The following is a 72,089-nucleotide window of genomic DNA, read 5'->3' as shown; positions in this document are numbered from 1 at the left end:
ATAATGCAAGGTTAGAACCATATGAATCTTCATCAACCAAAAGCTATTAGCAATGGCAAGTGTGTGCAATAGTAGTTCTACTACTACAACTCTCAAAACTCCTTTCATTTCATCCAATACTTCTTTAGGTTCCACTCCTAAGCCCTCTCAACTTTTCCTCCATGGAAAACGTAACAAAACTTTCAAAGTCTCATGCAAAGTTTCTAATAGTGGTGACCAAAACCAAAACATTGAAACGAATTCTGTTGATCGAAGAAATGTTCTTCTTGGCTTAGGTGGTCTTTATGGTGTTGCTAATGCTATACCATTAGCAGCATCGGCTACTCCTATACCATCCCCTGATCTCAAAACTTGTGGTAGAGCCACCATATCGGATGGTCCACTAGTACCCTATACTTGTTGCCCCCCTCCTATGCCAACTAACTTTGACACCATTCCATATTACAAGTTCCCTTCTATGACTAAACTCCGTATCCGTCCCCCTGCTCATGCTGTTGATGAGGAGTATATTGCTAAGTATAATTTGGCCATAAGTCGAATGAAAGATCTTGATAAGACAGACCCTTTAAACCCTCTTGGGTTTAAGCAACAAGCAAATATACATTGTGCTTATTGTAACGGTGCTTATATAATTGGTGGCAAAGAGTTACAAGTTCATAACTCATGGCTTTTCTTCCCGTTCCATAGATGGTACTTATACTTCTACGAGAGAATATTGGGAAAACTCATCGATGATCCAACTTTCGCTTTACCATATTGGAATTGGGATCATCCAAAGGGCATGCGTTTACCTCCCATGTTCGATCGTGAAGGAACTTCTATTTACGACGAAAGGCGTAATCAACAAGTCCGTAACGGAACCGTTATGGATCTTGGTTCATTTGGGGACAAGGTCCAAACAACTCAACTCCAGTTGATGAGCAATAATTTAACACTAATGTACCGTCAAATGGTAACTAATGCTCCATGTCCTCTTTTGTTCTTCGGTGCGCCATACGTTCTTGGGAATAACGTCGAAGCCCCGGGAACCATTGAAAACATCCCTCATATACCTGTCCATATTTGGGCTGGTACAGTACGTGGTTCAACTTTTCCTAATGGTGATACGTCATACGGTGAGGATATGGGTAATTTCTACTCAGCTGGTTTAGACCCGGTTTTCTATTGCCACCACGGCAATGTGGACCGTATGTGGAATGAATGGAAGGCAATAGGAGGTAAAAGAAGGGATTTATCAGAAAAAGATTGGTTGAACTCCGAGTTCTTCTTTTATGATGAAAACAAAAAGCCTTACCGTGTGAAAGTCCGAGACTGTTTGGACGCGAAGAAAATGGGGTACGATTACGCACCAATGCCAACTCCATGGCGTAACTTCAAACCAAAAACAAAGGCATCAGTAGGGAAAGTGAATACAACTACACTCCCCCCAGTGAACAAGGTATTCCCACTCACGAAGATGGATAAAGCCATTTCATTTTCCATCAATAGGCCTGCTTCATCGCGGACTCAACAAGAGAAAAATGAACAAGAGGAGTTGTTAACGTTCGACAACATAAAATATGATAATAGAGGGTATATAAGGTTCGATGTGTTTCTGAATGTGGATAACAATGTGAATGCGAATGAGCTTGATAAGGCAGAGTTCGCGGGGAGTTATACTAGTTTACCACATGTTCACAGAGTTGGCGAGAATGATCATACCGCGACTGTTACTTTCCAGCTGGCGATAACAGAACTGTTGGAGGACATTGGTTTGGAAGATGAAGAGACTATTGCGGTGACTCTGGTACCAAAGAAAGGTGGTGAAGGTATCTCCATTGAAAATGTAGAGATCAAGCTTCTGGATTGTTAAGTCTCAATTGAATCTGCTGAGATTACAACTTTGATATGTTTATGTTTCCTTGTTCTGTTTTTTACTTTTGTTTTTCCATGTAACTTTTCCTGTTGAAATCAGCTTGATCCTTGATTTCCTTGGAGTTGTTATTCACTAATAAAATCAGCTACTATCATGTGGTATGTGTTCACGCTAATCACGACATTTATGTGGTGACATTTAAAATAAATATAAAAAAAAAAGTCCCGACATTAACATAAAATCAACGATGTAAAAATAATGAGGATTGGCGTAAAATATGATTAAAACAATAATATTTTATACAAATGACAAAAATATTGATATTTATTTCAAATTGCAAAAATATTAGTATGACATGTGTTTAAAATGTTATATTATTAGTAGCTAATTTCCGACACTTACATTTCATATTAAAAATTTAGATCTTTTCAAATTATTTTTGTCACTCTAGAAGAAAAATTATTGGATGCATACATGAAACCTAAGCTAATGGAAAGTGATGAGTTGGGAGAAATACAAGGAAAATGTCCGTAATGGGCCCTTTTCTTTACTACTTGCTTTATTAATTCTCTGTCTGTTTGGACTTGGGCATTAGGCCCAATGATGTAACTCTTTTTTTATATCAATGAAACTGAAAAGTCAACCCAAAAAAATAAAAAATAAAAATATTGGATGCATACATAATAGGAGTCTTAGTTTATTTATATTTAATTTATCGTGCGTATGATAGAGTGATCTTTATATTAATAAATCAGAAATTATAAAATAAAGGGAAGCATAGCTCGACCCTTTGTTCCGATTAGCAAAATGAGGACTGCTTATATATAAATATAAAAAACATGTAGAAATTACTTAATCTTTGTACAAATATTCAAGTCGAGGGCGTAAATAGACAAAAATAATAGCATCACAAGTGGACCATTATTTTTATATAAACCGATTTTTTTTTCTTTATTTATGTTGAGGAGACACTATTTGTATGAGACCTAATCTATAACATTAGATGACTATGGACTAAAGATTTTTACATGCAAAAATTTCAAATGAGAGCTTAGTAATTATTTAGATATGATTATCTACCTATATTACACTTAATCAGATACGTACTTGTCTATAATTATATTGATCACTAATTATATTTAATTTAAATAAACGTCAAAATTATAATTTTATGATCTATTAACTTATGACTTATTTTTTAAGTTAAAATAAAAAATAAATCTTAACTTATAACTTATACTAATAAACTACTGATCCCTTCGTTTAAAAAAGAATGACATCCTTTTCTTTTTAGTCTGTTTCAAAAAGAATGATCTCTTTCCTTTTTTGGTAACATTTTAATTTTAGTTTTCCACGTGGCATGTTTAAAGCCATAAAATTGAAGGGCAATTTAGTACATTTGACACAACTTTAATTTAGGACCACAAGATTCAAAAGTCTTCTTTATTTTCTAAAATTCCGTGCCAAGTCAAACTAGGTCACTCTTTTTGAAATGGAGGGAGTATAAGTTTATCCAAAAATGCTCCAAGACTATTTTAATAGGACGAAGTGGACAAAAGAGTAGTAGGAATGAATGAAGAAATTGGATCTTGACACTATAGTCTATATATATATAGATTTACTACACGTGCGTTGCACGTGGTGGCCTCATCTTGTCATGTGATTAAGTCTGAAACAGTAAGCTAACTTTTTTGTCATAATATATTGTTGTAAGTATTAGTCGTATACATAATTTTACATTTAATTGTATGCATACTACATTATTAAATATATTCAATATGTAAGATAATAATTTGTATGGACCTTTCTCAGTTTCCAATTTTCTGTTTCTGAACAATACTCGATTATGCTCGTTTAATCGTCTTGAATTTGATGCATGTAACTTTATGACGTTGTCTATAAATAGATGATACTTTGCCGGATTTGCAAGTCATTTGTATCCTAATTACCAATATCTAATTCTACACATTAGTTGTATTTTCTTCATAAATTGTATGTTGATGCTCAACTTTTCTCCTCTTCAACCGAACCTATAAAATACAATCAATGACATCATGTAATGTGTTGGATTTGTTCCTAATTGATTACGCTTTAAAAGATAACAATCGTCTCTTACCTAATACTTCCTTGTATACAATATTTTTTGTATATGAGCCCGTCGTCATATCTGGTTGTTTAGTCATTACCAATACTTTTGTCGTGGTCATTGAGATTCCCCTCAATAGTGCTACATATAGCTGTCCATGGGAGAAAATATGTTGCGGATTTGCAAGTCATTTGTATCATAATTACCAATATCTAATTCTACACAATAGTTGTGTTTTCTTCATAAATTGCATGTTGATGCTCAACTTTTCTCCTCTTCAACTGAACCTATAAAATACAACCAATGACATCATGTAATGTGTTGGATTTGTTCCTAATTGATTACGCTTTAAAAGATAACAATCGTCTCTTACCTAATACTTCCTTGTATGCAATATTTTTTGTCTATGTTCCCGTCGTCGTATCTGGTTGTTCAGTCATTACCAGTACTTTTGTTGTGGTCATTGAGATTCCCCTCGATAGTGCTACATATAGCTGTCCATGGGAGAAAACATGTTGCGGATTTGCAAGACATTTGTATCCTAATTACCAATGTCTAATTCTACACAATAGTTGTATTTTCTTCATAAATTGCATGTTAATGCTCAACTTTTCTCCTCTTCAACCGAACGTATAAAATACAACTAATGACTTCATGTAATGTGTTGGATTTGTTCCTAATTGATTACGCTTTAAAAGATAACAATTGTCTCTTACCTAATACTTCCTTGTATACAATATTTTTTGTATATGTGTCTGTCGTCATATCTGGTTGTTCAGTCATTACCAATACTTTTGTCGTGGTCATTGGAATTCCCCTCGATAGTGCTACAATAGCTGTCCATGGGAGAAAACATGTTGTGGATTTGCAAGTCATTTGTATCCTAATTATCAATATCTAATTCTACACAATAGTTGTATTTTCTTCATAAATTGCATGTTGATGCTCAACTTTTCTCCTCTTCAACCGAACCTATAAAATACAATCAATGACATCATGCAATGTGTTGGATTTGTTCCTAATTTATTACGCTTTAAAAGATAACAATCGTCTCTTACTTAATACTTCCTTGTATACAATATTTTTTGTATATGAGCCCATCGTCGTATCTGGTTGTTCAATCATTACCAATACTTTTGTCGTGGTCATTGAGATTCCTCTCGATAGTGCTATATATAGCTTTCCATGGGAGAAAACATGTTACGGAAGATACAATCCAACAATAGGGATTGTTTGACCTTGAGCTTTATTTATCGTCATTGCAAAACAAAGACATATTGGAAATTGCTTGCGAATAAATTTAAAAGGATATCCTTCATTCTCGGCATGTATGACATTGTTGTCAAAACCTCTACAAATTAATCGTGTCCCATTGCATAAGTCATTTGCTGGATCCAGATTCCTCGGCATCATAATATGCGCATTCTCTTTCAAATCTAACCTAATATATAATATTTAAATATACATTAGTTGTTTAATATTTTACCTCAACTTTTTTTCCGTCCAGTTTAGCTATTCACAGTTATATTATAATTGCAACGCTAAAAACAGTATGGACATGTTACCTATGTGGTGGCAGCCTGTTTGGTGTCAATGTATTCAAGTATTCTTCTTGATAGTAATTGTTGGTATCATCTTCCGCTGAGTCAAAGCTGATATATGTTCTTGTTTCTCCCGAGAATTGAGTAATCAGCATTTCATTTAAATTATCTACATATTAATTTCTACTTGCTAAGATTGCCCTTTCAGTTATATACGTTGACGATCTGTAGTTTTGTTGTAAAGATGGAAATACTTCCCTTATTAAGCATTCCTCTGGTTTACTATCACCAGTTGCTTGGACCATCATTTGTTGCGGCAGTTGTATTAATTGTCTCGTATTGTGGTTTCTTCACCATTTCCAACACGAAGCAAAAATTCACTAAAATTTGGATCTGCTCTTGCTCTTATATTGGATGTTAAATGAATCTTTCCATTAAAGGCCACAAATATGACCTCACCAAACTTACATCCACTGTCTCTGCTCGTGTTGATTTAGGAACCACCGGTAGTACTTGTCGAAAGTCACCTCCAAATACCATGATTTTTCCGCCAAAAGGTGCATTACTGTTCCATTATGTCACAGAAGCTTATGTCGACAAGTCTAACCTCATTTCATACTCAACTCTTTGGATGTTGCAATTTTCACAAGTCGTTGTATCTTGTATAACCTACACTTTCTTGTGGCAGTTTTTACAGGAAGGATACCATGGCTCATCTTTATTGAGTATGTCAACAATTTTAGCTTTGAGCTTGTAAAAAGCTTCCTGGACATTGTTAGTGACAAATATTGAAGATTATGCTTAGTAAACAGTGGTCCTTTATGGATGCATAAGAAGGTACCTGTGTATCCGTTATCGTGCCCGCCATAATTTGGGGTAACGTCACTTCCGTGGCCTTTTTCATTACCTTACTTGGTGTAGTTGTAATATTTTTCATTCCCCCTTTTATGACTTCACGCCTGCATATAGGATGAGGTAAGTTAATTGTAGCATATAATTAAGGAAATGTTTGTGGTTTTTCAAATTGTTAGATTAAAGAATAGCTCAATAAATTATAGTTAGACCATAAGTTTTGACGGTGAGCTAGGTTAATGAAATATTGTGAGCATATTAGAAGATTAGCTTGTGTACCAAGTGCGAAGATCTAGTGCTTTTGGAAATATTGGATTGATCAACACACTATTTGCATTTTCGCGTGTTTACTTATATTTTAATTAAAAAAAAATTGACTCTACTAGTTAAATGCACAAATGGTCACTCAATTATGAACCTTTCAGTCAATACCAATAATTATAGATTTTTTCTCTAAAAGTCACTTAATTTTGATTTTTAACTCAAAAATCACTCAACTATGATTGTTTTATTTACAAAGTCACTCAAACTATTTAATTGATTTTTAAAAGTTAAATTTATTGACATGAAATTTTTATTTCTAACCAAAATTTTAAAAAATAATATATCCATTTAGTGACCCACCCACTCAGACCGACCTGCTAAAAATATAATATTGACCTTATTTATATTTAAAAGAATACTTTCTTATTTCTTAAAAGTTGGATTAGAAATAAAAATTCATTTCAACAAATTTTAATTCAAAAAATCAATTAAATAAATTCAACGACTTTATAAGTAAAACAATCATATAATTAAATGACTTTTAAGTTATAAATCAAAGTTGAGTAAATTTCTGAAATAAAAATTTATAATTAAATAACTATATGAGATACTCCTTTCGTCCCATATTGTAAGTCACCCATTTCTAAAAATAGCTGGACCACAATATATGTCATTTATAAAATTTATGCATAAATTACCATATTTTGCCCATTATACCCTTGATTGATTAATTAATTAATCTTGAAAATGTATTTACTTTGACTAACCTAGGAAATCTACAAGTAATTAATTTCATTGGGAGAGTACTTCATTCATTAATTAACTACTTTCTTTATTCACTACTTATTCTATAAAATCTGATTTTGAAAAAAAAAATATCAACAAACAAATTAAAAATAAAAGGTGAGAAAAATTCAAAAAAAATCTTGAAAGTTGAAGCTTCAACAAATTTTATCAAGGAAGATGACATTTCAAAAAGTTCAAAGGATGTAAAAATAGAAGACTCAACCAAAACATGAGAAGGCCAAATTGAGAAAAATCAAGATCCAAATAAAGGAGTTATGCACCATTTAAATAAAAAAACAAATGATTTGTCGAACTAGAACTAAAATTCATTTGTCGTCTAATTTCACTATCAATAACATCAGATTCAGCAGGAAAATTTAGATCAATTTGAAGTAATGGAATTTGAATATTTTGTGATGTTGTCATGCTTGCTTTAAGAATTTATATATAAAAATATAAAAAAACATTTTACACAAAATATATAGGTAAATTGAGGTGGAAAAACTTGATTTTTAAATTTTTTTGGATCAATTGGTGAAAATATTTGGCTCCAAAAAGTAAAATTTAAATAGTCATCCAAATGCATTTATATTTTTGAAATCTAACATTTCATCATTTATTACAAAGTTGTCATAAACAAACACTAAATAAGGGCATAAGGGTAAAATTACCTTATTTCTTAATGCAAATACAAATAAAAAAAATGACTTATAATATGAGATGGAGGAAGTATTATCTCAACGGTTCAATTATCTTTCTATGAACATTCATTTCCGACAACTGGTACTAAAAGCTCTACATCTCCTAATGGGAAACCACATGGACATCACGACTAAAAGACTTTTTCCAAAAGAATATTGTTTGCAAGTGTATGCCAAAAGATCTACAGTAATATAACATACCATGGGTGGAGCTAGAAGTCTGATTACAAATTTCGTCAAATTCAACAATATTTGCTTAAATAATATATTTGTATAGTAATTTTTTTTACAAAATATATACAAATTTAGGTCAAGAATTCAGTTATTAACCCTTTAAAATCGTGTCATAAAATTCAATGTTAAAATTCTGACTTCCCCCGTGATTAACATTACTTATAAAATTTATGTTTTTGTGTAGAGAAGTACTGGTACTACTCTTTGACTCGTCTAGACGTCTACTATAGATCTCCTAAGATTAAAAACTCCAGTTTTAAGATTTTCCTCACAATTATTATTCTTAATCTCCCACCTACCGGAGTCACAAATATATTAAATGAAAATATTCTATCTATTAATTTATGATTTACCTATTGATAATTTGTAATCTAGTCAAAATGATGGCAAAAAAAATATAATATCTAGACTGAAGTTCTTAGTCAATAGCGTAAATGAAAGAAAAAAAAAAGCTCAAGAAGAAACATGATATCTTTGTTGCTCTGATTCGTAAAAAAAAAGCATAGTAACTTCATAAAATATCTTATCCTTTGGACAGAGCAATGAAAAAAATATATTACTAGTAATACTGAGATTAGTTACCTGAGACTATTTCCTATCTTCTGTTTTGATTTGATTTATTAAGGACAATTATGTTTCAACGGCCATTACTAAATGCTATTACTATAGTTTGCTTATATGTTCTGTAATACTGAATATGATGTATAACTAATACATACATTAAATTCTCTAATAAATCTATCAACAGACCCCTAAGAGATTAACAAATACTACTATTATCCAGACTAAGTTATTTTTCTGTTTACTACAGATCCTTCTAAGAACAAAAACTTAATAATTGTATGGCTGCTATTCAAAATTCCCCACCTACCGCTTCCTGGAATAATTGATATGGAAGCCGCCTCTAAATTAAATTGAATAATTATACTGTTTTACATATTATATAAAGCAAGGTATAGCCCAATGAATTTTCATTCAAAAGCTAGCAATAATGGCAAGCTTGTGCAATAGTAGTAGTACATCTCTCAAAACTCCTTTTACTTCTTCCTCCACTTCTTTATCTTCCACTCCTAAGCCCTCTCAACTTTTCATCCATGGAAAACGTAACCAAATGTTCAAAGTTTCATGCAAGGTTACCAATAATAACGGTGACCAAAACCAAAACGTTGAAACGAATTCTGTTGATCGAAGAAATGTTCTTCTTGGCTTAGGTGGTCTTTATGGTGTTGCTAATGCTATACCATTAGCTGCATCCGCTGCTCCAGCTCCACCTCCTGATCTCTCGTCTTGTAGTATAGCCAGGATTAACGAAAATCAGGTGGTGCCGTACAGTTGTTGCGCGCCTAAGCCTGATGATATGGAGAAAGTTCCGTATTACAAGTTCCCTTCTGTGACTAAGCTCCGTGTTCGTCAGCCTGCTCATGAAGCTAATGAGGAGTATATTGCCAAGTACAATCTGGCGATTAGTCGAATGAAAGATCTTGATAAGACACAACCTTTAAATCCTATTGGTTTTAAGCAACAAGCTAATATACATTGTGCTTATTGTAACGGTGCTTATAGAATTGGTGGCAAAGAGTTACAAGTTCATAATTCTTGGCTTTTCTTCCCGTTCCATAGATGGTACTTGTACTTCCACGAGAGAATCGTGGGAAAATTCATTGATGATCCAACTTTCGCTTTGCCATATTGGAATTGGGACCATCCAAAAGGTATGCGTTTTCCTGCCATGTATGATCGTGAAGGGACTTCCCTTTTCGATATAACACGTGACCAAAGTCACCGAAATGGAGCAGTAATCGATCTTGGTTTTTTCGGCAATGAAGTCGAAACAACTCAACTCCAGTTGATGAGCAATAATTTAACACTAATGTACCGTCAAATGGTAACTAATGCTCCGTGTCCTCGGATGTTCTTTGGCGGGCCTTATGATCTCGGGGTTAACACTGAACTCCCGGGAACTATAGAAAACATCCCTCACGGTCCTGTCCACATCTGGTCTGGTACAGTGAGAGGTTCTACTTTGCCCAATGGTGCAATATCAAACGGTGAGAATATGGGTCATTTTTACTCAGCTGGTTTGGACCCGGTTTTCTTTTGCCATCACAGCAATGTGGACCGGATGTGGAGCGAATGGAAAGCGACAGGAGGGAAAAGAACGGATATCACACATAAAGATTGGTTGAACTCCGAGTTCTTTTTCTATGATGAAAATGAAAACCCTTACCGTGTGAAAGTCAGAGACTGTTTGGACACGAAGAAGATGGGATACGATTACAAACCAATTGCCACACCATGGCGTAACTTCAAGCCCTTAACAAAGGCTTCAGCTGGAAAAGTGAATACAGCTTCACTTCCGCCAGCTAGCAATGTATTCCCATTGGCTAAACTCGACAAAGCAATTTCGTTTTCCATCAATAGGCCGACTTCGTCAAGGACTCAACAAGAGAAAAATGCACAAGAGGAGATGTTGACATTCAGTAGCATAAGATATGATAACAGAGGGTACATAAGGTTCGATGTGTTTTTGAACGTGGACAATAATGTGAATGCGAATGAGCTTGACAAGGCGGAGTTTGCGGGGAGTTATACAAGTTTGCCACATGTTCATAGAGCTGGTGAGACTAATCATATCGCGACTGTTGATTTCCAGCTGGCGATAACGGAACTGTTGGAGGATATTGGTTTGGAAGATGAAGATACTATTGCGGTGACTCTGGTGCCAAAGAGAGGTGGTGAAGGTATCTCCATTGAAGGTGCGACGATCAGTCTTGCAGATTGTTAATTAGTCTCTATTGAATCTGCTGAGATTACACTTTGATGGATGATGCTCTGTTTTTGTTTTCTTGTTCTGTTTTTTCATGTTGAAATCAGCTTTGTTGCTTGATTTCATTGAAGTTGTTATTCAAGAATAAATCAGTTACAATTATGTTTGGAAAAGAAATTGATTACGATGATCATCGATTCAAACCCGACTAAGAATCTATAAGCTCATCCAAAACACTTTTTCTATATGAAGAACAGGACAAAGTGATCACGGAAGTGTTTTTACTTTTTATATTTTAAGTGAAAAATCCGACACCACTACCTAAATTCACAAACACATCAATTATATTTGGTGATGATAGTGATGGCTCCTGAGTCGGATGATTCATAATATTTAGTTATAATATTATCGAGTTTACAATTAAATGTTAATATTTTTTTAAAAATAAATATACCAAGTATAAGCAAAAATTAAATAAAACTTTAGATCCACACTGATTGCTTTAAAGATTTATACATGTTATTTGTTTTAATGGTGTTGAACAATGATAGAGTAAAAATTGACGACTAATGAAAATAAGAACATAGGTAAAATTCTTCCTATTTTCGATAACAATTTCATAATATTAAAAAATATTTGAGTAAAAATAGAATCCAAGTTGTCTCCTTATTTATAATTTGAATATTAAAAGGTAGTGTGCAAGTGTGTACTCCAAAAGATGTACATCAATATAATATAATATTATATCAAAATTATCTTTCTGTTTAAAAAAGTAGTACACTACTTATATTTGATTCGTCTATTACAGATCTTCCCAAGTAAAAAAATTATTAAAAATTCCCCACACTTATTATTCTTAATTTCCCTCCTACCGCGTCCCAAATATATTAAGTGAGCTTTTAAACTTGCTCCAATTGGGGTACATTTTATCTATGAATTTCTCATCTACTTGTCAATAATTTGTAATTTAGTCAAAATATTTAAAGAATAATGACCTAATTTGATTTTGTATGGAGTTTAAGTAAAGAAAGAAGAATTTTCTATTTCGTGACCTTAAATATACCAAAATGTCATTTAGTCTTGTTATCTTAAATATGTTACGTGGAAAGTTGAAGTTAAAATATAGCAAAAAAAAAAGTCATTGTTTTAAACCGACTAAAAAAAAAGCTTGTATTATTTTTTAAAAGAAGAGGGTAAAATCTAGACGGAATTAAACCAAGCGCCAAAAAGAAACATCATAATTTCATAAAATGACTTTTGACAAAAGAATAAATTGCATAGAAAACACGAAATATAAAGCTAATTTTGAGATCTGTGTCATGACTAAAAGCACCTCTTTTCTTATCTCCCCTAAGAGAAATAGTGCTTTTGGAGTGGAAAAGAGTTGTTAGGTGAGTTTGGAGTTGTTTTGATAAAATGTATAAATATAGTACTGAATAAGATGCGTTAAAAATGATGGAATTAATAATGCTAAGACTATTTCCTATCAACGGTTTGATTTGATTTGATGTATTAATGATGATTATGTTTTGAAATTACCAATGCTTATGAATCTCGTATTAATAAAACTAAAATGATATAGTATATTGTTAAAAAATTTCCTCACCTACCACATCCCGAATTGTTCGATATGTGATCGAGCTACCTCTAATCAAGTTTGAAATGGAGTAATATTTTATTTGGCTCCGACACATTATATAAGGCAATGTATAGCCCTATGAATCTTCATCCAAAAACTAGCAATGGCAAGTTTGTGTAATAGTAGCAGTACCACTCTCAAAACTCCTTTCATTTCATCCAATACTTCTTTAGGTTCCACTCCTAAGCCCTCTCAACTTTTCCTCCATGGAAAACGTAACAAAACGTTCAAAGTTTCATGCAAGGTTACCAATAATAACGGTGACCAAAACCAAAACGTTGAAACGAATTCTGTTGATCGAAGAAATGTTCTTCTTGGCTTAGGTGGTCTTTATGGTGTTGCTAATGCTATACCATTAGCTGCATCCGCTACTCCAGCTCCACCTCCTGATCTCTCATCTTGTAGTAATGCAAAGATTAATGCAACTACGGAGGTGCCATACAGATGTTGCGCTCCCACGCCTAAAGATATGAAGAAAGTTCCATATTACAAGTTCCCTTCTATGACTAAGCTCCGTATTCGTCCCCCTGCTCATGCTCTTGATGAGGCCTATATTGCCAAGTACAATCTGGCGATTAGTCGAATGAAAGATCTTGATAAGACACAACCTTTAAATCCTATTGGGTTTAAGCAACAAGCTAATATACATTGTGCTTATTGTAACGGTGCTTATGCTATTGATGGCAAAGTGTTACAAGTTCATAACTCATGGCTTTTCTTCCCGTTCCATAGATGGTACTTATACTTCTACGAAAGAATCTTGGGATCACTCATCAATGATCCAACTTTCGCTTTACCATATTGGAATTGGGATCATCCAAAGGGCATGCGTTTCCCTCCCATGTTCGATATTCCAGGGACTGCCCTTTATGACGAAAGGCGTGGTGAACAAATCCATAATGGAACCATTATAGATCTCGGTTCTTTTGGGGATCAAGTTCAGACAACTCAACTACAGTTGATGACTAATAACTTAACGCTAATGTACCGTCAATTGGTAACTAATGCTCCATGTCCTCTTATGTTCTTTGGTGGACCTTACACTCTCGGGAGTGACGTTGAATCACCGGGAACTGTTGAAGTCATCCCTCACAGTCCTGTACACATTTGGGCTGGTACAAGACGAGGTTCCATTTTGCCTGATGGTAAAACATCAAACGGTGAGGACATGGGTCATTTCTACTCAGCTGGTTTAGACCCAGTTTTCTATTGCCATCACAGCAATGTGGACCGGATGTGGAAAGAATGGAAAGCAATTGGAGGTAAACGAACAGATATCCAAAACAAAGATTGGTTGAACTCCGAGTTCTTTTTCTATGATGAAAGTGGAAATCCCTTCAAAGTGAAAGTCCGAGACTGTTTGGACACGAAGAAGATGGGATATGATTACGAACCAATGCCTACCCCATGGCGTAACTTCAAGCCAAAAACAAAGGCTTCAGCTGGGAAAAAAGTGAATACAAGTTCAATTCCTCCCGTAAGCCAGGTATTCCCATTGGCTAAACTCGATAAAGCAATTTCGTTTTCCATCAATAGGCCTGCTTCGTCAAGGACTCAACAGGAGAAAAATGCACAAGAGGAGATGCTAACGTTCAATGAAATAAAGTATGATAACAGAGATTACATAAGGTTCGATGTGTTCCTGAACGTGGATAACAATGTGAATGCGAATGAGCTTGATAAGGCAGAGTTCGCGGGGAGCTATACTAGCTTACCACATGTACACAGAGTTGGGGATACTAATCATACTGCAACTGCTACTCTCCGGTTGGCGATAACAGAACTGTTGGAGGACATTGGTTTGGAAGATGACGAGACTATTGCGGTGACTCTGGTACCAAAGAAAGGTGATATTTCCATTGGAGGTGTGGAGATCAAGCTTGCGGATTGTTAATTAGTGTGGAGTGAATCTGCTGAGATTACATGAGTTGAATGATATGATCTGTTACGATTCTGTTTCTGTTTATTGGTTTGTCTGTTTGTTTGCTTTTAATTTTCATGTTGAAATCAGTTTGAGACGAATGAATCCAATTTCCTTGAATAAAAGCGATTTATTATCACATAGAACCATTTACTTTTGTTATTGAAAATTTAAAATCACTTTGTTTTATCTCATACAAAATGTTAAATGTGTTGTTTAGTCATTTTGGATAGTTTTGAGAATGCTTTAAAAATGAATGTTACAAGTGCATAATATGTTGGTCTTGGGATAATTCACATATTATTACTCATTCCTAATTACTTGTTCACATTTCTTTTTTTAGTTGTCCCTAATTAGTTGTTCATTTTGACAAATCAACTACCTTTCTTGAAAATATTAAGTTTTTAATTCATCCACTTCATAATTAATAGGGGTAAAATGGTAAATTCACTATATTAATTATTGATTTCTTAATAACTGTGTCAATTTAAAAGTGAACAAGTAATTAGGGAGAGAGGAAATATTTGATATGATTCAATGAATTTTAGCTATAACGATTACTTTTGCTAGTTAGTGTATTCAGTTTTGGAATGATATGTTGGTCTTGGAATAATTCACATATTTTTTATATGAGACTCCTAACTTTTAATAAAAAATAGGGAACAAGATTAGGAACGAATAGCATGTGGATCTAGAAAGGACTAGTAACCTTAAAATAATGTAGCATACACAATAATAACATATAGTATTGAATATATTTACCCCACTAGATTATTTTATATAAAGAAAAGGTGAGATTTCTGACTAGAATTATTATATTATTACAGAAAGCAAAGACTTATAATATATAGTACTAGTAATTAACAGCTACAAATGGAATATATATTGAATGATTACACCACAAGTCAATAATAAGCAGATAAAAACAATTACTGTAATAAAGATTTCTCCATCACAATTTATATGATTTAATTTTATTTTTAATCAATTTAAAAAAAAATAATACGTTTTCATATTTAGTAAGAATTTAATTTTTAAAATGTCTATTTTGTCTTTAATAAAATGATTTACAGTCACACAAATATCTATGATTTATTTTAAAGCATAAATTTCAAAAGTCATTTTTTTTTTCTTAAATTTCGTGTCAAATTAAAATATCTCACATAAATTAGGACGAATGGATTAAGTATTTCAAGAAAAGGTGTGATTTCTGACAATAATATTTTATTATTAAAGAAAGCAAGTGGACTTATAATTGTTCAGTAACAGATAGCAGCTACTAATGGAATATATATTGAATAAATAATTGCACCACTAGCCAGTCGATAATAATACATCAAAACAACTACTACAATTTAATAAAAAGGTGCGATTTCTGAAAAGAATTAAAAGTCTTATTAAAGAAAGCAAGTAGACTTTATAATATACCATTAGGCACATGTTTCTCCTTCAATTCGAGATGCCTTGGATTACGAAAAAGTTTTAAGAAAAAAAGTAAAAAAGTATTAGCTCCACTAGTGGATGTTGAATTCAAAAATGAAATAAAAAAGTAAATTAAGTGGATATTCCTATAATCTAATTTGCAAATGTGTGTAGGGCCTTTCGAAGTTTTGATGATGGGCAAAGTAAATTGGATCGACTGAATACAAGGTGAAGAAAAGTTTGAGTTTACTAGGTGTTTGTGAACGAGCAAAAGCTTTTGTAGAGTTTTGACATACTGTTCAAGTGCATTGTACAAGTTGCAAATTGAAGAAAACTTTTTTCTTGATTATGAGTCTTAGTAGTGGTTAGGTGTAGAACTCTTGTATTACTATTAATTAATTATCGAGTTGTACTATTGATATAAACTAGAATAAGAACTTGATTTCAAGGTAAGGGTAACTTGATCACAAGGGATGCAACAAATTAGAGAAGTTATCGCTTTAGGGATGCAAGGAATTGATGCAACGAATGCCATAGCAAGTGAATCAGAATAAGCCCTAGCCTAGCTATTCATTGGAAAGTCTTATCGTCCAGGGAAAGACCTGGCCCAGGGCAAGCTTTATTTATTTAAGAGACAATAGAGAGTGAATCAAATTCAGTTTCCATTCTTTGGGGCTTTCGGGCCCCTCTCGATCTTTTTCTTAGTTGAGAAGAAGGAGGAGTCTAAATCAATTGACATTAATAAGCTATCATTGATGTACGTTGCGCATGACATGATCGACTCAAGGTATTAGTGTTGGTTGAACAGCAAAGGGAAGATATACTTACAATCTAAGAACCAAGGGAGAGAATGTGGTGAAGGATCCAGACCTTTTAACTTCCAAACAACAAAATAGATAGAAGATAGAAATTCCATAGTGCAATGAGTTCAGCGCGCAGGAAAAACCTTAAAATGCAGAAACATCACGAAGATGAAGTTCTCAGTAAAACTGAAACTCTTCTAACATGCTAGGCATACATAAAGCTCAACAATGTACTCTCCATCTATAAATAAGATGTATGGGAATTGGCATCGCAGTTGAGAAAATAATACGCAGTGAGCTACATTAACAATGAGTTATATGTCTTCTGAATTATCCGCCTTGTGTCAACAAACTATGCTCATTCTACCTCAACCTGTCATTTAAACACACTAACAAGAAGTCATCTCGCTCCACTTGTGGGATTACACTGGGTTTGTTGTTGTTGTAGCAACAAGTCATCTCTGTAGCGAGCTTGTTGCCTTCTACCGCCTTCAAATACAGCATGAGAGCAGAGAAAACAATAAGCTAAGTTTTTGTTTCAAATTACTTATAAGCTCCGCAGTAGGTTTACACCCTTTCCAACTCCATGTTGTGTTTGTCTAATTGATCGTTCAACTCCTTCCTCCATTCTTGGATCAGTCTTTCCTGCTTACTTATAAGCTCAGTTTTTGTTTTCAACTCTTCTTCCATTTTTGCAATCTCCTGTTCATATTAATTGGAATCCACAACACTCCGTTAACAATGCCAAAATTCATGGGAAACACTAGTACTCTAAGAACTCATATCATCAAAAAAAATTCTTTTCTATTATTTTAGTTTCTTGTTACCCTAACTTACCTTTCTAAGCATATCTGGCTTGGACGGCAGGTCCTCGCGTTGCAAACCAATCAAATAAAGTTGAAGCTTTTTAGCTGCTTCCATGAAATCTCTCGCATGCCTCTCAACATCAACTGTGAAACAAAAAAATTGCAACTCATTCAGAAAAAAAAGAAGGAAAACGATGAAAATTACTACACTTGAACAAGCATGAATTAGCACAACAAATAAAATAAAATGGAAAAAGAGAAACAAACACAAGCCTAAATTGAAAAGGGAAAAATCCAAACCTTATTCCTGCATAGGTGTTAGGGTGTTAGGGAACCATCATCAGAACCTGAAAGTGTCACCATTTCTACAGGACATATGATGAAACTCTAGAAATGAGTAATAGAGTGTAGACTCAGGTAAATTACAAAGGTAACTAAGAGCCATTATTGCTAAAAGTTGGGATTAAGGATTTAGTTGTTACTATAACACTTTTATTAGGTATTGTGTTTGCAAAGATTATTTAGTTTTGCAGGAGATTAGTATATCAGTGTAGAGGTAAGCGTGGAATAAAAAGAGCATCTAGTTTTAAAATCTTAAGTTGTCTTTTAAGAGAAATAACTGACAATTGGAATGTTATGGACCGAGTAGATCGTATTAGACATGGAATACTCTGTACTCATACAGCCAACCCAAAGTCCAAACTAGTTTGTGATTAAAGGATAGTTGACTGATTGATTGATTGACTAAGAAGCTTAGGAAAATTGCAATATTCAAAGACCTAGTATCATGGTCATAAAGCCAACTCCAACAAGACAAAAGCTTCATTGGATCAGTGCTAGTAGGGCTTTACCGGTATTGAAATGGATAATGGAGCAAGACCTCAACTTAAAAGCAAAATATTCCCAGAGAGTTTTAGATCATCAAATAGCTAAATTTTCTGACAGTACTCCAGCTCAAAGCAGAGGACCCAAAGTAAATTTTGACAGCCAAGCAAAAGTAAGCATACAGAGTGTAGGAGTAACAATTATGCTATGCTGCATTCTTCTGACTGATGCATTACAACTAATCTCATCCTTCAACGATTATCAGTAGATACAAGACTCCAGATATAATTTTACTTGTTCAAGCAAAAGACAGGTTATATAATGAGCCAAAATTTACTCACTCTGATGATAAGGATGGGCTGAACGGTCTATCGCCTGTAACTCTCGTGCAGGCAAACAGGGAAGCAAAGCAGCCTCTAATGCCATAACACACGCAATCATGTCATCCCTTGAAGCAGGAGATTGCATTTGTGATTCAGGAGTTTGCTGTTGATCAACAGAATGTCTCTCAGCCATGTGTTTTCAAGCAAATGTAGAACCACAACAGCCCTCACTTCAAAGTTCAGCTGATAATTTATCATGACAATTAGTAAACGAAACAAAATAAGGGCACAACCACTTCAATTACAACAATAATACTCTGCTCCAAAAAGTCTATTTTTCGATCTTCGATATTAAATTTGACTAATTCTCAAATTCATATCCGAAAAACAATTTTCCAACGGGAATTTCAACATTTCAGAACTGTACGAAAACTTTAATATGTAACAATTCTATTCCATTTCAATTTACAACTACACATCAAATTAAACACTAACACGAACATGAAAAATACAAAAATTCACGCACAAATTGAGTGTCTTACCTTACTTGAGATGCAATTCAAAATCAGATGCTATGAAATTCAACCTGGATGAACAAGTATTTGAGCTGGGTTTATTTAGGGTTTAAAGGGGAAAGATAATGGAGAAATTGAAATGAATTGGGATAACATGCCCTGCTAAATGGGTTCATTATTCGGGTTTTGTATAATGGGCTCAAAAAGTCTACCACGCCCAATACAGCTAGCCCAGCCCATCTTGGATATAAGCATGGTAAATAGTAGGGATATTTTCAAGTTTTTGTGCGAATTGTTTCTATTTTCGGGTGGTCTTTCATTTTTGCTATCCAATATAACAGTCTTTGATGTTTGTTCTTTCGTTAAAGTACCATTAGCTATGACCTAATTTCGTTAGGTGTAAGCTTGGAAAACTTTTATCTTATCCGACAGAAGTTGTGTAGTATTTAATTTGCAAGGTATTAAGTTTAGAAGTAATAATTAGAATTTGTTTGAACGGGCTTATTATTGCTTTTGACCTATAATCATAAGCTAGAATTTATAATTTATGATTTTTTGTTTTTTTTTTGTCTTAAAACCAACTGCTTATAAGCACTTTTTTTAAATTTATCCAAACACTCTAAAAATGCGTTAAAGCTATTTTGGCTTGAAAACACTTAAAATAATCTGATCCAAACAGGCTCTAAGTTATGCCTTAAGGTTTTGTAGGAACATAACTATGTCTTGTAAGGCATAACTTGTGGATTATAAACTTCATAAGACATGACATTTTGAAAGTGAAGTTTATGTCCTTATAATTTGTGGTTATGAAATAAATTTATGTCTCTACCAATATAAGTTCCTTGAAATTACACAACATAATTGGTGTTATATTATGATATAAAAATATAAACTTTTGTCAAGTGATTTCTTTTATTTATTTTTTATGTTGGAGATATTTTTGAGCTCAAACATAAACCTTAAGGGTATTTTTAGACCCAAAAGTGGAAGAGGGGTATTTATAAACCTTTTCCCTAAATAAAAATATTTCTCTCGACTCTTTCTTTTTTAGTGATGGATCTATTGAAAACAACCTCTTCATATCATAAAATTAAGTGTAAAATCCATCTACATTTCACTCTCTTCTTCGTACCTCATTTTGCGAAAAAGCACAGAATAAATTGTTGTTGTTTGTTTGCGTCTCCCTCCATACTTCTACTTCTATATATGCATGAGTGTCTACTGAACATTTCAGTTAGGATTTTCTACTAAATTTAGTATTAGCTAAATATTTTTACGTAGTGATTTCGTTGACTTTAAATCAACGATCAACGAAGTTTGTTTTTTTCCTATTTTAACGACTTTTGCCCTTTTGAGAACTCTAGAAAGTAAAATAAGTGTGTATATTCATTATTATTAATTTGAAAATTGAGTGTATACAATTGGACTTTAATTTTGGCTTCCCATCGAATTTTCCTTCAAACCATAAGCTTCCAAATAATAAGTCATAATTTTGTGGTTATATTTGGCCCACAGCCGACTTATTACTCCCTTCGTTCTATATTAGCTAATCATCTTACTAAAAATAGTTATTTCTTGAACATCTTACTAACTCAATAATCATTAGTTAGATTTTTCATATATCATCCTTGCAACTAATTTTTTTTAGAACTGTTCACATTAGTTTGTAAAATTTCTAAGAAGTTTTTTTAAGGTGTAATTAATAAAATTATTTTCTTATTTATAATTTCTTAATATGTAGGTAAAAAGGAAAGTGACAACTAATTGGAACGAAGGGAGTACGTTTTAAAACTAAACCCCTACCAATTAAAACTAACGGTACAATCAGACACTACTAAAAAACTGTCAAAAAGCACGGAAAGTGACGCCAATTGCCACACTGTCCGTCGCTTTTAAATTAAAAAAAAAAATTAAATTATTTTACAAAAGGACGGACGACATCTCTTAGTCCGTCGCTTTTTTGGCGAATTTTTGCACCAAATATATATATAATCAATAATTAATTATTTTTTATAGTAGATGAGGCTACTTCTTTTTTAACCAAAGGTCTCGAATTCGAACTCTATGTATTAAAAGGTTCTTGGTAGGGAGCGTTTCCTCTCAAATGAAGCCTTACACAACGCAAATTTAAAATAATTGAATTTCAATGCGAATATAGACACCCAATGAGCAACGAAATGCGGTAGGCAAAATAGGAAAAGAAGAAGATTTTGACATTCATGATAATTGTACTCGCAACTCCAAATTAGAGAGGAAGAAAAAATCACTTATAATCCACACTTCTTTTCATTTTCATATTTATTAAACAAGTTGCACGAGGAAGAAACTCACTCTACCCAGAAAAAATAAATATATTTTCGGTCAATAAAAATAAAAGATTATTATTCTATTATTGACCAAACTCTTTCACATTTTTCGTTTGAAAATACTTTTTTTATCCAAATGGATATTGAAAGATAAGAGCTTAAGAGTATCGATGGAATCATTCATTAAATAAAAATAATAACATTTATAATCTATGAAGTATATTCAAATTGCAACAGTACTCTACGAGAAAATAAGGAATTAACAAGGGACAAAGTTCTGTAACTAAAAAAACAAAAATCTTACTCCCTCCGTCTCATTTTATATGACACTTTACAGATTTCGAGATTCAAACAAATTTATCTTTGATCGTAAAATTTTCATAGATCTTTTAAACATTTTAAATTATCAATTATTGTGACTTGTAGTACTTTTTACGTAGTTTACAAACATATAAATTTCATTTAAAAAAAATTGAAGATTCCATGCGCAAATTCCCGATCAAACTTAAATTGCTTGACTCTCGAAAAACGAAAAGTGTCGCATAAATTGGGATAGAAGGAGTTTGTTATTTCATTCGGCAATGAATTAGCGACTAGAAACTATTTAGCGATGAATTAATTAGAGGAACTATCGATAAATATTGCTTAACATGGTCAACATTCAAACTTCAAACATTGCGCCTGGTCACTAGAACCTGACCAATTCTTAAATCACAAACACAAGAAAAACATGATAGAGGTTAATTAACATGAGATTCGACGTGATTGTGGTGTATGTTATGCAACATTTGATGTGTCTATGTTCCATATTCCAAGAGAAAGTATGATAAGCAAAGTTGTTACTCAAATATATAACCAAAGTTAGATGGCTGAAATGAAAAATTGCTAGGAATATGTTATATAAAGGAGGATATATACTTAAATTAAACACAAGTTCTACAAAATGATTAATATTAAGATCGGTATTATTATGTTTGAGTGAATGTTGCACCTTTAAGATCCAACATATTCATAATGAATATGTCAAAAATACGAATATTGAGATGGATGTGTGGTCATACAGTAATATGGGACAAATTGTTGGTCAGTCAAGAATGATTACGTTCAAAAGATGAATATATCATAGATAGAGATGCTTAAATGGATGTGTGGAGATATTAAAACAGATAAGATTAGAGAAATAAAGATCCACATAACAAGATGAGAGTGACCTCTGTAAGATGAGAGAAACTAGGTTGAGATGGTTTGGGCATGTGAATAGGAGGTGTGTGGACGTGCTCGTCAGGAAGTATAAAAGTTTGGCTATAATAGAAGCTAGGAGGTGTAGAGGTAAGCCAAAGAATAACTGAGAAAGATGATTAGATATGACATCACACAACTTAAGCATATTAAAGACATGATCCCTAAAGAGAAAGGATGAAGGTCGAGAATTTTGATAGAAGGTGAGTCGATAGCCGAGAGTTGTTGTATTTCATGTGGGAGAGGCACAGGGCTAGTCTCCCCTCTTTATACATAATCATATTTTAAAATCACATATTTTCTTTGTCATTCAGTACTATTTATTGCTCTAATGTCTTTATGTAATCATGCTTTGAATTCCTCTTTTCTTTTGAGCAGGAGGTCTATCAAAAACAATATTTCTACAACATAAAGGTAAAGATAGAATCTCCGTATATCTTACTTTTTTCGAACCATACTTTGTAAAAATACAGTAGATAAATCATTGTTGTTTGTTTGTGTCTCGAGGGGCAAGCTAGTAGCCCACATGCAAGTTCGTCTGAACCAATAGATTTTACTTAAACAATGTATATATGTTAATAAATATATTAAATATGTACAAATATTATCACTTAAAATTATTATTTAAAATTAAAGTCCGTATAATTGAAATTCTAATTTTGCTTGTCTTCCTCCATACTTCTACCTTTGTACGTGTCTTGAACATTTCAGTTAGGATAATATATTCCGAGAAAATTTGATATTGACATATATATATTTACGTAATTGTTTGGAATATTATAGTGGAATAAATGTAAAAAGTTAACATGATTTCGTTATATATTTATTATAGTGGAATAAATCGTCCATCGAAAAGGTCGATCAACAAAGTACTTTTAATGACTTTTGCCCTTTTGAGGACTCTAGAAAGTAAAAGGGTGTAATATATATTTATTGTTAATTTGAAAATTGAATATACAAAATGGACCTAAATTTTGGTTTCCCATCGAACAATAACATGCCAAATAATAAGTCAAAATTCGGTGGGTTATATTTGGGCTTTGGCCCACAGTCAAATTCCAAATTTATTTTCGTTTCTCATTTGCTGTCCGATATTCATATTAAAATTCGATTAAATTCAGATTCGTGCGGGAAAGTGGATAAAATGCTTCTAACAAAGAAGACTCCATATACAAAAGATTCAAACTCGAGACATTTGGTTAAGGATAAAAGAATACGTATCACTCCACTATAACTCTAGTTGGTGAATTCTGACTTGTTAGTTTTTAAAACGAAACCCCTACCAATTAAAACCAACGGTAGGCAAAAATAGGAAAAAGAGAAAAAAGATTTTGTCATTCATGATGTCTATACGCTCAACTCCAAATTAGAGAGTAAGCAAAATCACTTATAATACCATTTGTATATACGAAGAAGCAATTACTAGAGTGACAACATATATACAAGATACAAAATCATTTTTTTTAATGATACTACGATTTCACATCAATATTTCGATCATGCTCGTTTACACTTGATTATAGATGGGCAAAAAAATGGCAATATAAAACGCAGAATGATATTTTTGATGTATGTTATTTGCAGACAATATTGTGTGCGACGAATTACAGAACGTATCCAAGAACTTGAATTATTCAGAAACACTATATGGAGAAATATGATAAGTGAAAATGCCATTGTTAATATAGAAAACAGTACACTCCTTAACGTGTGAGAAAGTATGATAAAGTGAAAACGTTTCAAAAAATATATAATCCCAAATATACCTAAAAAATTGGAAATAATACACTATTATTCAATATTCATCTTTTGATTAAGAATCCAATTGATTCATCCTTGGCAAAATATGTACGTCCAAAACCTGAAACCCCACCGGAGTTTCCACCACCACCAAACTCGGCGGCTCAGCCGTCACATCCACCACCGCTATCCCATCACCGCCGCCACAAACCACGCAAACTCTACCGCCGGCAGCAGCCATATGTTGTGCACCTTTAAGCATCTCATTTTCCAAAATCATAATCCAACTATCAGTTCCTGGATCATACTTTCTCAATGCTCCTTTCGATTCATCCACCGTATAAATAACTTCCTCCTCCATCGCCGCCACCGGACCTCTCCATCCAACCAACATCCCCTCCGGCATCTCCTGCCACGTGTCACTTCCAACGTCGTAGATTATTCCTTCTTTCGCCGCATCGCCTTTCACGTTTACCATACAGAGCTTCCCTCTCCAGCCTACTGCTTCAATCGCTTCCCTACTGAACTTCCCATCCTTGAGACCACTCATTTTCTCCCATTTCCAGACCTTGTTTCTATCGTGATGGTTACAGCTGTACTTTGTGCAGTTACTTTTCAGGTCCCACTTTTCAACTGATCGAGCTACCTCTGGGTTATAGCTTGACCCAATCCCACTCGCAACAAACACCACGCCCTGCGACGCGCCGGCAACGCACCATCGTCTCGGAGTTTCGAACCGGGGACCGGAGGTCCATTGACAAGTGAGCGGGTTGAAAACAAGAGGACGAGATAAGGCCGGGAGCAAAGGGTCAGTCGTCGCGGCGAGGAGTATAAAATTGCCGGAAACGCTTACCGATTGAATCGGAAGGTGTCGGGAGATGAACGAACGGTGACGGAGAAGGAGACGGAGAGGTGGATTAAGTGGAGGCGGAGGAAGTAAATTCCATTTTGCTGAAATCGGATCGAAATTCGCGAACTGAACGGAGTTCTCCTCAGATTTAGATGGCTTCAGTAGAGAATATATGGATAAAAAGGGGGGAAACGAAGGAGAATAAACAAGCCGACGCCATGATTGACAAACGGAGTAAAGAATTGAAGGTTGAACATGAGAAAGACAAATCTGAGCTATATCATCAGGAAGTCCAGGAATCAAGGACTCATACTGATGATGTTGATGAAGTTTTTTCCGGCGTTTTACAGCAGCTCCGGCTGCTGTATCTGCGGCTGCGACAGTGATGGTGGCGGAGTCGTTCATTTGAGAGGAAAAATGTCAAGCCGTGTGTGAGGTACAATAGTGGCCTTAAAATAGCAAAGGGAAAGTTGAATACCGTCAGAAAATTGAATAAATAAACACGCGTATTTTATATGCTATAATACATATAAGATATCATTTAAATTTACCATAGCACGTTATATAAAATACATATCTATTTATTTATTTATTTTTATAAAAATTTAAATATTTATTTATACAATCAATTAAAACTAAATTAATAAATATATTTATATATTATATGCTTTTAAACCAAAATGTTTGGAGTTTACATCATTACTTTAATGGTCAAAAAGTTATGTTGTCATTCAAGGGAAAGTATATCTACAACCACAACTAAAAAGAGAGAGAGAGAAAAAAAAAGGATGAGATATAAAAGGCAAAAGTTGGATAGGAGTTAGAAATGTATGCAAATTACCCAATTTATCCTTTCTTTTTTTTCTTCTAATTAAAGAAGTTTCCATTAGTATTGGTGTGTTATACCTTACTTATTTCCTAATGTTCGATATATATATATATACATAATAAGTCACAATGCAACTATCATTGTAATTATTTTGTTAGCTTTCAACCAAAAGCTAACAAGATTTTTAGTTACATATTTATTATTTAATTAAATAATAAATATGTCATTATATGAGCTATTTATTACTCATTCCTTTTGAATTTGTTAATCTGATTTTGATCTGACACATAGTTTATGAAAGTAACTTAGATTTTGAGAAAAAACATTAAGTGATACTTGAAGTTGTCCCAGATTTTCAAAAAAACACCTAAACTTTGCGTGCGCCCTATTACCCCACAAAACATTCAAAATCACAATAAATACACATTTTTTACACAATATTTCCACTTTGGACAAAAATATCCTTCGAATGTGCAATTTCTTAAAAACAAAAAGTTGGACCCATTATTGATGTATTGAAGGATGCTTTGGTAATTTCCTATGATGAATTCGTTTTGTTTGTTTCTTTTAAATTTATTTTACTATACTAAATAATTGTATAAAAGATTATGAATCACGATAATTAATTACTTAAATATTTAAAAGATATAAAAATATATAAAAGATCTGATTGACTCTTCAAATTTTACCGGTGACACATAAATTGGGACAAATGAAATAATATATATTATTTGAAAATTTCTTAGAAAGTACTATAAATTACAGTAATTAACAACTATAAATATTTCAAAGACAAAAAAAATTGAGTGAATCTCAAAAAAAAATTAGTACTACATAAATTGAGAAAGAAGAAATGACCTCTATTATTTGAAAATGGCGTAAAAGTATTACAAATCATACAATAAGAATTAACAATTTAAAATTTTAAAAGACTTTAATGCTTTATACTTATTCTATTTTCACTTTGGACAAAAATATCCTCCCAATATTGCATATTTTTTTAAACAAAAAGTGGGACCCATTATTGATGTATTCAAGGATGCTTTGGTAATTTTCCTATGATGAATTCGTTTTGTTTGTTGTTTAAATTTTTTAAAAATAATTGTATAAAATATTATAAATCACAATAATTATTTACTTAAATATTCAAAAGATATAAAAATATGTAAAAGATCTTATTAACTCTTCAAATTTTATCGGTGACACATAAATTGGACAAATGAAATAATATATATCATTTGAAAATTACTTAGAAAGTACAATAATTTACAATAGAATATTTTAAAGACAAAAAAAATTGATTGACTCTCGAAATTTTATTAGTACCACATAAATTGAGAAAAAAGAAATAACCTTTATTATTTCAAAATTGCGTAAAAGACATTACAAATCATACAACAATAATTAGCAATTTAAAATGTTAAAAGACATAAAAAAAATTTTACCATAGTTAACAATAATTTAGAATTTAAACTATTTTAAATTAATATTAAAGTTTGATTAACTCTTTAATTTTGTCTTTGTCACATAAATTAAAACAAATGGGCCCTGATGTCTAGTATATATATATAATAAAATACTATGAAATAGGATGTGATGAAAAATGAGGGTTTTGGTGTGGTGGGAGTTAGGATATGGAGAAGAGATAATAAATTTATAGTGTTGTTTATTTAATTTGTTTTTTTTTTCTATTCAATTAAGGAAGTCATTTTTCTCATTTCAAGGAATTTATTTTCTTAAAGAAAATATTTAAAAAAATATTTGACCAATCAAATCTTTAGAAAATTGAAAAATATTTTTTGGAAAAAGAATTCCTCCATACCAAACATTTATGTTTTTTGAGAATATTTAGAAATTTGTTATTTTATCCTTCAAAGTTTTATTCCATTTCACTTTTGTCCATAAAGCTTTTAATCAATTCTAGTGTCGATCTATGTAGAGATAATTATTCAAAGTTAGATCGAAATGGAAAAACTAAAATCAAGATTGAAGAATCAGTCCAATTTTGCCTTGATATAGGCATTAAAGCATAGGTAGAATAACAAACATAATTGCTTTTACTATACTCAATTATTTCAAATTACCAATTCAATGTCAAATTGACTTATATTAGATTGACATCTAATAAGAGTGTAAATTTTAAAAAATTCATTGTAGATCGTTAAAGTATAACAAGGTAAAGAAACACAGAAAAAGATACCTCCGATCTTAACTTTAAGAACAATTATAACCAAGTTGAATTTAAGTTCAATAATCCACAACACAAACCATTAATTCAAGATTGACAAATTGATCTTATGCGTACCCCTACTATCATTAATAATGTAATTAGTGTGAAATTATAGACTATAGTTCTTCATTTATAGATTCCCAAAAATTGGGGAGAGATACGTAAGGTTAGGTTCCCTAATTTCTTCTTTGGCTTTTATTGTCACATTTCAAATTGATATTAATTAAGCCAATAAATATTAACAGAGACGTAAATCTAACTGTTTTAGTTTAATTTTTTTTTTTTTAAAAGGACTTCACGGAATGAGAAGTCAACAAAATTTATTAAACTAAACTCTTCGTTTTTTTATGTACAATAATAAATAAAATAAGTCACACAGCTTGCCTAACTCTGTCCAACTATGTAAAATGAGAAGGCAAGTAGATAAGTTTCTTCAAGAAAGTAAAAATAAAATAAAATCTCGTGGTATTAAATTAAAAATATGTAAATATATTAAAATATCTTTTAACGTATAGTCTTGTTGATATTAAGATCATCAAAATAGAAAGAGACTTGTATTTTGATTATAATTCTATTTTCCTTCTTTCTTGTAGACGTTACACTATTTTCTTATGAATTGTTATGCTTTCTTCAACATGTTCTTCTTCTTTTATTTGGACTTAATACACTCGAATCAACTGCGTTTCAAAATATATTTTTACATTCTTAAAATAAGAGTAATAAGATCTATGTACATTCTACGAGATCTCTACATTCTACTTTCCGTCTCAAAAGAAAATTAAACAAAATGAAGGGCAAGAAGGTAAGTTGAACATAAGAATGGAAAAAGGTAGATTTGGAGTTTTGCAATAAATGTGTGTTGGCACTTGGGTGTATGAAAAGGTAATGAGAGAGAGAAGGAAGACAATAATAAATGGATGGATACAATGGATGAGAAGGAAGACAATAATAAATGGATGGTAGAGCCAGGATCTTAGGGGAGTGCCCAATTGGCCCATTTGGTATGTATAGGGGAAAGAGAAAAAAACAATCATAAATGAGAAAAGGTGGTCTATAATTATTATTTTTGTTTTTTTTCTTGAGGTTTGATCTCATTTTTTTAAAGTTCGATTAATTTAAATTTACACAAGAAAACTCTAGCTTGGAAGATAAAACTAAAAATAATTTTATATTTACAGTACTTGAATTCAATTTTTTATTATTAAGAATGAAGGAATATTTATCAATCTAACACATCATTATTTGGTAAGAAATAGTATATATTTTATGTGTGTTTTTTTTTACTTTTAAGCACTTCTTAAAATTTCGAGGTATTTGAAAAAGTTATAAAATACTTTCTTTTAGGCTAAAATAATTTTAAAATAAATCAAAATTCAAATGACTTATGACTTTTAAGTTTTAACTTATAAATTGCTTTTTATAAGCTCACCCAAATAGGTCCTTATATGACGTTTGGTTTGTAAATAGGAAGTAAGTTATTCTCTCTCTCTCTATATATATGGGATTTGGTTGACGATTAAGAAATCTGCATAATTAATATATGTTTAAGTGATGAAGAAATTTATGTATTATTTTATGTATGATAGAAGGTTGAAAATTAATGCAAGTATAATTACTATATGAATAAATAATTCATGCTTAAAATAAAATATAAATCACTCATAATTAATCCTACATTACTAATATGTGTATAACTCTACCAAATAATTCCCTTAATAATAAAAATGGTATATATAATAACTTCAATAACATGAACATTCAAAATATGGTGGGATGAACGTGATTGTCCAATTAACCATTGTTCAAAATCTTTAATTTTGAATATTGAGAATGCTTTATAAGAAAATAAAAAGATTCTTTTTTTTTATGGATCATACACAATGAAAATTCAAATTATGATCCATACCTCACGAGAATTAATTAAGTGGAGAGGGAGAAAGAGAAAATAATTGTGTGTGGCTTATAAAAATAGCCTTTTAGGTACGCCGTGCTAAATATTCTTCCTCTCTTTAATGGAATCGTTGATTGGTGAGATACTCCATCCGTTACCATTTATATGTTATTATTTTAGATTTACATTTCTTAAAAAAATATATAAGTTTATAATTGTACCCTTATTTAGTATTCTTTTGAAATCAATTTTCAATAAATGAACATAAATTAATTAATTTTGATTAATTAAATTGACCAATGAACATGAATTAATCATTTAGTTTTCTTGTGTTGGTCAAATTCATACTTTCAAGTTTAATAACTCTCAGGATAAAATAGGAAGAATATTGTCATTTATGATTTTGTGAAATGACAAATATTAAGGATCATCAATTTTTAGTTAGGACGACATATAAATAGGAACGGAGAGAGTAAGAGATAACAATTAATAATTAAATGTGCATTTTTTATTCCTCTAATTAGATTATGAATATTAATTAGTCTATGAATATATTTTGTACTAAAATGGTAATATTAACTATCGAAAATAATAAATTGCATAAAATATTTCAATTTATCTCAATTTATAACACCATCGGCTTTTGCTTTCACGTCTTTATCAAATTGCAGTCATGAATTTTATAATATCAATGTTGTTTTCCTTCGATTTTAGCATAATGGAGAGTATATATATAGTTGCATTGCATCCAATTTATTTATCTATAAACAAAATTCATACTGAAAAAAAAAACATAATTCTTAAAACATTAGGGTTGTTTGGTTTACGTAAATAGTTATTTCAGAATTATCATTTTGAAATTATAATTATTAGATTAATTTATCTCATATCTCAAGTAGAATAAAATAATATTAAATTTGAGGGCTTGAAGCATAAATGTATTATGCAATTAATTATATTTTTAATCAAATAAAATATAAATTTAATCTCAAATATAATACGATAATATCACACCTTATCCAATGAACTAAATAACCAGATTTAACATTGTAGGTAGGTGTAACTTCCCTAAGCTCATTCTCGAGTATACTTATGGATCAATAAGTAGATATATTTTATTTATTTATTTTAAAGAAAAGAATAGTGTTTTTTTATATATATTTATTAGGTCATTGTATAGACGGCCAGAATTAATAATATCTTACAAATTACAAGTGTACTTCAAACGAAACCTTTGGTGATCTTCATAAGTTAATTAATATAACTATCAAAGATTAATTAATTATTTTATTGGAACATTAGTAAGTTGCCAATAAGATAGTCTAATAAACAACTAAATATACGACAAAATTCTCCTTTTCTTAACTTGATTTGGTTGGTCATCATCACCATTAATTTATTATAATTGTTAACATCCATATATTGTTATATACTGTGGTAGATTTTGACATTTATTAGAATATAGTTTCTTTATTATCAAGCACGTTATTGAAATAGTTTCTTAACTAAGCATTTTAGAATCAGAAAAAAAAAAACTTGCTTTTCTTGAAACTTCTTACTCCCTGTGTTACTTTTTAGTTGTCATGTTGTACTTTTCGAGAGTTAATTTGACTATTTTTCAAAGGTAAATTAGATTACATTAATTCGATATTTTTAAATAAAATTTTAAATATTTAAAAATTATACAAAAAGTACTATAAATTGTAACTTTTTTTTATATCAATATGATTTTAAAATACATCTCGAAATGTTAGTTAAAAATCTTAATGAGATCATTGAATATTATTATGTGATTATAAATTAGTAGCTCAGATCAAAAAGGAAGTTGCAGAAAGGATATTTGGAATACTTTGATACAAAAACTTCTTTGGACTTTTGTGGTAATTAGATGACAACTGACAAGTGTGGTTCGTGGATGGTTATGGGAAAATTATTCATATAAAAAGACGGGAAAATTTCATAGCAAAGTATTTTTCAAAATAACGCTCTATGGGTATAATTTATATAATTATATTTTATGGGTATAGTTTAGTTTGCTATTAAACATTTATTTTGTGTATAACATTTTTTTGGTTAAAAAATTATACAATATTTTATTTTGAGTAACTTTCACATATAACAATAATAAAAACCATATATGTATGTTATAACTATAGTCATAATTGTACTTCATAACAAATTTTATGTTTGTTATGGAGCTTTTGATTTGTATAATTCGCTAGATACATTCAATTTTATATAAATTGTTCAGTTTTGTATAAATTCATTTATACATTGTAATTTTATAGAATAAGATCTGTATTTGTATAATTATAAGTGTATATGACGAAAATATATGTATTTGTATTTGTATTTGTATATATACTTTTCTCTCACTTTATACAAACACAAACACATTTTATACATTTTATATCGAAATGTATAAAATGACTAATTATATACCAAAAATAACTAATTGTATATCAAACCAGATGACTAAAAAGACCTCATGGGGAATATTTAAACTTTATTCGAAACCTTAATAACTAAGAATAGTCAAATTTAAACCTCCATTAACTACAGACAAATGACTCTTTTAAGGTATATTTATTGATAGATATATTTTACCTAATAAGGTTTTGAGGCCACACATTATCTATTAATAAATATAAAAAATATATATATTATGAATATACTAGATTATAATTTTTCAGTAGCTGCTTATAAACAGCTTCTTGAAAAAACCTACAAACAACTAGTAAATACTTTGTCAGCACTTTACAAGCTAGTACTTTCTATTCTTCTATAAATAGAAAAAAAAATTAACTCATCATTTTATAAGAAGAAAAAAATGAAAAGAAATAACTCATCATTATTGTTTTGTATTTTTTTTAATTATTATTATTATTTGATATTAGTGGTGCAAAATTCAAACACGTTAAAAGTGACGGTGATCGCCCAATGTTGGGGGATTTCACACATATGTTCAACTCAAACTTTATTATATGAAAGTTATTAAATTATTTTAAATATAAATAAAAATAAAAATAAAAATAAAAATAAAAATATATAAATGTGATTGGTTCGTGAGATACACTCTTTTTAATTTAAAATTGGTGTCGAATATTTTCTTCATTTATATTTTACTTAATCTTTGTTGACTTGATATTTTCTTTAAAAAAATATTATTAGGAATTTATTCTATTATTATTTATAATTATATTTTAAAAATTTAAGCTTAACTACTACATTTAAGCTTAATATTCACTCCAATCCATAATAAGCATCCACCTAGACTTTTTATTTTTGTCTAAAATAAGGGTATATTTACTTAATTGTGTCTATTTTCATAATTGTGTATATTTACATAATCAAGAAAGATTTTTTTAAATTCAAATTTTCTCTTTATTGCATATCCTTAAGAATTTTTTTTAATTACTTTAATTTTCTATGATATTATTAAATAGATACAATATGAAGAATATTTTGATTAAAATATCTACTTTCTTCTAGTAGTTACGTAGTAGAGGTTTTCTAAATTACTTTAATTTTCTATGATATTTTATTAAATAGATAAAATATGAATAATATTTTAATCAAAATATCTATATTTTTCTAGGAGTTACGTAGTACTTTTTTTATCGTAATGAGTAAGCTAAAAGCTAGCTGAACATTTATTACGAATAATAAAAGCAATATTTTAAAAAACATATTTCTTAATTTACTAAAATTGACAAATAAGAGGATTTTTTAAATTTCTTTTTACAATAAAATAGACAAATAATCTAGAGGGGAGAGGGTAGTCCAAAGGATTATTTTTTTGACAACATGTATAAAATAATATAAATATAATCTTATAATTACCGTATAAAAACATATAATAGACTGTCAATTAAAATAAATATAACCAAAATATGAAAAAAAAGAAAAAGGAAGAAAGATATAATAACAAATCAATTATGCTGAAACATCAATTATGGTGAAACATAATAGAAAATATATAACAATAACACTCATATGCAATACAATAATTCAAATAAGAAATAACAAGTACGTAATAATAAAATGGAAAGACAAGCTCAAAAATAATTTTTAGAAAAACAAGTTTTTACAATAAAATCCAAAGACAAGGTCGGAATAATGAGTAATAAATTTGAGATTAAGTATAGGTGTATTTAATACTATATATTATTTCAAAATTACACAAAGAAGTAATCAGAAAAAGTTAGGTGATGAGTCTGAATCATAGAAAAGTTAGTGGACCCAAATGAGTTGACGACAGATCAATGGTGTGAAGCTGCAAAAAGCTGTTTTTATCGTTTTCTTAAGGTATGATAATGCTAAATGACCGGAAAATTTGGCCGACTAGAAATGTAAAAAAATTATATAATAATATTTTTTTATTTTAAAATAAACTGATCTTAAATTAGAAGGTATTAAAGTTAAAAGGATAAAAGTGTTTAAAAAAGATAAAATAATATAGGTAAAATATCATTCTGACGAAATTCTGGCTAGAAGAATTCTTCCTTATATATATTTATTTCATTTTTGTTCTTATCTCACGTCATAGCCACGACGAAACTCCCTTTTGAACGCATATATAATATTTTATTGAAATTAAAATTTTATATATTATAAATTTTTTTTTACCGTAAATACCACTATATCAAAGTATTATAATTATATATAAAATTAATTATTTAGATGGTGTAACTTCAACTATTTTATCTTGATTGAAATATTGTTTTTGGTGGTTGATCAAAAAAGTAAATTGCTTGTACTTTTTTTGGAAAACATCCCATAAGTAGGCGTTTGGCAATGCGATACTATATCACGATATGAAATCGTGAGATGTAATCCGTTTGGACATGCGATTTTATGCTGATTCCATCTCATGATTTCATATCATGAGATGTGATTCCATATTCTTCAAAAACCATGATATGAGAATTCCATATCATGATTTGAGATATTTTTAATATAAAAATTGATCAACAAATTTATATTTTGTTAAAACAACCCACATTTATATATATTAACCATTTATTTCATATGTAAATGAAATTTATAATCACATCATTACTTTTTAAAATTTATTATTCTCACCAACATATAGTTACTTTAACTCACACCAATCGATTGTTGAGTAATAAATTTGTTCTCTTCATTTACTCCAACACCTAATTTATTACTTCTACCGTTCTGTATTTAATACAACTCAAAGTAACAATGTTGGTTTGTCTTCTCAATCACATGATCAAGAAATGCAAGTTCAACGTGAGGAAATTGTCCGTACTATGTGGGAGGATTATATTAAAGACTTGTACACTACAATTTATGTTCAATTTTTTTTATTGAATTAAAGTTAAATGAAACAGTTACTTAAGTGGAGAACAAATAACTTTGTAATAATTTATTAGGCGATTTTATAAATTTTTGCTTATTTGGTAAGATAGAATAAACAATTGGGGCTATTTTAATAGTTTTACAACTTATGAGATTCTTATGTTTATGATAATATATATAACATAAAAAAATTCATATTGTATGTCCAAACAAAATTTCAATTTCATCTCATAATTCCATATTATGATATCATATCATGATTCCATATCATGGTATCATAACGCATGGCCAAACGGGCAATGTATGTAGGTTATTATTGAAACGTCTTTTAAATAATTGAAGTCATTCTTTATTGTATGAAAATGTATAAGTTACTGATCATATTGTAATTATCATTTTATCCATCGTAAAAAATCAAAATCAAGCTTTAGCCTATCAAATCATATTAGATTAATTTCGTATAATATAATATACTAATATCTTTTAAAATTTTTAAAAATCCTGTTATCCAATCGAAATTTTTAATATCGATTTCGTATCGTATCGTACTATGCCTATGTATTCACTATTTGAATAGCTTTTCTCAAGCGTAGGAATCTCTGCGGACTGCGGCGATGTTCACGTGATAATTTTACGCATGCATAAAGCAAAACTCTTTTGCTGACATTTCAAACAATTGTTGTCTTTGCTATGTTTGTTAGTATGAATTTTCCACTTTTTCAAAAATTTCTTTAAAAATATGTTGAATTGATTCTTGGAATTGACTTTCTTCCATAAAGATAAGATTCAAATTTGAAAAAGTGATTTTTTGATTAGCTTGTTAGTTAGGTATTTGACCAACTAATTTGAAGTTTTTGGATGTAAATCTTATTAAAAGGTAAGATTTCAATTAGTACAAGTTTGTGATTTCAGTTTCTTAAAAAATAATTTAAACATAACTCATAAGTTTAGATTTTTTTAATGTATATTTTACTTGGTTAATTCAAGAGTACAAGTTTTACAAATAATTTACTATACATCTTCTATAGTAAAACATAACTCATAAGTTTTACATTCATGTAATATTTTAAAAAATACATTAATACACAACTTGAGATATCATAATCTTTAAAATTTCCTATCATTTAAATTTTTTACAAAAATCTCCTTTCGGATACATCCTTATTCTCTCTCGCATACATCTCTATCCTCTCTCGGATACATTCATGAGCTATGTGTCCGCAGGTTTTTTGATGTATCCGAGATTCTATAATTTTAAAGGATTTTTGTAATTTGAAATAAAATAGAAATATGATGTAATTAGATTTTAACATTGTGAGATTGATGTAATTTTTACGATCTTTTATATATAAGTCCTACAATTGTTTTACGATGTAAAAATCACAAAAGGATTGGGCCGACTGATTAGTTGGTGGGCTAGTTTAAGTTTGGGCCAGATACATGTTATTGCCTGTCTTTTCCAAGACTTGGCCCAAATCAAAGTCTGGTTGTTCTCTTATTCATGAGTCACTTGAACTTTTGACCATATATTTTACCGTTATTTAATTTGAGTAAATTTTAGGTTTAGCAAACATAAAAATCATATTTGTATGCTATAACTATAGTTTGTATAATTGCGCTCCATAGCAAACATAAAGTTTGCTATGGCTATTAATCTGTATATTTCGGTATACATATACATAAAAAATATGTATTTGGGTCTATTTGTATATTTCGGTATACAAATGGGTCCTACATTTGTATATTTTGGTATACAAATGGGTCCTGCATTTGTGTATTTCGGTATATAAATGGGTCATGTATTTGTATATTTCGGTATACAAATGGGTCCTGCATTTGTATATTTCGATATACAAATGGGTCCTGCATTTGTATATTTCGATATACAAATGGGTCCTGCATTTGTATAGTTCGGTCTATTTTTATATTTCGATATACAAATGGGATGACAAAAAACATGGAATGTTTGCTGCGAATTACAAATAAAAGAAACTATGACTATAACATTTAATTTGAATTAAAAATTTGCTCTTTCATACAATTTTCCCTTTAATTTTTATCCCTCATAATAAATAATTTTTTTCGGACATAAGTTCATATTTTCATATTTTAATAACCACAATTTTTGCCTGAATATGAGTTCACTTTCTAAAAAGCTTCTCTCTCAAGGCAAGGGTTGAAACAAATCCAATTCCTGGTTTCCTGTGATCCTTATATTAATCATAAATTATTAATCTAGGCATGATATTAAGAATTTTCAATGATTTTGAACAAATAAATCATTTTAGGAACAGTTACATCTATTAATCACAAACTTTTTATAATTGAAAAAACTTTTTATATTAAAGAATTAAGAAAAAAAAATACTTTTACAATTAGATACACATTAATTGTGAATGTATTTTATTTAATGGCAATGCAATGATAAATATGAATATTTATAACTTACACTCTATTTAAATTTTGTGAAAGACTTTAGTGACTTTGAATATATCTGTGACAACAAATATTATCGCTTAACTGAAAATTTATTGCACGAAATTAAATATCTCTTTTAGTATAGTGACAGTCATTGCAATAATTTAGGATCAAATACAAATTCGAAGAATCATCCAGAATTCACATGTGTATATGCATATTTATTAGTATAATGTTTATAATACTTAGATACTGTGTACATATTTTGTAAATTAGATGTGCCAAGGCATTGAGCTGTAATTTTCCTTAATTCAAGATTGGATCAAACTGAGCAGTGGCATATTGTTTTTGACGTTGTATCGGTCTGATTTCAATTGATGAAATATATAAATATAAACAACGGAGTGTTGAAGCAAAAAACTAGAATTATATACTTATAATTTTAATTTAGAATATAATCGAGAAAAATGTGATCCAAGAGTTTTTCAGACATTGATACTTGTGGAAAAATATTACCCATTGATTTAAGAACTAAGTGTAAAATTATCCATTAATTTTATAAAGTGGACAAGTATTATTGGACATCCCCAAATAATATAGTGGACAAGTATGGTTGGATAGAGAAAGTAATATTATTCATGAAAGGAAAAATCAATATTCTCAAATTAATTTATTTAGGGCTTTGAAAAATTCTTAGAAAATTCACAAGAAACTAAATTACCGATAAATTTCCTTGTATAACCCCTCTAAAAATATCCTCAGATAATTCACACTTTTCTTGTGAAAGGTAAAATAATGTCAACTTAAAAATTTAATTATTATTATTTTTGCTAAATGTTTTCGAAATAAAAACTATCAAAGGTTCTTTGACTAACCTACAAAACAAAAGCGGAGTTGCTATAAAAGGTTCTTTTGACTAACCTATAAAACAAAATAAGTAATTTTTGCATAATTTTAAAAAATAAGACAAAGTTAAATATCTATCGAGCTTCAATATAAGTACCGGACACCATATGAAAATTAAAGTAGAAAAAATATCAGTAGATACTAAGGAAATACATTTTGAATTCTTGGCTATTGGACCTCATATAAAATTCACAAATAGTTACTTTCATATAATTGAAAAATAATTGTTATTGTTAAATTATAAATATCATAATATTTAACAACCGTCAGTAGACAGGATATTTTTTAGCTAGTTGAATGACATTTTTCAAGCTAAAATCATAATGAAGATTGAAGAAGATATTTTGAACCAAAAACGTAATAAAAAGAAAAATTGACATATTTCAAATAGTTTACGATATTTTTGGCCTTCACCCAAAATATCTCTAAAATGTCAATTTTATCTTCTCTGTCACCTTTACGTCGTTTTATACTTTTATTAATGTTTTTCCACCTCGAGCCTTGAATATTGCATCCAATCACTTTTCAAGTTTCTCCACATATATTGCAAGGTTTAAAGAAAACAAACACAATCCCTTGATTTTTATTATATGTTTATTGTTTACACAAATTGACGGATAAGATCGATTTTTAAAGTGTCAAATTACAGTTAAAGAGTATAAATAAAAACGATGAAAATATTTTATCAAAAAGAGTATGTGTGGTTATGTGTAGAATTGTCTAAAGTCATAGAAAGTATTGCGTTCAATTTCAAGGAGTTGCATTTTTAATGAATATTTTTGAAAACCCGATTCTCGAATTTGACTCAATTTTTAGTAGTGTTTTCATGTTTATGGGACAAACTACAACTTAAAATATTTAAATTACATATCTAAACAAAACTTTAACTTCAAATCAATTTGATTTCAAATCATGAATTTTATATTACATGTGGCTAAACTTCAACTTCAACTAGAATGAATAATAAAAGAGGAATTTTCGCAAATAGCCACTATAATAAACTTAATTATGCTCCATAGCTATAGTTTGCATATTTACGGGTTGTAGCTACACAGTTTAACCTGTCTCGTTTGTATAATTCGCGGGTACGTTTGTATAATTGAGTTATTTTTTTATTTGTTTTGTATAAATTCAAAATAACGAATTTATACAAACACAAACATTTGAACTTTTAACAGTTTTATAAATTATATTATACAAAAATTATATAAATTAAAATGTAATTCTCAAATTATTGAGGTTTGTGTACTCTATACTTTTCTTTTAAATCACCCGTACACAATATAGATAGATTCTGTATTGAATATCTCAAACTTGCCGAGTAAATGACTATTTCTTATTACATCCGTACATAATATAGATAGATTCTATCTAAATATCTCTTTATATTTTTGTTCTTTAGTGGTTACCTAATCTACTCCTTCATGTGGACATGTAAGGTTAGAAATGCAATAGCTTTTGTTTTTTTGTTTTTATGTAACTTTATGATTATTTTACTCACTTTTATTTAATAGATGATACGAATCACAACAATCACTCAATCTAATGGCTTCTTCATCTTCCATTAATTCTATCTGTTTAAGTCTTGATGACCAGAGTAGCAAAACTCTCACAACTACAACACTCTCATCATTCTTTGCAAAACCTTATTCTCCGCGTTTGTTGAAGAGAAGGCGTAGTCAAAGTTTCCACGTCTCATGCAATGCTAATGAGCACGACCAAAATATTAAAGCAAATATCGATAGGAGAAATGTGCTTCTTGGTTTAGGAGGGCTCTATAGTGCTTCCAATCTTGCACCATTAGCCTTTGCTTCTCCTATACTGCCGCCTGATCTGAAATCATGTAGTAAAGCCACGAAATCGGGGAGTAAAGATCTAGTAGAATATAGTTGTTGTCCTCCTACACCAAAGGACTTGAACAACATTCCATATTACAATCTTCCTCCCATGTCTAAGCTCCGTAAACGTCCTGTTGCTCAAGACGTGACTAAGGAATATATTGCTAAGTACCAATTGGCAACTAAAAGAATGAAGGAACTAGACAAAGACGATCCTCGTTCATTCATGCAACAAGCCAACATTCATTGTGCTTATTGCAATGGTGCTTACAAATTCGGTGATGAAGTTTTACAAGTTCATCAATCATGGCTTTTCTTTCCGTTTCATAGATGGTACTTATATTTCTACGAGAGAATATTGGGAAAACTCATTGATGATCCAACTTTCGCTTTACCTTATTGGAATTGGGATCATCCAAAAGGTATGCGTTTACCTCCCATGTTCGATCGTGAAAATACTCCCCTTTATGATGCAAGACGTAATCCACACGTCCGTAATGGAACCATAATCGATTTTAGTTCTCCTAGAGACGAAGTTACTACTGATGTTGGGCAAACGGTGACTAACAACTTAACGTTAATGTACCGTTCAATGATAACTAATGCTGCATGCCCTTTGCAATTCTTTGGTGCTCGTTACGTCCTTGGGAATAACGATTCCAAAGGTCAGGGAACTATTGAAACCATCCCTCATACTCCGGTCCACATTTGGGCTGGTACTGTAAGAAATACGGATTTGGGTGGTGGTAAACTGTCATTAGGTGAAGATATGGGTAATTTCTACTCAGCCGCTTTAGACCCGGTTTTCTATTGCCACCACGCCAATGTGGACCGAATGTGGAAAGTATGGAAAGGATTAGGCGGGAAAAGAAGGGATATCATAGATACAGATTGGTTGAACTCCGAATTCTTTTTCTATGATGAAAACAAAAACCCTTACCGTGTGAGGGTAGGAGACTGTTTGGATACGAAGAAGATGGGTTATGATTACGCGCCAGCAGCCATCCCATGGATCAACTGTAGGCCAACAAGAAAGGGACGAGAAGGGAAAGTGGATGTAACAAACATCAAGCCAGCAAACAAAGTATTCCCAATTGCTAATCTCAACAAAGCCATTTCGTTTTCCATCAATAGGCCAACTACGTCAAGGAGTCAAAAGGATAAAGACGAAAAAGAAGAGGTGCTAATATTCAAGGGATTAAAGTATGATACTAGCAAGTATATAAGATTTGATGTGTTCCTGAACGAGGATGAGGATGTAAATACAGATGAGCTTGATAAGGTGGAGTTCGCGGGGAGCTATGTCAACTTGCCCCACGTTCATGCACATAATAAGAAAAATGATTCTGATGAGATGTTTCAGCTAGGCATTACTGAACTGTTAGAGGACATTGAACTAGAAGATGACGATACCATTACGGTAACTGTGGTTCCTAAAACGGGTGGAGATGTGATCTCCATCCAAAGTGTGGCTATTGAATTGCTCGATGGTTAAATTAAATCATTAATGTTTGTTAGAATATCTCACATACTCCATCTTTTCTAATTTATGTGTAATCTTTTTATTCTTAATGAAACGATTTATTATTGCAAAATATCTACGTCCCTTTCTTTTGCTAAATTCATATGGTGATATACAAAACTCTAGAAAATAAGACATGCCATGTGAACAATAAAACAAGATTCAATGCAGAATGGTGGAATCTATCTAACATTTCAAAACTATAAGTTCTACTGGTCACATTTGACATATTAATTATTTTTTAAAAATTATTATTCAAAACATAATACTAAATATTACTATTTAATATGAGCGCGCTTTTGGTACAAGCCTTATATCAATCATTATTATTATCTTTTAAGAGTCATGCTATGTATAATGAATACTAGATAAGTATTGTCCGTGCAAAGCACGGGTTCAACGTGTAATTTTATTCGTGATCTACAATTGATTAATATAAGTGAGACAATCACATATAGACACCATTATATAAAATAAATAAAAATACTATTATCTTGAACATAATATAGTAATCAAACGTGTTATCGATATATTTTGTAATGCAATAGCCAAACATGTTATCTATATATTTTGTGAATGCCATTCTATTGAAATATTGTTTTTAAAGTGAAATATTTAAGTTGAACATTATACATATGAGAGTACTAATTACATTTATATAATACTATTTATAAATTAGTTAATAACAAATATATGCTTTTGATCAAAATTATCTGTTACATTTGAAATGAGGATGAAATATCAGTATTCTAATAATTCTAGAGAGTCTAGATTTAATCAATTCAAACAAAAATAACATTTATTTTATCTTTCCATTAAATATCAGCTAAAATATACATAAAAAATGACCAAGTACGATCTCAAATTATTTGAAGTAAATTATATGTTACTACAAAAAAATGCTCAATTTGTAGCAATTTATTTGTGGAAGTTTTAAAAACCTCCGCTATTAATTTATTTCGTGACGTTTATTCTAACCCCTACTAAATAAATCTTGTTTTGACAATTTTATTGAGGAGGTTTGAAAATTGCCGCAATTTTATATTATTCCTTACAATTATTAACCCCCATAAATTTATAAATTGATTAATTTTAGAAATAATATATTTTATATATATTTTTTATTTTTGATATATCATAAATACTCATATTTTATAATTTATAACAAATAACAATGAAATTTAACTCATATACACGTCATTATCTTTCTTCAATTTAATAAGATGGTAACTTTATGACCCTATACATTGTATCTATTTTATTATATATATTAAGTTACTATCAAAATATTATTTGTCTATTCAACTTCATTTAGTGTTTTATTTTATAGAGTTTAAGTTTTGTGCACTGTCAATGTAGTAAATTTTTACATCATCAGGTAACTTACTTTAATAAAATATTATAACTATAAAAAAGAAAAGAAAATAATATCAACCATTTACTAAAAAGAGAAGAAGAAGAATATCAATAGTTGAGTCCTATTTGGATTCTAACCAAATATAATTCCGTAATTAAATTATTTTCTTTCTAAGATTAATACAATAATTAGGTTTATCGTAGGTTTTCCCTTAAGATCATTGCTCATGTAATTCTTCAAACATCATACTTTCTGAACCTAGTAAGAAATAATTTTTAGAACGTCAAACATTCTGAAACTTGACAAGCTTCTTCTACTCAACGGTATGTCGCGAGAACAAATTTCTTATATTTTCTTGTTTATAAGCATAAAAAAACTCCTTTTGGACAAATCTTCATTAGCAAAATAATTCAATGTACTAAAAATAGGTGAATATGGCGTCGAGAGAGGTGAATATTGCATTTAAAGTATTGTCATATCGTCTCTAATTCTTCTGTTCTACTCCAAGTTATTGGGAAGAAATTTTATTAGTTGAACTTTCACTACTGAATATATTTTCTAAAGGAAGTGTTGAATAATAAATAGACATATTCATAATTTTAAGTTATCTAACATTCATAAATGTATTTTGCAGCATCAATGGAAAACTCAAATTTAGATGAGCAACATACAGAAGTTGAAATTTCATTAGAAGAAAGTGATAGGGAAGAAACAAGACAGATTGTTTCCGAAATAGGAGTTGGAAATTCGAGAGACCCCTATATCGGTAAGGAGTTTCAGTCACTTGATGATTCATTTAAATTTTATCTCAATTATGCTCATCGTAGCGATTTTAGTGTACGTCGAGGTCGTATGACTAAGTCAAGAAAAGATAAATCAATAATTGGTCAAGAGTTTGTCTGTTCAAAGCAAGGATTTCGTTCAAAGAAAAATTTAGAAAGTAATAAACCACGAGATGAAACCAAAGAAGGATGCAAAGTGTTGTTATATATGTCAAAGAAAGAAGAAGGTAATTGGGTTGTTTGTAGGCTTGTTGCTAAGCATAATCATGAACTTGCATCTCCAAATAGTCAAAATTCTTGCGATCAAAAAGAAAAAAATCTGATGCCCAAAAAAATCTTATTGATTTACTTGATAACTCTGGAGTTCGTCCAAGTAAAATAGCATCAGTGTTGATGAATCAAGCTGGGGGTGTAGATTGATTGAATTTAACAAGTCAAGATATCCAGAATTATTTGCAAACTAGAAGACAAAAAGATCTTGAAAAAGGAGATGCACAATTAATGCTACAATATTTCCAAAGGCGTCAATTTGGAAATCCAGGTTTCTTTTATGCAATTCAAATGGATGTAGATGGTCATTTAGCTAATTATTTTTGGGTTGATGCTAGATCTAGGATTGCTTATAAGAATTTTGGGAAAGTAGTTGTTTTTTATCCTACATATCTGACAAATAAATATAAGATGCCTTTTGTTCCATTTACTGGAGTTAACAATCATTATCAGTCTATTTTGTTTGGTTGTGCTCTACTTTGGGATGAAACTCAAGACACTTTTGAGTGGTTACTTCGTACTTGGCAAGAGGCAATGTTCGGAGTTACGCCTCATACAATCATAACAGATCAAGATTCTGCCATAACAAATGCAATTGCAACAGTATTTCCTAACACTAAATACCATTTTTGTATGTGGCACATAACAAAGAAGATTCCAGAATATTTAAGTCATGTTTATCATCAGTATGCTGATTTTAGTAGCAAGTTTAGTTGGTGTATTCATGGTACAACCACTCCTGAGGAATTTGAAACAATGTGGATAGAAATAATGGAGATGTATAATTTAGGAGAAAATAGTTGGTTGCAGAGAATATATGCAATTCGTGAAAAATGGATACCAGCATATGTGCGTACTACTTTTTGTGCAGGCATGTCAACAAGTCAAAGAAGTGAGAGTATGAACAAATTTTTTAAAGATTATTTGAATTCTAGTACTCCAATGAGTATATTTGTGGTGCAATATGATAAGGCTATTGATGCTAGATATGATAAAGTAAGGGAGAAGGATTACAAGACAAAATATTCAAGGCCTATCTTGAAAACTTTGTATCCTATGGAGGATGAAGCGGCGAAGGAATATACAAGAAAGATATTTCAGATTTTTCAAGAAGAACTAATTCAATCTCAAAAATTTATCTCTGAAAAGATTGAGGTTAAGGACGGAATAAACATCTATAAAGTGCATCAACTTCAACGACAAAAGCCGACATATATCGTTAGTTTGGATCTTGCATTGAAAAGAGCTGTTTGTTCATGCCACAAATTTGAGTTCATGGGAATTCTATGTAGACATGTACTAATGGTATTTATGAAGAAGCAGATTCACTCACTTCCGACATATTATTTATTAGATCGATGGAGTAGAAATGCAACCAAAGAAAGAGCTAATGATCCACCAAATGAAACAAAAAATTTGAAATCTTCTACCTTATGGTTTAATAACATTATGATACATTCTATTGGGCTATCTGAATGAGCTACAAAGTCTGAAAAACATTATCAATTTGCACATCAAAGATTATTGCGATTGTGTGAAGAACTTGATGAACTTTCTTATGAATCAGAGGAAGATTGTGTTGTATCAGGTGGTCCAGGTAGTGAAAAATATTGTGAAATAATATCATGTGAACAAAGTCAAGATACTACTCTGCTTGACCCTCCAGTAGCGGCAACTAAAGGGCGTCCAAGATCTTTGAGAATGAAAGGTGCTTTGAAGTTACTCAAAAGACCAAAAAAGTTACTTCTCAGAAGCAAAAAAGGCAAACGAAAAGTATGAAATTTAAGAGAAAGGAAACAAGGTAATTTCACTTTACACAATAAATATTATTTCTATTGCGAGTTATTGTTGTTATAACTTCTAAAATTTTATGTGCAGTTCAAATTATAATGTCGAAGTCGAGCAGAATGGTACAACAATATCTAACGAGGCTCATTCAATGGTAATTTTTTGTATACTAGCTTATGTCAGTTGGCTTACTTTTCATATACCTTCTTCTTCAACTAACAAAATTCTTTCAAATCTTATCATTTAATTTGTCAGCAGTTTCAACAATATCCAGAATATTATCAAGGATTTATTGAGAACACTGATTGTGCTTATGCCACATCATTTACGGTAAAGAACTATTCATTTTTTATTCTATCGTTTATATATTATGTACATGCTAAAGTGTGTGTTGATGAATTATAACTCTTCCTTTCAGGAGTTGATGAAAGCAGCTTCAACTCCATTCCAACAACACCATCCTAGTTAGTGAGTAAGAAGATGAAGGATTTGGAGATTTGAGAATATAGGAAATAAGAAGAAGCAGTTATTTAGATTTTAGTTTATTAGTTTTCTTTGAAATTTTTTAACTTTTGAATAGTACTTTCATTGTTTATTTTGACATGTATATGGGATAAAATTATATGCTTGTATTGCAGTTTGTCCTCTATTTTTGGGTCAACTAAATTATATTTTTTGTTACGTGTGAAAATAGATGCACTTTATATCATTCGAAAGTGAGCGTAAAATGTAAGATTCCTTTACAAATCAACAAATTTTACTCTAAAAATAGCTGATGTTATAACATGTGTTGTCGAAAACCTTAATAAAAACTAGTTGTGCCATAATACAATTATATACAGATAGTTTTCTGGTGGTGTAGAAAACTTGTTCCTTCACGATATGCAGACTTATATGATGATCCAGATGTGGTTGAACTTTTTACTTCATCCTCCTCCCCAACCAGCTGTTAATAGCATCATGAGTCTATGAGTTTCCTCTTCATTGCTTAGTTTCAAAGATGTAAAACTTGAGATATATATATGTCAAAGATCATAAATATAATTAAAATCACTTATTCGATAAATTTTTATTGATAAATAGTATCAGAATGATATACATGAATCTGAACTTATATTAGAATACATACTTAGATTCTAACAAGTCCAACAAGTTTGTCATACATAGAATGAAACTTAAATTTCATACAATAGTACAAATTGTGAAATACATTTACTATAAAGCGTCTCTCTTTTCTCTTCGAAGCATCTTCCATTCCTTTTACCCCATATAGTATATATGTTGCTTGGGGTGGACAAGAGGAGTTGTATATGCATCATTATCGATCATTGTGAAGATAGAAATATGTCTCAGCAGGAGCTAGAAGGAGCATCTTCGGATGACTTGGTTCAGAAACAATGGGAAAAAAAAGGTTATCTTGGCGTGCATACAGAAGCAGAACGACTATAGCTTTATTGATCTTCATATCCCTGCTAGTCGTGTCAAAGTAGACGACATGAATGATCTAGCATATCTGGCTGATTAGTATGGTTCATGAGAGCTCAACTCACTGTGGAACAGAACACAATTATTCCCAACATTGAGAACTAAAGGGGTTCACAAATGCAAGTATTTCTGCAAGGCTTTTCGAGGAGCTTGTTGGTGTTTTGACGCCACTCGGGGATGATGAAAAAATATGCTCCATGAGCATCGATAAATCATGTTCCATGAGCCACCAACCAACCACAAAACAAAACTCAATAGACTCCTTATGTGAAAATTTACAGAAAGAAAAAATCAGTAACTCATTCATAACAATAAAATTAATTCAGAATATGATCAATCTGTCCAAAAATAATTTAGGTAAATTATGTCTCTTAAAGTTGAAAGCATTACAGAGAAATAGGATTAGTAACTTAATTTTATTTTCTCTTCCCATCTATTGTTAGATCAGGGTATTGATAAATTATGCCCACATAAATGGTATGAAGAGCACCATCATCTATAGGAAGATTGAATGAATTACTCATAAACAATGAAATTCTATTAGAGTAAATTGATTGTGCAAATAAGACACATTAATCACATAATAATTCTAAAATTAAATTATTAATAAAGAGAGAATAGTTTCACTAACATAGATCTACAGTACTCACATAGCAAAATAGGTTATTGAATTTGACACTTTGATTCTGCAAATTCACTTGCAAATGCTTTCTTTATACTAATCAATAAAATAACCATTAGTTAATTAGAGTGAAAAATGATAAAATAAAAACAAAATCATAACCCTCCATGTGTACGAATAAACAAACAAAATTGGAATATCAAGCTATGGAGATCGGAAGAAAACATAAAGAGGAAGTAGGTCAAATGTGATATGCAGATTGAAAAAAAAAACATAAAGAGGAAGTAGGTCAAATGCGTATAAGAAGGAGTAACTGCCGCTGAATATCAGCTATTTTAGAGGGATAAAGACAGAGGATTTTAATTTCTAGGAGAGAGAGAGAGAGAAAAAGAAGTTAATTTTAATTTTATATTTCTTAAAAAAGATTAGGGAGAAATTAAAATTACCTGATGGTGTAGAAATTTACTACACTGACAGTGCACAAAACTTAAACTCTATTTTATATATTACTACTTTATATTAATTTCTAACAATTATCTTTATTTTTAAAATTTAATCAAAATATGTAATTAACGGAAATATTTTTAACATAAGCCAACCAAAATCCAAATAAAAGGCTTATCTTCAAAGTTAAAAATTTCTAAGGACTAAATTAATTCCCCCCAAACAAATTTAAAATAAAATCAAATACAAACTCCCCTCTTCCCACCACAAAATAAACTCCCAAATCTCTCCCCCACTTCCCCACTTTCACTATTCCACGATAATAACTCAACCATGATATCTCCCTTCTTGTTTTGCTTTTTACTTATTTTATTCTTTTGTCAATTTGAATATTTTTTGTTTGTGTGATTTATTTAATTGTCTTTTTCTTTGTAGGTTTTTTGAAGTACAATTTTCAAAGCAACAAGTTTGTATAACATATGTATTGGTTCATAATATTTTTGTGAATATAAAGGTAATTCTCTGTCACAAGAACTTTAGAATTCACTTAAGAATTTGAGATTTATGTATATTTTGTTTAATTTTATTTGTAAACAAATATGTATTTTGTAAGTTATTATGCTTAATGTCGCCATGCTTTTATATATTTTAGGATATATTTTTTAGTTTTCATTACACAATAAAGAAAATTATATCTAACCTTTAATTGATTGTAGATGAGCCTCATTTTTATTTTTGTTTAGATAAAAACAATTACTAGTGTTCTATAAAATTTTGTATCAGTTTGATTCTTATTGACACCTATTAAGTTTGTTTTGTTCATTTGAGAATTGAGTTTCAATTCGTGTTTTTTTCTTTCTATAATTGTATGTTTATTTTCTGTCAAAATAATGTAACCTTGTCTAATATTTTACAGATTATTGCTCTATTGAATATTAGTGTCTATTTTAATATCTATATAATCTTACATGCGTTAAGGAAGGAGAAAATACAACTATTTTATTCTACAAACTTAAATGGGTAACAAGGTAGGGTTGAAAGAAACCACACCATTTTACTCTTTTTTGAATGAGAGCTTAAAGATATTTACATTCGCTTTGAATTGATGAGTATGACTTCACTAATAGGTTATTAAGGCCAAAGGTTCATATGAATTTATTTTTCGGAAAAGGGTCAAAATTGCCCTTGAACTATGCGAAATAGACCACTTATACCCTCCATTACATTTTGGGATCAAAAATACCCCCGTAGTTATCCCAGGAGACCACAAATACCCTCAAGAGTTAACACCCCAATTTTTTAGTGGCGTGACAAGCCACATGGGACTAATCCCTCCACCTAAGCATTGCCAACTAAGATTCACTAGAAAAGAACTTGACTTTTAGTGGCGACAAAGTCGCCACAAAATCCCAAAATATTGCCACTAAAGGTTATGAGTGATTTTTAGTGGCGACTAAGGCTCCAACAACCATTCGCTAGAAAAACCTATTTTTTCAACAAAAAAAATATGATAATTAATTTTCGATTGCGACCTAATTTTCTAAAATAAATAACTTGCAATATCCATATTAAAAACATCCACTATTATTACGAAAAATGATCAAAATTACTTCTCGATTCAAATCTCCTACTATATATATATAATGCATCATTGTACATTTTATACATTTACATATGGCATAAAAATAAAACATATAGTGTCTTCAAACTCCTACTTAATCGATATCATATTTGGTTTTTTAAAAACAATGAAGAAAAAAACACAAAATTAGAATTTAATGTTAAAAACTTTTAGTGACAATTTTCTGGGCTTTTGTGGCGACTGTTGTTGCCGCTAAAGGTCTAGTTCTTTTGTAGTGAATCCTAGTTGGCAACACTTAGGTGGAAGGATTAGTCCCACGTGGCTTGCCACGTCAACAAAAATTTGGGGTGTTAACTCTTGAGGGTTTTTGTGGTCTCTTAGGATAACAACAGGGGCATTTTTTATCCCAAAATGTAACGAAGGGTATAAATGGTCTATTTCATATAGTTCGAGGGCAATTTTGACCCTTTTCTGTTTATTTTTTAGATGAATTAAATTTTAAACTTTCTTCTTGTTCAAGGCGTACAGGGATATGTATGTATCAATATTTATTTATCTAATTACCTATAATTACTACAGATTTGTATAATGAAATATGACTTACATTAAATATTTAGAAAATATTTATATGTATTATTAAAAACGCTTGATGTAATTTTTTTTATAGAAATATTGCAATTTGTGGCGGTCACAAACCTCCACAAATTAGATCATGGGAATATACATATCACATTGTGGTAATTTTAAAAATACACAAACATAATTTTAAAAAATTAAAATAATATGATGGAGGTTGTAAACTATCACAAATTGACTTAAAAAACCTCCACAAATTCCAATGCACGTTTGCGACGGTCGTCATGGAGGTTTCTTAAAACCGCCATAAATATGCTCGTGGCAAAGGTAATTGTAGCATTTTTAAAAACCGCCACAATTCTTATTGTGAGGGTCAAAAACTGCCTCAAATTGACAAAATAACTCCCATAAATTGAGCATTTTTTTGTAGTGTGTCTCATTCATACTAAAGTTTTTTCAATAATTATTGTTTTTAGAAGCAATTTTCGTATTTTTAGCTTAGTTTCGTTGATTTATTTACTTACATGGATGTGATATAGCTACAAATACTACTACTACAATTCAAATATTAACTCGTAACTAAATTAAATTAATTCAAATATTACCTCTAAAGTAACCAAATTATATTTTCATGAATTCATTGCTTCTCAGAAAAGAAATTCTCAAAAACGTACAACTCCCATCATAAAAATGCATCAAGATATACAATTTTTCTTATAATTAAATAATTCAATTCGATTAAAAAAAGAAGACAAGAGACTGTTTAAGAAGCAAAGATCACTTGCACCTATACTACATGTATTTGATTGGACATGTGCATTTGGGCACACCAACAATTTCACATCTTGAATTAAATAATGACAAAAGATCTATCTACAATACACATGAATTTAGTTCCTCCAGATTCTTTGAAAGAAGAGGAGGCCAACAACATACCCGTTCGGGTAAAGTGTAAGCAGACCTTACTACTAACTCGTGGAACAAAAGATTTTGTTATATTTGTGCAAGTATGAGTCTTCACATCAAAGGGCATCTCCTAAGTTCTGCACAGTTATATCTGTTAGTAATTTTAAAATCATGTAAAACAGAATACACTGGCCTCATACCAGTTAACTATATCGATAATATAAACTATATCCAAAAATTTGTAACAGTTAACTTACCTCTCTCTGTGTATTACCTAAATATGTGGATTATTGGAGTGTTAAAAGTACTCTTCTATTTTAATCATACTCGTGAGATCCAAAATTGGAGAAATGAAAGTCTTGACGAAGAGGATCAATAAAGAACCGACCACCAACGAAGAAGGTTGAAGAGTTCATAGGTGTCAAGGACCATCCTCTGTTGTGAACTCTTTTCTTCATTGAAGAAAGCCAACACTGTCAAATACAACATCTAACACACATTTTCACTGTTTCAACTGGAACTAAACTCAAGTGGACCTGTCACACACTTATCGTCGAAAACCTTTGATGACAGTCGAACTGTTTCCTTTCTCTTGCATCAAATTGTTCAAAATTTCTTTCAAATGATCAAATACAGTAATAGAGATTACACTATAGATATTATTAGGCAACAACTTCAAAAATCAATCCAACACTCACCAGATGACATGACTGCAGAAGAACATCATTCTTAATCATTGCCACTGAATCAGTGAGAAAATGGTTCAACTTTTTCTGAATAAACTATCTTTATCTATATTTTTTAGTTACTGACAAACTGAGGTCGAAAAGACTGTCAACTTATTTCTTTTTAATTAATATAGTCATCTATTCTATTCTTAGCAACAACTTGATATAATGATATTGTAGTGGCCCTTACGGATGAGAAAGTGTGTTGATAATCTTGGAACTCACATTTCATTCTATCCGAAGTAGCTAGGCCCTTTTATCTGTGCCAAGATGCCGCTTGGTCCCACATATTTCACACACAATATGTACGTTGGTCTCTATGTTGACACTCAAACAACTGCCGCAAGAAATGTTTCGTCAAGTAATCCTTTTCATAGTAGCAGGATTGGCATTCATCTACATGAAATACAAATCACCTTTGTTTTTATGCAAAATATTTTAAGCCTAGCTAGAGCAAATGCTAATGAACAAAAAGGAAACTTCTTTTTGTTAAATCAAAGAGTGGTAAGACGTTGTTTTTCGATATATTTTTGGATATACTTCTGAAAATTAAATTTAAAAACATGTTAACATAGATTTTCAACAACAACGAACAATTGCCAGATACAATAGAATTGACTGAGCAAAAGAACAATCAAGTTCATTTATTTTCTCTTATAAGCATAAAGCTTATACATATATATTACAACATAAAAGAAACTTGATTCTTTATTCAATCTACTTTAAACAACATGCCCAGTGATTCAATATACTCAAAATATAACATAAAAGTGATTTAAAATATACAATACATATACAACTTTAAAGATAAAATATAGGCAAGACATAGCAATAATTACCTTTATTTTCATTATTGCTCCACATACAAGATATGAAAGATTTTTCACACTTCAAAATTGCACTGCTAGAGTGTAACTTCATAATATTAGTCTTTTCCATGTTACCCGTATTTTTGCAATTTCATATACCTGGCATAGGCTTTGACCCAACCACATTTATTTAAATCTTCAAATTTCTTTAACTTCTCAATTTATGTTAAGTCACAAATATAGCAACAAACAAACATACACCAACTAATTGAATCAAAACCTACTAATGGTCTTGCCCCACTGGCTCTCCAGCAATTCCCTTTCTGTACGTAGTACTCTCAGCTCCAGCGTCAACATATACGTGTTTTTTATGTTATATTTATATATATCTTTTTTGGGGAGAGATGGTTGCATAAAAAATTAAAATAGTTGAAAGAAAATGATATTTCACTCAACTTTCTCATATTCCCTTGAAAAAAAACTCTTAAAGTAATTACAGTAAGAAGTTTCTATTACACGATTTTAAAAAATCAACCTTTCTCGTTCTCAATTCTCCATCTTTAATTAGATTAGATGTGCATCGTGTTATTATGAAAATCAGATTAAGTTTCTTTTATTGATCTCTCGTCCCTCTCCCGTATAATAAAAAATAATTATTATCTTTACTTATATGATTCATGACCAAACTAATCATATATATTTTGTTACATAATAAGGATCGCCTCGATCATTCTTTATACACTAAGGATCAAATAGAATCAAAACAAATACATTGATCAAGGACAATTTTGACCATTTTCTCTACATGAACTCACAATTTCAATAAACTGTATGGACTTTTCTGATCATTTTAATACCTTGTAAATATGCTTTGTCAACAATATTCATTCTGTAATGAAATATTATTTGTACAGGATACTTCCAATTTTTGATATTCAATTCAGTTCATGCTTCAACTAACTTCTTAACTAAATGACCCTTTTGTTTTTGAGCCTAACAATGAATTCCAAGGATATATAACTGACTATTTATACTTATAGTGCAGATATATTCTTATAGTGCAATTTCAGAGAAAATACGTCTAATTGGATCAAGATTAAATAAGCTCTCCGTGCTCTTGATGGTTTATAAAGCAATAAAAAATGTGAAATTCCAATTTATCAATTTGCTTACCCTTAACTAAATGATAATCCATAACACCATTGATATTAAAATTCATGTCTCCACAGTTTGCTAATTTTATGCTCAAATACTTGCAATTAATTCATTTCTTAAATGAAAATTACAAAAGAATAGGACAAAAGTAGAAATTCAAGAACCTGGTTTTGATAATTCTGATGTAATTAAAGAGCCATCAAAGTGTAGGAATATCCACTTCAATAAACCCTCGTGAGGACTTCTCATCCCTGCAAATTGATGGAACAAATAATAAATAATTAAAAAATCAATGAGAAATAGAATTCAAAAGCTCCTTGGTGAAAAAAAATCATGATTGACTTCCAAAAAATAATTTGAAGATAAAATTGGTAAACATATAGAACCAAATAAGGAGATATTGTAAATGGGAAACAAAGGTAATAGAAGCAGGTACATGAGTTTTAAGCTAAACAACAAGAATGATAAAAGTGCATCCCTTCAGAAGGAGCAATAAACATTGAGCACATTAGTTCCCAACTCAAATCTATAATCAACTTGAAAAATATTAAAACGATGAAAATTGAGAAAAAAGAATGTAAAAGAGACTATATCTTAAAAAATTTAATGAAAAAACATATCTCAAGAACACAAAGAATGAATTTAACTCCTGGGGAAAAATCCTATGTGCATTTGGTGACTTTTTGATTGCTTGATTAATCTGTGGAATGAGAGAATATAATTCCACTCCCAATTTTCATTCAAACCTTAAAATAAAAATCTAAAACTCCCAAACAAACAAATAATAACAACAACACAGCCTTAGAGTATAGAGTCACGACAACACACCATCAAAAGAAAAATATGAGACTTTGAAAAAGTGAGATACGCCATAGACAACGAAAAGAGGCCTTCATTTGAAGGATCCACAATTCTCCTCTGCCACGAAATTACGCAGCTATACCTGGACACCAATATCAGAAAAGAGAAAATACATAGCATATAATAAGATAAAATCAAGGATCTAAAGAACCAAAATTGTATCATATTGCTCTTCACCAAACATGGATAAATTTCATAAATATTTGGCGCTTATGCTTTATCGGTTCTCTTCCTCTTATATGTCATGTGTTTCAAATTGGGATATTCAACAATATAGCTGATTTAACTCGTAACCCCATAAGCTTTGAACCGTTAGGAGAAGAAGAGATTTGAGGGTGATAATCCATCATTTTGGCTATGAGGCCTTGGCAATTGTTATTAATAATAATAATCTACAAGTTGAGGAAAAACATGTAGAACAATCCACTAATAGAAACTGTGTGAATTTTATTTGGGGATTATTTCTGCAGATACTTTCTACGAATTTTCATGCGGAAATATGAAATTCCTAAATTATAGATTTTTTTACCTGCGAAAAATAGTTTCTCAGAAAAATTGGTGGGTAAATTTGGCGCCATTTTCGCAAAATTATTACCTAGGGAATTATTTGCGGCAAATAATTTGTAAGTATTATTTTCATAGGTAAATTTGCAAGTAATAAAAAAAATATTTTTTTTATCTTCTAGCAAGAAAATTCCTAGATAAATTTATTTGCAAATAATTATTTGGAAATTTATCTAGAAATATATGTGGTATTACCTAGGAATTCGTGTTATGTGAATTTTGTTTGGGATTTACCTAGGAATTTTCATACTTGAAGAATTACTTGGGGATTCTATTGTTGTGAATTTGATTTGAGATTTTTTGAGGGATTTACTTGGAAATATGCAAACTTAAATATTTTTATATAATTTAATTGGAATTTTTTTTATATTGAAATCGAAAGATTTTTGAAAATTAGGAGGCCTAGGGGAATATTTTCTTAAAAATATATTTACCAAAATTTAAAAAATATAACAATATAAAAGGGACAAATGATCACTAGAATGAAATTTATTGTTAAAATAATTATTCTATTTTTAGGTTTAATAAATTATCATGCAATAATATCAATTTAATAAGGTGTTGGAACATTATCATAAATTTTAGGATGAATATTTTTAACTCATATATAATTAATATGTAATCTCACTAAACATCAATGTTATTATTTTTTAATTTTTTATTTGAAAGAAACAAAGAATTAAAATTAGATGGCTAGTTATTTATTCAATAAAAAAATAATTGTCATTAATATTTATCAATCTAATACGGTGTTGGAACATTACCATAAATTTTAGTATGAATATTTTTATATAATTAATATTTTATCTCGCTAAAAATCAATGATACCATTTTTTATTTTGTTTTTGATTAGAAAGATACAAAAATTTAAAATTATATGGGTAGTCGTTTATCCAATAGAAAAGTAACTATCAGAAATATTTGTCAAATTAATATGGTGTTGGAACATTATCATAAATTTTAGGATAAATATTTTTAACTTATATATAATTAATATTTCATCTCACTAAAAACCAATGATACCATTTTTTATTTTGTTTTTTTTTATTTGAAAGATAGAAATAATTAAAATTATATGGATAGTCATTTATCCAATAGAAAAATAACTATCATAAAAGTTTAATTACCCCTTGTTGATAGAATTATATGAAAAGAAAAAATAAATAATTTTTACTTGTATATCTAATTGGTATATTATATTTTTACTAGCATTAAAAAAAAATTCTCTATAGTAAGTTATTAAATGATATTATATCCAAATATAAAATTAATTATATTAAAATATAATTATTAAAAGATAAATTATAAATACCAAATTTCCTAATAAGATATACAATCAATTATTGATTTATAACTTCCTTGCACATTAAATTTATAAATATATTTATATTTTTAATTATTTATTTATAAGGACTTTGTATGCATAATGTAAATTTTGTCTACATTTAATATGCTTCATTATATATATTATCTCATAGAAAGTGTAAGCATAAAATTTTCATGATATGTTGGGTGGTAGTGATTTATTTTAATATATAAATAGTTGTCATGCTTTATTTTTGAAAAGCTAAATCACATGAGCTTTATTCAACATTTTAAGATATATTTTTATTTCATATTAATATGAGATGACTTTATAGTACTTTTTGTGTAATGAATATCTAAATTATATTTTTAATACTCAATTAATTTAATTTAATTTAACTTTAAAAATTAATCAAATTGAAGAAAAACAACAAAGTTTAGTATAATGCTAGTGGTACTTTTTATCACATCGGTGGAAGACACATGATCTTTAGCATTTATAATGCTATTAGTTAGAGCATTGGTAGAATAGAGTAATTACTTATAGGTTGGGCATTGGGTAGTGGGCTAGGATTAAGTTAGTGCAATTAAGTAGAGTGGACTAGGATTATGTTAGTGCAATTAAGCATGTGCCTATGTGTATGGGGTGTCCTAAGTGTATGGGGTTCAAGAACAAAATAATCAATTAGGAGATACTAATTATTAATTAATATTGTCTAGAAAAATTCTTTTTTGTTAATTTTTACAAAAAAAAATCGGTATATTTTTTTTTCAAGAAAATTCCCAAGTAATTGACCTGCGAAATATAAATTTCTAGGTAAATTACTTGAGGATTTTAAAATTCGCAGGAAATAATTACCTAGAAAAGTTTTACCATCGGATTTTTTTGATAGAAAAATCCGCATGAAACTTAATTTCTTACGAATTTTCATAAGTAATTCCTAAGAAAATTTTCATGTAATCCACTTTTTTCTTGTAGTGATCGGGAATGGAAAGAAAAAGTAATGTGGTTTGCTAAAATATCAATCATGCGTAATTACTATTTTACCCTTGCATGTTGTGATGATAACATAATTATGAAACTTCCCTTGATCGTCTTACACTTCATGTTTCGAAAAATAAAAATGATTAGAGCCGTCAATATGGGCTAGGCCTGTTGGGCCGGCCTGGCCTAACCCGGGATTTAATAGGACTGGGCTAAAAATTTTGGAGCCCATTTAAAAAAAAGGCTTTTTAGCCCGGCCTGAATAAGCCTGCTGATTTGTGGGGCTTGAGAAATATAGGTAGGGCCGGCCCGTGGGCTAATACAAATTAATTAAAAAATATAATATAATATTAAAATTTAAAATTAAAGAGATCCAAACTTAAAATCTATTTAAAGTTTTTTAGGAAATCACTAAGTATAGAAGTTGCATCCACCATGAAAATGTCCAAACACTTGTTGCTACTCGAAACTGGTTACATGGTTTTTCTCAAACTGGTAATATATTTTTGTGTACATTTAAATATTATAATTCTCAATTTAGTTATTTTTCAATATTTAACTAATTGAAACTGCATATAAATTGCATATGAAAATGAATATGTTAAGACAACTTTCCCACAAATTGATTTAGATATGCTTGATGAAAATGATCATGAAGTGTTAGATACGCCATAGGTTTCATGAAGTGTTAGTTACGCCATAAGTTTCATGATTTTTTAAGGAGTTTATTTTTTACATTTTTATGGTTGGAATATTGTCATTTATTGTGATCATTGCAAAACAGTTAGGTTAATATTTCTATTTAGATATTTATACTTTTACTTGAAAAAAACTTAATAAATATTATAAAGATAATTTTATTTGTGAATTTGATTAACAAGTAGTAACATTAACACCATGTAATATTGTTTTATCGATATTTATGATAATATTTTTAAATTATAATTTATAATTTAATTTAATAATTATAAAAAAATATATAACTTTTAAAAATGTGGGCTGGCCCGGCAAGCCTGTAGCCCACGTACTTATGGGTTGGGCCGACCGTTTTCTGGCCCACACCAAAAATGGGCTAGACTGGCCTGACCCGTAAAATATCAAAGCCTATATGAATTAGCTCGGATGGGGTGGGCTAGCCCATATTGACAACTCTAAAAATGATTGAACAATATAATATCAATGGAATAATATCTTAGCAGTGAGGCAGCAGAGGTACAATAGAGCAATCAAATTTGTCCATAACAACTTTCCGTACAAAATCTGACTGTCCACTTTAATTTCTTCATAGGGTTACAAACAAAGGAATCTATTAGGACCACTTGCTGAGAAATACTATTTTTGAGGAAATTTCAAAAATAACTAATTATACAACATATGTTTGACAACTCATGTAATTTTTCTAGAGTTTTTTCATGAATATCACATATTTCAGATTTAAGTTGTTGGAATTATTGTACATTTATATGTTTGTAGTTTTGCACCCTTACTTTTTGAGTTTTTATATACAGTTAGTATTACTCTAATAAGTTGATAATATAAAGTTGTTAAATCGATATTCAAATCATTTAACAAAAGGATAATTGTCTTTTTCGTAGTCAGAGAAATTTAATTCTGGAGTATTTAGAGATATCGAGAGACTCCATTCATATTTTTAAATTATTATTTTTTTTAGAAAATTTATACATCCCGGTAATTATAATAATGCACTTCCTACTTTTGCAACGACAATAGTAATTTTTTATGCATCGATAGTATTTGCTATTGTTCTAGTGGAACAATTAAATTTTATAGTTTTTATGAGAGCAAACTATTACGTACACTGCACCTAATTGAGTGTATTAATTCATTACTTGTTATGTTGGCCTGTTCAGATAAAAAGATTAGGTTAAAATCGTATCATTCAAAAAATATTTGATAGATTCATCATAGGAAAGAGCAAAAGAATTTCTTAAAATGTGTTATCTAATTGTTCAATGCAATAAAAAAAATTATTAAAAAAATAATAGCACAAAGCCTAAGGTGGAAAAATCTATGATAATTAATAGTGTCCAGAAGAGTGCACTATGAATTTCTAGTCTCATAAAAATTAGTATGGATTTCTTAGAAAAAGACAACGATGAACTTGTCTTTTTCTTTGCCACAACAAAAACGTGGAAAACTATTACGTGTTTTTAATTAAAACGAAGAAAGGTTAAAAATATTTTCAATCTATTTAATTTGATTCATCATTGCCCTCAGTCAATCTATAATTACAAGGTATAATCACTAATTCACTAATAACAAAACAAAACACCCATAAATCTTAATTTATTATTTAAAAATTATGCTTCTCCAAATAAAGATTTTTTATTATTCTCCATCTTTTTTTCTCCATAATAAATATTTTTTCTTCTCCAAAAATTGTATTTTTATTTTATTTTTTAAATCACATTATTTTTGGCACTACAACAAAAGCACTTTCAGCGGCAATAAATGTATACATTAACAAAGAATGCTAAATTTTTTGCCGGAGAACAAGTTGGTTTTTTATTTATTTTCTGTGTTTGATAAGTAATTAAGCAAAAGAATATTATCTAAAGAGTATTTATATGTAATTTAATAAAACACTATATAGTAGAAGGGGTAGACAGTGGGGTGGCGGCGGTCAAGAGGTTGAGTGAGTGGGGAGGATACAATAAACATACAATGTTACTCATAAAACTTATTTTTCCTACTTTAAGAACACTATTTTTCCATTATTAAGAAAATATATCAAAGCTTTATATTTATTTCTTAAAAGAATCTACTTTTGTATATCTAGGGAAATCATCTATAAATGTATTTGGCACCTCTAATCATGTTTGTTTCAAGTCTCATAAAAAATAGTATGGATTTACTCCAATAATTCACCATGTTATTCTTAGGTTGCTTAGTTTAAGCACAAATCTTACACTAAAGTTGGATGGAATATAATCTGATATAATATGATTAAGCCTGTTTGTAAAAGAAACCAAAATAAAGATAAATTTTATTTTGAATATCTCCAACTTACTGGACAAATGAGTGTTTTTTTTTATCATTCATATAACATTATAGATAAATTCTATCATGAATATCTCAAATGGACTGATGACTGCTTTTTTTAATCATCCGCTCATAATATAGATAGATTCTATCTTGAATATCTCAACCTTACTAGATAGATGACTGTTTTTTTATCATCCGTAAACAATATAGATAGATTTTATCTTGAATATCTCAAACTTATTGAAATCACAAAAATTAGTATGGATTTCTTTGAAAAAGACAACTATGAACTTGTATTTTCTTTGCCACAACAAAAATGTGGAAAATTATTATTTTTAATTAAAACGAAGAAAGGTTAAAAATATTTTCAATCTATTTAATTTGATTCATCTTTGCACTTAGTGAATATCATCCGCACACACAATATAGATAGATTCTATCTTGAATATCTCAAGCTTATTGGATAGATGACTGTTTTTTTTCCTCATCCATACACAATATAGATAGATTCTACCTTGAATATCTCAAACTTATATAAAATCACCGTTCTTTACATATAATACAGATAGATTGATTCTACCTAAATATCACATTTTTGTTCTTTAGCGGTTATACATTTTTGTTTTTATGTAATATTATGATTATTTTACCCACTTCTATTAGTACATATATAGATGATAGGAATGAGAACTGTTAGAATCAGTAATGGAGATTCACTAATTGAGGAAGAAGAGAGAAACAAATCTATATTGAGCTACAGAACTAAAAATGAATGAATGTACATCTTTGGTAGTATCTATTCTATTTATAATACATCACATTAAAGCATTTAACTAGACTGGTAGACTTAACTTAACTATGGTTAGTTGTAACTACTTTTACTAACTGAATCTATTACTGACACATACTAACAGATTCTATAGCTAATACTACACTAACTCATTGCTTCATAACACCCCTCCTCAAGCTGGGGGCTGAAATAAATCTTTTACCCCCAGCTTGGACATTAGATGTAGATGTGTTGCTTTCCATAAGCCTTTAGTAAGTAGGTCTGCCAACTGATCTCTTGTTGATACATGATTAGTCTTGATCATTTTTTGTTGTAGTTTTTCTCTGACAAAGTGATATTCAATGTCAAAATGCTTCATCCTTTCATGAAAAATAGGATTGGATGCAATTTGGATTGCAGCCTTACTATCACAATAGAGTTGAACTGGCTGCTTGATGTTAACCCCTAGCTCCTTATATAGACAAATAAGCCAAGTGATCTCTGCTACTGTTGATGCCATACTCCTGAATTCAGCTTCAGCAGAACTCCTTGCTACTGTCTCTTGTTTCTTAGACTTCCATGATATGAGTGCATCTCCAAACTTCACCAAGTAACCTGTTACAGACCTCCTTGTTTGTAGACAAGTACCCCAATCAGAGTCACAGTAAGCAGTAAGTAATTCTGAGCTTTGGGCAGGCATAAACAAACCTAGACCAGAAGATGATTTAATGTATTTAACTACTCTAAGAGCTGCTTCCATGTGAGACTTTTTTGGGGCATGCATATACTGGCTCAAGACTTGTACCACAAAAGATATGTCTACTCTGGTCATTGTTAGATATAACAACCTTTCACTAACCTTTGATATCTTCCAATATCCTTCAAAGGTTTATCTGTTGGAGTAACTTTTGATCTATGTACATGTTTATCATACTCAATAGCTGTCAGTCTTACATTAGGATCCATTGGTGTATGAACTGGTTTTCCCACTCAATCCCATTTCAGAGATTAGTTCCAAAGCATACTTGAGTTGATTCATCACATACCCCTCCTTAGTTCTAGCAAACTCAATGCCAAGAAAAAACTTCAGTTCTCCCAAATCTTTCATCTTAAACTTAAGTTTCAGATCATTTCTAGTCTGTTCAATCAAGCTGCTACAACTACCAGTTACTAGAAGATCATCTACATACACAAGAACCACCACCAATTCTTTTCCCATTGTTCTAGTAAACAATGAGTAATCATAATGGCTTTGAACAAATCTCAACTGAACTAATGCTTCAGTTAACTTCAAATTCCATTGCCTAGGTGCTTGTTTGAGCCCATAGAGAGATTTGTGCAGTTTGCAGACTTTGTTAGACCCCTCCTGTCTGCAAAAACCAGGAGGCACAACCATATAAACATCCTCAAAGAGATCACCTTGCAAGAAAGCATTGTGCACATCCATTTGAAAAACCAACCAGTGTTTAGCAGCAGCCACAGCTAGTACAGATCTGACAGTAACCATCTTGGCCACAGGAGAAAAAGTCTCAGTGTAATCCAGGCCCTCCTTCTGATTAAACCCCTTAGCAACTAGTCTGGCTTTGTATCTCTCAACAGCTCTTGAGGCTAAGTACTTTACCTTGAACACCCACTTACAACCAATAGGTTGCTTGCCAGGAGGTAGCTCAGTGATGCTCCAAGTATGATTATCCTCCAAAGCAAAAATTTCAGCTTGCATGGCCTCTACCTACTTAGGTTGGACTACAGCTTTCTCCAAATAAGTAGGCTCAGAAATACTGGAGTAAGCAACTAATGCTGCACCATAGGAAGCAGTGAGATGAGCATAAGAGACATGATTGGAGATAGGATACTGGCAGGAGGCTTTAGGTTGAGCTGTCAAGAAATCTTGCATCCATATAGGAGGCTTAGTGGATCGAGTAGACCTTCTTAATGGAACAGTCTCACAGGGTGTCAAAGAAGCAGAACAAGGATCACCTAATACATTCCCATCATCAGGAGAAGAGTCAGTAGGAGGATCAAATCCACTTACAGATGAACTAGAAGCAATAGTGTTCTCAGTAGGACTGGGATCAGAAACCAACAGTGGAGTCTCTTCAAGGAACTGCAGAACAGGAAATAAAGGGGGGCAAACAGAGCTCAAATGCTTGAAGGGGAAGACTGCCTCTTTAAACACCACATCTCTGCTGATAAAGAGGTCTTTGGTAGCTAAATCATAAATCTTGTACCCCTTTTGGAGAGTAGAATAACCATCAAACACAGCATGAACAGACCTAGGAGAAAACTTGTCAACTTTCCTTACCTCAGTGGCAAAAACAAGACATCCAAACACCCTTAAATGATCAAGTACAGGGGGACCTTTATACAACAAATCATGAGGAGTTTGTCCTTGCAGCACAAGAGATGGGAGGCGGTTTATTAGGTAAACACTAGTGTTAACACATTCACCCCAAAAACGAAGGGGAAGACCAGCCAGAAATCTTAGTGACCGAGCCATATCTAAGATGTGTCTGTGCTTCCTTTCCACAACCCCATTCTGCTGAGAAGTATAGGTACATGAACTCTGATGGATAATACCTAGAGTATGCAGTAAAGTAGTGACCTGTGAGTTGAAGAACTCACACCCATTGTCAGATCTAAGCACTTTCATCTGAGTTGAAAATACATTTTTCACCATTGCAAAGAACTGAGTTAAAGCAACAATAACTTCAGCCTTAGAATTTAGCAGGAAGAGCCATGTATATCTCGAGAAATCATCAACCAAAGTAAGAAAATATCTTTTATTATCATGAGTAGGAACTCTATAGGGACCCCAAATATCAACATGTAATAGGTGAAAACATGCAGTAGTAGTAATGCTGCTAAAAGGAAATGAGAGTCTGTCTTGCTTAGCCAATGGACATACAATACAAATGGTAAAAGAACGAGATGAAAAATGTTTGAAACAACTAAATTTTCTGATAGTAGAAACATGCACACGGCCTAGTCTCTGATGCCAAATAGACATATCTAAGCTACAAGACTGAGAAGAAGAAACTGCATTAACTACATGAACTGAATCCTGTGTAGACTTCAATGAATCTCCTGAGATCAGCTGACTATCAGCATGCACAATATACAAATCATTCTCCAATCTGCCAGTCCCCCTCACAGTCCCATTTGAGAGGTCCTGAAAGACACAAAAATTAGGATAGAAAAGGACACAACAGTTGAGCTCCTTTGTTAGTTTAGATACTGACATCAAATTGTAATGGAAGGCAGGCATATGCAAAACATTAGAAATCTCAGTCCCTCCAAGGACCTGAGAAGAACCAATGTGAGTAACATGAGCAAGTGCACCAGTGGGTTGATGAACTTTGTTACATGAATTATTTTGTAAAGAGACTTGTGGTGTGACCAAATTCTCATTTTGTACCATATGTTGAGAAGCTCCAGAGTCAATAATCCATTTATTATTATTAACAGAATGCATCCTACTTGATGCCATCAGATTGTCACAGTTATTGTTTGCCTTTGCTTTCTCATTCTCTTGATCCAGCATGTGTAGAAGTTGTTGATACTGCTGTGGAGAGAAGTGAGGATGCTGCTGAACCTGTGGGTCAAAATGAGCTAGTGGAGATTGCCTGTTAGACATAAGAGCATGAGAGGTAGTAGGAGAGAAACTACCACTGTGAGACATTCCAAGAGCACTTGAAGTTGATCCTTGACCAGTATTTGCTGAATACTGCCTCAACTGAATAGTACCAGCATTAGCACCCACAAGATTAGCTGCAGGAATAGATCCAGGTGATGTTCTCTTCTTACCCTTCCAGTCAAGAGGATAACCATGAAGTTTATAACAAGTAGCTCTGATGTGACCTTTCCAATTGCAGTAGTCACAATAGAGATCACTGGTAGATCTTTAATGAGATCTAGAACCAGATCCTAAAGGAGGATTAGGTCCCGAGTATGAACTAGAGCCTGATCTAGGTACATGACTCTTATTATTGCTGAAGAATGTCATGGCATCATTCACCAAACTGTGATTATCAGCACTTACAACATTGGATTTACCAAGTATCCTCTGGCTTTCTTCGGCCATAACCAGAGAGTAAGCCTTGTTCACACAAGGTGCATGATTCTGCATCATAATCTGACTTCTACACTGATTATAAGACTCATTTAGCCCTAAGAGAAACTGCATCAATCTCTGGTACTCAAAATGAGCTACATAAGTCTTAGAAACTTCACAGGTGCAACCAGGACATGACATAAGAGAGTCAAATTCCATCTACAATTCCTTGAGTTTGGAGAAATAACTAGACATATACAACATTCCTTGACTAAGTGTAGCAATCTCCTTGTGTAAATAGAAGATCCTAGAGCCATCTACTTTGTCAAATCTCTCTTTCAAGTCAGTCCATACTTGCTGAGCACTACTAGCATATACTATTTCACTTAACAGTTCCCTGCTTACAGAGATCATAATCTATGACAAGACTATTGCATTACATTTTCCCCAAAGATCATGTAATGAGACAACAAACTTATCCTTTGAATACTGACCAGTAATGAAACCTAACTTCCCTTTTCCTAGTAGTCCAATCTTCATAGATCTACTCCATAGAGAATAATTTTCAGATCCAGTGAGTTGAATTGAGACCAAGGAACTACCTGGAGTATCACATGCCTACAAATGAAGAGGATGATGAGCATCGACTCCTACATAAGCTCCCGCAGTTCCTGAAAGAGGTCCTATAACTGAATTAATGGCAATTGCATCCACCATTGCAAAAAACTCGAATGAACTCTGATCTTCACTGTTTCTGGGACAATGCACACTACTTCTTCACGAGCCTATTGCTGTACTGAAAATAGAGATACTCAGAGTGATACCTCGAGCTCTGATACCATGTTAGAATCAGTAATGGAGATTCACTAATTGAGGAAAAAGAGAGAAACAAATCTATATTGAGCTACAGAACTAAAAATGAATGAATGTACATCTTTGGTAGTATCTATTCTATTTATAATACATCACATTAAAGCATTTAACTAGACTGGTAGACTTAACTTAACTATGGTTAGTTGTAACTACTTTTAGTAATTGAATCTGTTACTGACACATACTAACAGATTCTATAGCTAATACTACACTAACTCCTTGCTTCATAACAAGAACAATTATCACTTATCTCAACAATGGCTTCTTCTTGTTCCATTAATTCTATGTGTTTAAGTCTTGTGAGTAGAGTAGCACCTAATCTCAAATCGTGTGGTAACGCAACGAAAACGGGGAGTACAGAAGAAGTAGGATATAGTTGTTGCCCTCCTACATCAGATGACTGGAACAACATTCCATATTACAAGTTTCCCCCATATCGAAGCTTCGTAAACGTCCGGTTGCTCAAGACGTGCTGAGGAATATATTGCAAAGTACCAATTGACCACTCGAAGAATGAAGGACCTGGATAAAAAGGACCCTCGTTCATTCATGCAACAAGCCAATATGTATTGTGCTTATTGCAACGATGCTTACAAATTTGGTGATGAAGTTTTACAAGTTCATTTCAATTGGCTTTTCTTTCCCTTCCATAGATGGTACTTGTACTTCTACGAGAGAATCTTGGGAAAACTCATTGATGATCCAACTTTCGCTTTGCCATATTGGAATTGGGACCATCCAAAGGGTATGCGTTTACCTCCCATGTTCGATCGTGAAACTACTCCCCTTTATGATGCAAGACGTAATCCACACGTCTGTAATGGAACCATAATCGATTTTAGTTCTTCTAAAGACGAAGTTCCTACTGATGTTAAAAAGACGGTGACTAACAACTTAACTGTAATGTACCGTCAAATGATAACTAATGCTGCATGCCCTTTGCAATTCTTTGGTGCTCGTTACGTTCTTGGTAATAATAATATCATGAATGATCGGGGAACTATTGAAAACAACCCTCATACTCCGATCCACATTTGGACTGGTACTGTCAAAGGTACGGTTTTGGGTCAAGGAGTCAAAAGGATAAGGACGAAAAAGAAGAGGTGCTAATAGTCAAGGGTTTAAAATATGATACTAGCAAATATATAAGCTTTGATGTGTTCCTGAACGAGGATGAGGATGTGAATACAAATGAGCTTGATAAGGTGGAGTTCGCAGGGAGCTATGTCAACTTGCCCCATGTTCATGCACATAATAAGAGAATGGATTATGGTGAGACATTTCAGCTAGACATTACCGAACTTTTAGAGGACATTGGACTTGAAGACGATGATACCATTACGGTAACTGTGGTTCCTAAAAAGGGTGGAGATGTCATCTCCATCCAAAGTGTGGCAATTGAATTTCTCGAGGGTTAAATTATCATTAATGTTTGTTCAAATCTCTCACGTATTCTCTTTATCCTGTGTAATCTTTTTTATAAATTAATTGTCGCAAAAATATCTATGTCCCTTTCTTTTGCTATCATTTCATTTGGTGATAACACAAAACTCTAGAAAATAATTAGACATCTCATGCATGTGAACAGTAAAACAAGATTTAATGCGGAATGGTGGAATTTATTCCCTCAGTTCACTTTTATTAGCTTGTCTAATATTTCAAAACTATAGTTTTCACTTGTCACATTTTATATATTAAGACAAAAACAGTTAATTATTTATGTTCAAAATCATTTTCTATATATTACTCCATTAATATGAGTGTTACGGTATAACCTTTATATCTCTCATCATTATTATTATCTCTTAAGAATCATGCTAAGTATAAAATGAATAATGGGCAAAATGTATGAAATATATTCAAATTTTGATAGAAATTGTTGTAACAATTCCAAACTTTGAGCAAGACCTATTACCTCTTACACTGTGTTTTAAAGATATATAAGTGTCCAGCTGGACAAATTACTATTTATAATGATGCAATATTTATGATATCTACGTGGGCACCTATATATCTTTAAAATACACTATTAAATAGTGTAGGAGGATAATAGGTCCTGCCTAAAGTTTGGGATTGTTACATCAATTTCGATTAAAGTTTAGATATATTTCAAACTCTTTTATGAATAAATAAAAATGATGTTGGATAAATAAAAACAAATGGAAAAAAATAATATCTTAACATTGAGCCAGCGGAGTCACTATAGAGCTCGCAATCAGATTTGTCCCTTATGTTACCTTTGTCAAAATATCATTTAAGGAATCTTTTAGGACCACCTTGCTGAAAAATAATAGATTTTTGAGGAAATTTAAAAAACAATCAATTATATAGCATATGTTTGACAACTCATGTAACTTTTTCAAGATTTTTTTTTATAAATTTCACATATTTCAGATTTAAGTTATTGGCATTATTGTGCATTTATAACTTTGTAATTTTGCACCCTTATTTTTTTATTTTAGATTTTCAAAATTGATTGACCTAACTATGGTTATATATTTGTTAATGTAGTATAATTTTGACCTTAAAAATTTAAATAAGACACATATCTCTCATCTAAATAGATGTGCATTTGACGAAATGAAGGAAAAAAGTAATGGAGGAGAGCATATGTTTGACAACTCATGTAATTTTTAATTAATTTTTTCATAAATTTCACATATTTCGGATTTAAGTTGTTGGCATCATTGGACATTTATAAGTTTGTAGTTTTGCACCCTTACTTTTTGAGTTTAGATTTTATATACAGTTAGTATTAATAAGTTAATAATATCAATTTATTTAATTTAAATTCAATTTTTTTAATAAAAGGATAATTGTCTCTCTCTATGTATCTAGAGAAATTCAATTCTGGAATATTTAAAGAGATCGAGAAACTCCATTCATATTTTTAAATTATTAATCTTTAGAATATTTATACATCTCGATTATTATAATGCACTTTTCATATTTGAAACGAAATATAATATTTTTTATGCGAGACTTTGGTACTTTTTCTTGAGGACTTAATTGATAATCTCACGATAGATGTCCTTCAATCGATAGGTATCAAATAGAGTCTATCAATATTTAGTTTAGTAGTTAAAATTCTGTTTGTTTATTGAGGGAATACGATTATTTAGTAGTGATTGCGCTTGAAAGACATGTGAACATTTTTCTCTTAATTAGTCATTCTTTGGAAGAATTATACTTAATTAGTTTCCACTTCCTTTTTTTGGATGAAAACATGATTTGTATATTGGACCTCACATATATCTTGTACTACAACTAATTAGTATGATTTATGTCCTAATAGGATGTATATTTATATTGCAAATTTTAATAACTTAATCGGTTGACTACCTAAATTTTCACCTTGTTGGTGACATTCGATTCCCCACATTGTAATCTCCTCCCCTATGTTAAGTTATCATAGATATTTTTCATCTTAGCATCTTTGATTGTCAAAGATTTTGTTTCTTGTTGTACCCAAGGAGACTCAAACCCGAGACATTTGATTAAAAATGAAGGATTACCTACCACTCCACCACAATTTTCGTCGATGATATATTGCATTTTAAATATCTTGGATATTACATGTTGTATAACTTCATTACTTTCAGTTTTTTAGTTTTTTTTTAATACTTATTCATACATGTGCAATTTTAAATTATGGTCATTATGCCTTTTCCCTGTTTACTTGATTCATTTTCTTCACAGAAAATTCAAGTAATTAGATTTTCTAATACCAATAGTATAAAATTTAATATTTGTGTTATGTTTACTTGATTCGTTTTCTTCACACTAATAGTTTTTGATTTATTAAATCGTTCATGAATTTGTGACTACAGCAAATAATGATAAATATATATATATATATATATATATATATATATATATATATATATATATATATATATATATATATATATATAATTATTATCTGGGTTTTAAATGAAAAATAGTATAATTATTTAAATTTTGATTAAGGTGGTTAATTGAATTTAATACTTACAATTTTGGAGATGTCAACCTCCTTATTTATCTTACTTTTTAGACTTACCCAGGGGTCACCCATAATTGAAAAGTCAAAAGAAAAGATGACTTTATTTTTTATTTTATTTTTCTTAAAATGGTTCTCACGTCACCTCAGCGTCCAATCATTGTTAGGGAAAAGGGTTAAAAATATCCTTTAACTTTTATTTATTACTCTCTCTATTTTTAGTTATTAATTGTCTACTTTTTCTTTTATAGTTATTCCTAATTACTTGTCCATTTTGACAAATAAAAAAATAATAATTATTTTTTACCTATTATACCCTCAATTAAATGACTAATTACTTTGAAAAATGTAGAACTTCTCATCCACTTCATAATTAATAGGGGTAAAATGGTAAACTCATTATGTCATTAATTGTTTTCTTAATAGGCGTGTCAATTTAAAAGTGGACAAGTAAATAGGGATAGATGGAGTAATTGACTTTATCTTTTATCGTTAAAATAAAGTTATACATACTTCTGTCGTTACTATACTTATCATCCTTGTGGATTGAAATCCCCATATCACTTAAAATTACATGATTTTTTTAAAAAAAGAAAAAACTCAAATATGCCATCGAACTTTTAGAAAATGTTCATTTATGTCATCCGTTAAAAATTTGGTTCATTTATGCCATTGTTGTTAAAGAAAAGGCTCATCCATGCCATTTTTCTTAACTCCGATTTTGCAAAACTATTTTTTACACCCCAAACAAGGTT

At 30.7% G+C, this 72,089-nt stretch overlaps 6 protein-coding genes and 2 pseudogenes across 6 annotated transcripts; 6 read left to right on the top strand and 2 right to left on the bottom strand.

The window, feature by feature from the left end:
- The first annotated feature begins 48 nt into the window (after positions 1-48).
- Positions 49-1,993, top strand: LOC125826517 (polyphenol oxidase B, chloroplastic). Its single transcript, XM_049505869.1, has one exon. The coding sequence runs from the start codon at positions 53-55 to the stop codon at positions 1,850-1,852; it is 1,800 nt and encodes a 599-aa protein (XP_049361826.1). The 5' UTR covers positions 49-52; the 3' UTR covers positions 1,853-1,993.
- A 7,308-nt stretch (positions 1,994-9,301) lies between these two features.
- LOC125826518 (polyphenol oxidase D, chloroplastic) lies at positions 9,302-11,259 on the top strand. The gene has a single exon (XM_049505870.1). It carries the CDS (start codon positions 9,311-9,313, stop codon positions 11,102-11,104), a length of 1,794 nt encoding a protein of 597 aa, XP_049361827.1. The 5' UTR covers positions 9,302-9,310; the 3' UTR covers positions 11,105-11,259.
- A 1,569-nt stretch (positions 11,260-12,828) lies between these two features.
- Positions 12,829-14,728, top strand: LOC125826520 (polyphenol oxidase A, chloroplastic). Its single transcript, XM_049505871.1, has one exon. It carries the CDS (start codon positions 12,829-12,831, stop codon positions 14,617-14,619), a length of 1,791 nt encoding a protein of 596 aa, XP_049361828.1. The 3' UTR covers positions 14,620-14,728.
- Positions 14,729-17,066: 2,338 nt separating this feature from the next.
- LOC125826533 (mediator of RNA polymerase II transcription subunit 28) lies at positions 17,067-19,423 on the bottom strand. The gene is made up of 4 exons (XM_049505887.1): positions 19,372-19,423; positions 18,844-19,071; positions 17,709-17,821; positions 17,067-17,573 (listed from the first exon to the last, which is right to left on the bottom strand). The coding sequence occupies exons 2-4, from the start codon at positions 19,016-19,018 to the stop codon at positions 17,439-17,441; spliced, it is 423 nt and encodes a 140-aa protein (XP_049361844.1). The 5' UTR covers positions 19,019-19,071; positions 19,372-19,423; the 3' UTR covers positions 17,067-17,438.
- A 5,255-nt stretch (positions 19,424-24,678) lies between these two features.
- LOC125826528 (F-box/kelch-repeat protein SKIP25-like) lies at positions 24,679-25,880 on the bottom strand. The gene has a single exon (XM_049505881.1). The coding sequence runs from the start codon at positions 25,878-25,880 to the stop codon at positions 24,699-24,701; it is 1,182 nt and encodes a 393-aa protein (XP_049361838.1). The 3' UTR covers positions 24,679-24,698.
- Positions 25,881-40,619: 14,739 nt separating this feature from the next.
- LOC125826521 (polyphenol oxidase E, chloroplastic-like) lies at positions 40,620-42,507 on the top strand. Its single transcript, XM_049505872.1, has one exon. It carries the CDS (start codon positions 40,620-40,622, stop codon positions 42,405-42,407), a length of 1,788 nt encoding a protein of 595 aa, XP_049361829.1. The 3' UTR covers positions 42,408-42,507.
- Positions 42,508-45,716: 3,209 nt separating this feature from the next.
- On the top strand, positions 45,717-47,100 carry LOC125826304 (protein FAR1-RELATED SEQUENCE 5-like; annotated as a pseudogene).
- Positions 47,101-67,609: 20,509 nt separating this feature from the next.
- On the top strand, positions 67,610-68,770 carry LOC125826302 (polyphenol oxidase B, chloroplastic-like; annotated as a pseudogene).
- The last annotated feature ends 3,319 nt before the right edge of the window (positions 68,771-72,089 follow it).

Source organism: Solanum verrucosum, unplaced genomic scaffold (assembly GCF_900185275.1).
Source record: "Solanum verrucosum unplaced genomic scaffold, falcon-dt-bn FXZP01000060.1, whole genome shotgun sequence".
Lineage (NCBI taxonomy): Eukaryota > Viridiplantae > Streptophyta > Magnoliopsida > Solanales > Solanaceae > Solanum > Solanum verrucosum.
The sequence above is the reverse complement of the archived record's forward strand: the minus strand, read 5'-3'. Positions and strand labels throughout refer to the sequence as shown.

Excerpts from the sequence above, each read along its gene's own strand:
- LOC125826533 (XM_049505887.1), bottom strand. The coding sequence starts at position 19,018 with ATGGCTGAGAGACATTCTGTTGATCAACAGCAAACTCCTGAATCACAA. Across the intron at positions 17,822-18,843 it reads AGCCCATCCTTATCATCAGA|TTGATGTTGAGAGGCATGCG; the intron begins GTGAGTAAATTT and ends TTTGTTTCACAG. Across the intron at positions 17,574-17,708 it reads AGCCAGATATGCTTAGAAAG|GAGATTGCAAAAATGGAAGA; the intron begins GTAAGTTAGGGT and ends TAATATGAACAG.
- LOC125826518 (XM_049505870.1), top strand. The coding sequence starts at position 9,311 with ATGGCAAGCTTGTGCAATAGTAGTAGTACATCTCTCAAAACTCCTTTT.
- LOC125826528 (XM_049505881.1), bottom strand. The coding sequence starts at position 25,880 with ATGAACGACTCCGCCACCATCACTGTCGCAGCCGCAGATACAGCAGCC.
- LOC125826517 (XM_049505869.1), top strand. The coding sequence starts at position 53 with ATGGCAAGTGTGTGCAATAGTAGTTCTACTACTACAACTCTCAAAACT.
- LOC125826521 (XM_049505872.1), top strand. The coding sequence starts at position 40,620 with ATGGCTTCTTCATCTTCCATTAATTCTATCTGTTTAAGTCTTGATGAC.
- LOC125826520 (XM_049505871.1), top strand. The coding sequence starts at position 12,829 with ATGGCAAGTTTGTGTAATAGTAGCAGTACCACTCTCAAAACTCCTTTC.